Source organism: Trifolium pratense, linkage group LG3 (assembly GCF_020283565.1).
Source record: "Trifolium pratense cultivar HEN17-A07 linkage group LG3, ARS_RC_1.1, whole genome shotgun sequence".
In the NCBI taxonomy this organism is placed as follows: Eukaryota; Viridiplantae; Streptophyta; class Magnoliopsida; order Fabales; family Fabaceae; genus Trifolium; species Trifolium pratense.
This window is the reverse complement of record NC_060061.1, coordinates 28,505,245-28,560,236: the sequence shown is the minus strand read 5'-3', so window position 1 is coordinate 28,560,236 and position 54,992 is coordinate 28,505,245. Positions and strand designations below refer to the sequence as shown.

General features: G+C 36.9%; 4 protein-coding genes across 4 annotated transcripts; 2 read left to right on the top strand and 2 right to left on the bottom strand.

Annotated features, from left to right (window-relative positions):
- The first annotated feature begins 21,699 nt into the window (after nucleotides 1-21,699).
- On the top strand, nucleotides 21,700-25,717 carry LOC123914910 (ankycorbin-like). Its single transcript, XM_045966070.1, has 3 exons — nucleotides 21,700-22,251; nucleotides 24,602-24,686; nucleotides 24,819-25,717. The coding sequence occupies exons 1-3, from the start codon at nucleotides 21,700-21,702 to the stop codon at nucleotides 25,715-25,717; spliced, it is 1,536 nt and encodes a 511-aa protein (XP_045822026.1).
- Nucleotides 25,718-34,553: 8,836 nt separating this feature from the next.
- LOC123914909 (secreted RxLR effector protein 161-like) lies at nucleotides 34,554-35,401 on the top strand. Its single transcript, XM_045966069.1, has 2 exons — nucleotides 34,554-34,873; nucleotides 35,065-35,401. Exons 1-2 carry the CDS (start codon nucleotides 34,554-34,556, stop codon nucleotides 35,399-35,401), a joined length of 657 nt encoding a protein of 218 aa, XP_045822025.1.
- Nucleotides 35,402-37,056: 1,655 nt separating this feature from the next.
- Nucleotides 37,057-38,448, bottom strand: LOC123915799. The gene has a single exon (XM_045967041.1). It carries the CDS (start codon nucleotides 38,264-38,266, stop codon nucleotides 37,409-37,411), a length of 858 nt encoding a protein of 285 aa, XP_045822997.1. The 5' UTR covers nucleotides 38,267-38,448; the 3' UTR covers nucleotides 37,057-37,408.
- A 6,828-nt stretch (nucleotides 38,449-45,276) lies between these two features.
- On the bottom strand, nucleotides 45,277-45,939 carry LOC123914908 (secreted RxLR effector protein 161-like). Its single transcript, XM_045966067.1, has one exon. The coding sequence runs from the start codon at nucleotides 45,937-45,939 to the stop codon at nucleotides 45,277-45,279; it is 663 nt and encodes a 220-aa protein (XP_045822023.1).
- Between the last annotated feature and the right edge of the window lie 9,053 nt (nucleotides 45,940-54,992).

The following is a 54,992-nucleotide window of genomic DNA, read 5'->3' as shown; positions in this document are numbered from 1 at the left end:
AATCACTCCTATATATATATATATATAGGCATCTGAAATTTATATTTGAAGCTTGGAAGAGTTATTAGTTTTGTCGTAGAAGAATAGTAATTTTCTAAAATTTTGTAATCTCATTGTGTCTTTTTTTTTCTTCTACTTCATATTCAACGAGTGAGACATTGTTGCAATGCATGTTGTATATACAACTCCTATGTTTCCTTAACATACTGTACTTATGTGTCATCTTTACAAAACTACATCTTTTAATTTATGAGTAAATGTTTCTTTGGTTTTCTTTTTAATTGTGCCGGATATACCTAATTAATTTCCCTTTAATTAGTTTATGGTTTTTTTTAAGAAAAAAAATTGCCTAACAATATTCCTTACTTTGGGTAACAATATTCCTTTTTGTTTATCATTTTTTTTGTAGTATTAGCTATTTTCGTTGTTTATCCAAATATTGTTAAATCACTTTTTAAGTTTGTTATTTTTAAGATAATTATTATCTTTCAAAAATCACATGTCTAAATAGTATAATATTTTTTTATTCAAAAATATGAATTTTATAAGTTTGTTATTTGTCAACATTATAAGTCAGTCTATTATTAAAATTTTAAAAATTGTATATCACATTATTTTATTCAATAAACAAATTATACAAATAAAAATTTTAATTTTTAATGTAAATACAACTACATTTTTATATAATAGCTAACCTTTAAACAAAACTATCATATTTCCACATCATGCAAATGTTTTTTTTTACGGACATGCAAATGCAATTGTAGAAAGAGGATTTTCATTTCGGTAAACGAAATCTATTATAATATGATGATAGGAAAAAACGAAGTAGAAATGAAAGAGACAATGTTTAAGAATAACAAATGATTGTTACCAATTAATTGAGGGAAGAGAAGAGTTAGTGGTGATTACTTATTAGTATTATTGAAAGGATAACTTTGCCCTTACATATTCTTTATATTAAGTTGACATCATTAGCCATATTTATTCATTGTGTGTTTTTTATTTTTATTTTATCAAATTCATAAGGAAAAAAGAAAAAGATATTCTGAATTGAGGATTATAAATGCTAGAGGTTCAAGATAAAATCCCTTATTTATCTGAAGAATATTAGAACATATATGATTTCTTTTCTCTTTTAAAAAATATATTCTTTTATTAAAAATGTTCTTTTGAAGTCTAGCTCTAATATAAAATTTGACAAAGTTGATTTCAAAACTCTTTAAATGTCTATTTTTTGTATTGTCAAATAAAAACACTATATATTTACCTAAAAATACTAATTGAGTTTAAAGGTCAAAGACAAGTGTCTGTATTTTTTATATAATATTATTATTATTATTATTATTATTATTATTATTAATAAAGAGATTGAAATATAATTAAGATAAAGTTATAGAGAATTGAGAGAGAAAATGCGAGAAACATAGAGAGGATAGTGGATATAAGTCGATGTCGATCCTTAAAAATATATTAGTAGACTATACTATTATGTCTTTATGACAAAGTTTTTTTCTTTATGATAAGTCGATGTGAATTCATGATGTGAACCGTAAGCTGCCAAAATAATATCAAACCGATCAAAATTAAAATGAATAAGATATTCATTTTTAGTGCAGTATCCTTTCGCATGCTTAGCGAACTCATAATCTCATCATTTTGTTTGATCAGCGATATGACAAATTTATTCAAGCAGAATGACAATGAAATGTTTTGGTAATATTGCGACTTTGATATGAAGATTACATCTTTCATTTTAATAGTGTTTTGACTTTAATTTGAAATACATTTAGAGGATTAAAAATATATTTAATAACCCTATAAAATACTATTTACAGTACACATGCATGACAAAGTTGTTTCGAAAGCTCTTTGGATATTTAGTCTAATATAAAAAGCCTCTTTGAAGTATAAAAAAATTAATACTTCAAAATAATTTACAATTAATTAACATGTCATCTTATTCTTATAAATTAAAGGTCAAGACAAGTATCAACCATTTTTTCATATAAAATAATAATGAGATTAAGTATAATTAAGATAAAGATAGAGAGATACAAAGAATGATAGATATAGAGAATGTATTAAAATGATCCACTATATTTTCATAAAAACAAAAAATACATTAAAATAAAAATTACACTAATTTGAAGATATATAAATCAAACCCAGAAAAAAAAAATATTAATAAAACAAATTTTTAATATAATATACTAATCGACTGCACTTCTATTAATTTCTATATACACTTGAATGACACATTGTCTGTGTTTAAAACAATTTTTATCTATCAATCTATATTATAGATTCACTTGAATGGAGAAAAAAATTAAAAATATTATAAAAGTCACTTTTATAATCGAAGAATAATTCAACACATATTCATGGCATGTTGACTTATAGCTTCAAGGTCTATTCCTGGCCTAAAGGTTTGATTAAGCAGATGGATCGTTGTATTAGAAATTTTATTTGGTCTGGTAGTGTAGATAAGAAGAAATTGGTCACTCTATCTTGGGACAGAGTTTGTACTCCTACTTCAGCTGGTGGTCTTGGGTTGAGAAAACTAAAAGACATGAACAAAGCTGGTTGCCTTAAACTTTGTTGGGACTTGATTAAATCTGACAAACAATGGGCTATCACTCTTAAAAGCAGATTTTTTCGTAATTCTAGTCCCATCAATCATGCGATTTCATCATCTATTTGGTCAAGTTTGAAACATGTTTTACATTTGGTTCGTGATCATAGTATTTGGCAAATTGGTAACGGTTTATCTACTTCATTTTGGAATGATAATTGGCTTGGTTACAAATTAAAAGACTTAATTTTGGAGCCACTTCCTACTCCTATTTTGCATCTGGTGAATGCCAAAGTTGCAGAAGTCGTTCATAATCAAGTTTGGGCTTTACCTGAAATTTTTAAACAACAATTTCCTATTATTACTTGCGATATTCATGCTCTTTCCCTCCCATCCATACCGGAACCAGACGTATTAGTTTGGGAAGATTCTATCTCTGGAGAATTGACTTTTAAACTTGCATATTCTTGTGGTATGCAGCCCCGTCAATGTTTAGGTTGGACCAAGTTCATCTGGAAACTTTTTATTCCTCCTTCTAGATCTTTAGTTGCTTGGAGAATTATGCACAATGTTATTGCCACTGATGATAACTTGATCAAAAGAGGCCTCACGATTGTTTCTTGTTGCAGTCTTTGTGGAAGTAGTTACGAAACTGTTACTCATTTGTTCTTGCGCTGCCCCTTTATAATGCAGTATTGGAACTGGTTATCTTCTTTGCTAGGCATGCCTCTTGATCTCTCAAATTTTGATTCCCTTCTTGGCATATGTAACAAAGGTTGGAGTCCTCAATTACATGATCTCATTATTGCAGCCATTGTCAATATTTTGTGGAAGGTCTGGAAATGCAGGAACAATGTCAGATTTAATGATATTTATCCCTATTTTTCTCGTGATCTGATCTATGTGAAAAGTCTTATTCATCAAGCAGCTCATTATTCCGAAGGTCACATGCACTCATCTATAAAAGAATTTTCTATCCTCAAGCATTTTGGTGTTGATTGTCATCCTCCCCCTCCGCCATCTATTAAACAAGTCAATTGGATCATGCCTCCTAGTTTTTGGGTGAAGTGCAATACTGATGGAGCCTCTAGAGGTTCTCCAGGTATTTCTTCTTGTGGTGGCATCTTTAGAGACCATCTTGGTACTTTTTTAGGTGCATTTTCGGCTAACATTGGTGTTGCAACCTCTCTTTATGCTGAAATTTGCGCTGCAATTTATGCTATTGAATTTGCTTCTGCTAAAGGATGGACCCGTCTTTGGCTTGAAAGTGACTCTATCCTCTTAGTTCAAGCTTTCACTAATGTGAATGTGGTCCCTTGGAAGCAGAAGGTTAAATGGAAAAATTGTCTTCATATCGTTAGAAATTTTCGTTTTAGATTTTCTCATATTTATAGAGAAGGAAATACTTGTGCAGACAGATTAGCTAATGCGGGTTTTTTTGTTGATGGGTTAGTCTGGTGGGATCAATTACCAAGTTGCTCTAGAGAGAGTTTCTTTAGAGATAGAGTTGGTTTGTCTAATTATCGCTTTCGCTAATCTTGTTTTGGTGGGTTTGGTTTATGCCCCCCCACCCTTTCTTTTGTTTTTTCATTCTAATAATACTTTTGGTGAGATGGTAGAGGAGTGGTAGTGCATTGAGGTGCCAACATAGTTGGGATGTCGATGAATTACTATGATACCATGCTCTCCATTTTTGAAAAAAAAAAAAAAATACAATTTATTATAAAATGCAACTTTTTTTTTTAAAACATTCTAATCAAACCCGTGCAACGCACGGGTTGAACACCTAGTATTATTATATATGTTACTTGTTGCATTTTTATATCAATTGTGTTATGTAATCCGGTGGTAATGATACGTGTCTAGTGCGTGGAGAGGAGAGTAGAGTTCAATTCTTGTGGCAAACATTTTAGCTTTTTATTTCTATTTAAAATATATATTTATATTACAAACATTGCTTTATTATATAATAGGAGTATTATATTTTTATACAAACATTGTCCCTCAGAGAAACAATTCTAACTCCGTCACTCTATGAGTTTAGGACAAAACTTACATGCATTTCCATACATGCATTTCTTACTTTTCCACTCACAAAGAAGTGATTATTTGTGTTTTTTCATTTTGAAAAAATAAAATAAAATTATTTTTAATAAAAAAAACTACCTCTTTGTGAGAGGAAAAGTAAGAAATGCATGTATGGAAATGCATGTAAGTTTTGTCCATGAGTTTATTATTATTTTTGCTTATTTTATGAATAGATTTTGAACTTATGAGTATTCTTTAAATGCATCCCAATTAATAATGTCGTAAAAATTGGACCTAATCACAATATTCAGTCATATATTAATTTAAGTAATTCAACAAATATTATAGGGAATAAATTATAATAGAGTTCATAGAACTTATCTTATGATCGTTGTAATTGATTTCGGCACTACCGCGTAGTAAGCAACCACCAAGTCACAAATGGGATGATTTGAGAATAGTTAACCATGAAATAAACAATACCTGAGGCGTGCTGATCGCACTGTCCTTAAGGATTTATCCGCCTCATAAGCGCAAATCCCTCAGGATTCAACAGGTCCTTCCCGAATATGAATTATATCCGAGGTGACAGAACTAGCAAGAAATAAATAAACACCGGTGATGTAATCCAGGAAGATAACTCAATTGTATGTGAAGAGGAAAATAATTTTCTATTTTAATAGTGTGATTTTTGATCTCATATAAAACAAAAGAAGAGGAATCAATTTCTTCCATGAGTATTTTCTCATTCTCCTCCTTTTTATTTTCTTCTTGGTATCTTTCTTATAAACACAATACATTGGATCCTCTCAAAAAATATTAACCTTCCAACCATAAAATCCTAGTAATTAGTATTGAAAACCAATTAATAAGAATTAAAAGATAAACATTTACTTAATAATATGTTATGACTTGGTCACAAATAAATTTATTAATTTAATTATTATACAATAATTAACTTTAAAATAAATTATTCTATAAAATATCCAACAATCCCCCACAATTTATTTTAAAGTTTAAAAGAATACTAAAAAAAAAAAAAACATTTCCTGGATTAACATCGTTGATGTAATGCATCAGACTGGTGTAGCAAGCTATATGAACCAGTCCTAGACTGATAGTACTTAACACACAGTAACATTGGTGTAGCAAGCTGTATGTGTAACGACCCATTTTTCGTATTCGTATATTTTATTAAATGTTATTTTATTTATTAATTGGTTTTTATTATTTTAGTGAGCGACGAATAATTATTTAGCCGATCGTAAGTTATTAGGCGCGAGAACCTTGTTTTGGGCTTAAAGGGGCGTGAGAGGCATGGGCCTAAGCCATTTGGGCTTGGTTCATGACATGAGAAGTAGTATAAGTAGCAAGTCAAACATATGAATAGTATCATAAATTCATTTCTTTGAGTTTGAGTGAGTAGAAGCAAGATAGAGCAAGAGCTAGGGTTTGGCTAAGAGATTCACGAGCAAGAGAGGAGAGGAAAGGCTTGGATCATCATCTTTGCTTAAGGTAAGAGATTAGAATTCATGATTCTTGAGTGACAAGGAGGGGGGAGATTGTCTATGTCTCCGTTCCCGAACTCTCCCACTCAATTTCTTTTAGACTTTTGATTAAACTTTTGTATGTGAGTGTGATGTTCTTCATCATTACTTTGTATGTGTTAATCACTAGCTTGATTCCATGACAAATATGTATGTGTTTGGATCATTTTTGTTAAGTTTATGAAAGTTACTTAAAACCCAAGAAATTGGCTTGATTTTGATTGTTAGAGGTATTTGGATGTTTGGAAGGGATGATTAATGTTCCTTGATACCATATATGTTTGAAATGGCTGTTTATATGAATTTATAACATGTTTGGATGAATTTTTGAGTGGAATCAATGTTAAACCGCCTTAGATAACTCAAGAACAGATATTTCTGGTGTAGTTCGCTACGGATTCGCTACGGATTCGCTTAGCGAATATGTTCGCTACGGATTCGCTACGGATTCGCTTAGCGAATAAGTTCGCTACGTGTTCGCTACGTGTTCGCCATGTACCTGTAACCCTCTGATGTAGTTCGCTACCTGTTCGCTACAGCGAACGTGTTCGCTACGTGTTCGCTACGTGTTCGCTACGTGTTCGCTACGGGTTCGCTACGGATTCGCTCAGCGAACAGCACTGTGACAGCAACTTTTTGATAATTGTTTTAAGTGCAATTAGGTACTTGTAACATGGTTTAAGGGTATCCTTACATGTTTGTTGATACATGTTGATGTTGTTAATGCTTATTGTTAATCGTTATATGATTCGCACGCGTATGCAATGACTTGTAGTTCAAGTGACTATGTTTATGTTTTAACATTAATTTGCAATGTTAAGAGAATGATGTATGTTTTATGACATAAGTGTAAATGAAACCTTGTGTGTATAAAAATGAGTATGCAGATAATTATCATGTGAATAATTATGAATTGAGTGATAGGATATTGTGTTATTCTAATGTGTTAGATGTCGGAATTGTGTTTCCGCATCAGTGAATGAATAGCTTCGAGCTAGATAGCGTCATGTATTTGATGTGTTTAAAAGTAATCATGCATTCATGATTGTATGTGAACATTGGAAACTTGGGTTCCAATAACGAAAATGGATTATGTGTCCATAATGAAGCCGAGGATCGGATTAGATGAATCCATGAGTCCAGAGCTGCTATCCAACAGGATATAAAACTGTTTTGGCTTATCCAAGGGAGATAAGATGGTTCGGTAAGTTCCGACATATCCAGCATGATATAAAACTGTTCTTGGTCCACCGTTGGTGTGACATCTTGGTACCACATGCATTTAGTTATGTCTAGGGATGGCATGACAGTGAATTAATTGGCATTAGATACCTTAGGGTAAATGCGCATATATTTGATAAATGGTACGTGACATTATTTGGTTGAATTGTGTTGGACTTTATTAATTGATAATCGTTTAGTGCGATGTTTTGGCGTGAGTTAGAATATGTATGATGTAGTTCGAAAGTGTAAGGTCTTTCTTATGCTCGTATGATATGCGATTATGTTTTCTAACTCTCTGCTTTGTGTTATTTGCTGGACCTTTGGGGGTTCAGATATTCAGGCTAAGGATTGTGCCGACGTTTAGACTGCTGTTCTAGCGTGGTGTTGAAGTACCTTTTGGTGAGGATACTTAGCATAGATTACTCCTCTTAGTACTAGCTTTTGACTAGAGTTTGTAAATAGTAAATGCTCTGGTAATGTAACATCGAGTCGGGGTTTTCGCTTGGCTTTCATCGTATACCGGTGTTACCTTTTGTTATGCTAGTTCTTGTATAAGTGACATCCTTAGGGATGAATTTGGCTTATGTATATATATATGTATATATATGCATGCTTGGTTTGATTGGAATCCGCTGTTGCTTTTCATGTTGAATTTCATGATGCTCTGTGTGTATGCTTGTGTTTTAATTACCGCGTGGCACTCTGCCTTTACACTTGTTGAAAAGTTTTTAAAATTACGTTTTTAAGGGTAGTATGGGTTAGGGTGTTACAATAGTGGTATCAGAGCAGGTCGGTTCGTGTGAACCAATTAGGACTTTTCTTTTCCCCGTATGAGCATGTGTAGGGAACACTGTTAGTACTTTCTAACGTCTAGTTGTGATTCGTTCAGGAATCATGGCTGCTGCGAGAACGAATGCTCAGATTGCGGAGGCTTTGGCCGCACTCACCAACATTGTGGTTAGAGATCATCAACCTGGAAGAGAGGTAGAGATGAGGTTGGAAAGGTTCATGAAGCAGAAACCGCCAACATTTACCGGAGGTTACAACCCGGATGGAGCTCACAAGTGGCTGGAGGAACTTGAGATAATTTTTGAAGCAATGGATTGTTCCGAGGAAGGGAAGACAACCCTTGGAACATATGTGTTGCGCGAGGAAGCGAATGTGTGGTGGAAGAATGCTAAGTTGAGGCTAGGACCCGGTGGTATGGCTATACCATGGGCGAGGTTTAAAAGGGAATTTTTGGTTAAGTATTTTCCTGTGGATGTGAAGAATAAGAAGGTGGTGGAATTCATGGAGTTGAAACAGGGAAATATGACGGTAGCTGACTATGCCGTCAAGTTTGAGACTTTGTGTGCGTTTAGCCCGCATTACAACACTTTGGAAGCGGAGAACGACAAGTGCGTGAAGTTTGAAAGTGGTCTACGTCCAGACATCAAGCATATGATTGGATTTTCGCAGATAAGGGATTTTGCGACCCTTGTGAACAAGAGTAGGATTTGTGATGAAGATGGTAGGGCAAAGGTGAACTACTACAAGGCTGCGAATGACCGAAAAGGGAAAGGACAAGAGCGCGGAAAACCTTATGACAACCGCGGTAAAGGGAATACCAGTGGTGGTAAGAAGCCGGTGAATGGAAGTTGTTACAACTGTGGAGAAAGGGGTCATATGTCTTATGATTGCCCTAAGAAAGGAGATAGGTGTAAGAATTGTGGAAAACTGGGCCACAAGACCGAAGTGTGTAGGACAAAAGTGGTGTGTTTCAACTGTGGTGAAGAAGGCCACAAGAGTCCGACTTGTAAGAAGCCCAAGAAGGTGATGGGCAAGGTGTTTGCTTTAAGTGGAGAGGATGCTAGCCTTGAGGACAATCTCATTAGAGGTACGTGTTTCATCTATGACACTCCTTTAATTGCGATTATAGATACGGGAGCGACGCATTCTTTTATTTCTTTGGATTGTGCAAAGCGTCTTAGTATTCCTTTAACGGATATGACGGGTAGGATGGAAATAGAAACTCCTGCTAATGGTTCAGTGATTACCCGACAAGTATGTCGTAATTGCCCCGTAACCATTTTTGATAGGCACTTTGGTATGGATTTAGTGTGTATTCCACTTAGTGGTATGGATGTGATTTTTGGTATGAATTGGTTAATCTTTAATCGAATTCATATCAACTGTCGTGAGAAGGCCGTTGTTTTTCCGAAGCCGGAGGAGAACTTGCATTTGATGAGCGGGAAGGAAGTATCGGAAGCATTGAAAGAACATGCCGAGATGTTCATGATGTTTGCATCATTGAAACTCGAAGGAGGAGTTAAGATAGAAGAGTTACCGATCGTTTGTGAATTCCCAGATGTGTTTCCGGATGATATATCTGACGTGCCTCCAAAGCGAGAGGTAGAGTTTTCTATCGACCTAGTACCTGGAACTAGTCCGATATCGATGGCGCCGTATCGAATGTCAGCATCAGAGTTGAATGAGTTGAAGAAGCAACTTGAAGAGCTGCTTGAGAAGAGGTTTGTTCGACCGAGTGTTTCGCCATGGGGAGCGCCGGTATTGCTTGTAAAGAAGAAAGATGGGAGCATGAGATTATGTATAGACTATCGTCAGTTGAACAAAGTGACGATTAAGAATAAATATCCACTTCCGAGGATAGATGATTTGATGGATCAACTAGTTGGAGCTTGTGTGTTTAGTAAGATCGATTTGAGATCTGGATACCATCAGATTAGAGTGAAGACGGAAGACATACCTAAGACTGCATTTAGGACGAGGTATGGGCACTACGAGTATTCAGTTATGCCGTTTGGTGTGACCAATGCACCTGGAGTTTTCATGGAGTATATGAACCGAATTTTCCATTCATTTTTGGATAGATTCGTGGTGGTGTTCATCGACGACATTTTGATTTACTCAAAATCCGAGGAAGAGCACGAAGAGCACTTGATGATTGTTTTACAAGTCTTGAAGGAGAAGAAGTTGTATGCCAAGTTGTCAAAGTGTGAATTTTGGATGAAAGAGGTGAGTTTCCTAGGGCATATAATTTCAAGTGGAGGAATCGCGGTAGATCCTGCGAAGGTTGACGCTGTGTCACAGTGGGGAACGCCGGAATCTGTTTCAGAGATTAGAAGTTTCCTTGGTTTGGCCGGTTATTATAGAAGATTCATCGAAGGTTTTTCGAAGTTGGCTTTGCCGTTAACCAAGTTGACGAGGAAAGATCAAGCGTTTGTTTGGGATGGATTTTGTGAGAAGAGTTTCCAAGAGCTCAAGAGAAGATTGACTACTGCACCCGTGTTGATTTTACCTGATGCCAAAGAGTCGTTCGTCGTGTATTGCGATGCTTCGAAGTTAGGACTTGGCGGAGTGCTTATGCAAGGGGGTAATGTGGTAGCATATGCTTCAAGGCAACTGAAGGTTCACGAGAGGAACTATCCAACGCATGATTTGGAGTTAGCCGCAGTGGTGTTTGCTTTGAAAGTGTGGAGACACTACTTGTATGGATCGAGGTTTGAAGTGTTTAGTGATCACAAGAGTCTGAAGTACTTATTCGACCAGAAGGAGTTGAATATGAGGCAACGAAGATGGCTCGAATTCTTAAAGGACTACGATTTTGAATTGAGTTATCACCCCGGAAAAGCCAATGTGGTGGCTGATGCATTAAGTAGGAAGACTTTGCATATGTCATCATTGATGGTGAAAGAGTTAGAGTTGATTGAAGAATTCCGAGACTTGAGTCTTGTGTGTGAGGTTACTTCTTCAAGTGTGAAGCTTGGAATGTTAAAGTTGACGAATCCTTTTCTTGAAGATATTAAAGAACGTCAGAAATCGGATAAGAAATTGATGGAGAAGATGGTACTCATCAATGAAGGTAAGGAGACCAATATCAAGATGGACGAAAGTGGAGTCATGAGATTTCAAGGAAGAGTTTGTGTACCGGATGTACCCGAATTAAAGAGAATGATCATGGAAGAAGGTCACAGAAGTGGGTTGAGTATTCATCCTGGAGTAACCAAGATGTATCAGGATTTGAGGAAGTTATTTTGGTGGCCGGGAATGAAGAGGCAAATTTCTGAATTTGTTTATTCATGTTTAACTTGTCAGAAATCGAAGATCGAACATCAGAAGCCGTTTGGTTTGTTGCAACCAATGTTTATACCCGAATGGAAATGGGATAGCATTGCAATGGATTTTGTGGGAGGTTTACCGAAGACCAAGAAAAGTAACGAGGTGATTTGGGTAGTGGTAGATCGTCTGACGAAGTGTGCTCACTTCATTGCTATCAGGAAAGGTACTTTGGTGCCTAAGTTGGCCGAGATTTATGTGGAGCAGATTGTGAAGCTACATGGTATTCCAACAAGTATTATTTCGGATAGAGATCCGAGATTTACTTCTAGATTTTGGGAAAGCTTGCAAGAAGCTTTAGGAACGAAGTTGAGGTTGAGTTCAGCGTATCACCCTCAGACAGATGGTCAGTCGGAGAGGACGATACAATCCTTAGAGGATTTGTTGAGGGCTTGTGTTTTGGAGCAAAACGTGAATTGGGATTCTTGTTTGCCATTGGTAGAGTTTACATACAACAACAGTTACCATTCTAGTATCGGAATGGCACCGTTTGAGGCTTTGTATGGGAGAAGGTGTAGGACACCTCTGTGTTGGTATGAAACTGGAGAAGGTGCAATTCTTGGACCAGAGATTGTACAAGAAACAACAGAGAAGATTCGGATGATTCGTGAGAAGATGAAAGTGTCTCAGAGTCGACAGAAGAGTTATCATGATAAGAGGAGGAAGGACATTGAATTCCAAGAGGGGGATCATGTATTCCTACGAGTTACATCGACTACTGGAGTAGGACGTGCGTTGAAGTCAAGGAAGTTGACATCGAGGTTTATTGGGCCGTTTGAGATTTTGAAGCGAGTTGGGAAAGTTGCGTATAGGATTGCATTGCCGCCATCATTGGCGAATTTGCACGATGTTTTTCATGTATCACAGTTGCGCAAGTATGTGTCTGATCCGACACACGTGATTGAATCGGACGATGTTCAAGTGAGGGATGACTTGACCATCGAGACTGTGCCTTTGAGAATCGAAGGGAGAGAAGTGAAGAGGTTGAGAAACAAAGAGATTGCATCCGTGAAAGTCGTGTGGGGAGGACCGGCTGGTGAGAATGCAACGTGGGAGTTGGAAAGCAAGATGAGAGATTCTTATCCCGATCTGTTTCTAGGTAATTTCGAGGGCGAAATTCTTTTAAGGGGGGTAGGATTGTAACGACCCATTTTTCGTATTCGTATATTTTATTAAATGTTATTTTATTTATTAATTGGTTTTTATTATTTTAGTGAGCGACGAATAATTATTTAGCCGATCGTAAGTTATTAGGCGCGAGAACCTTGTTTTGGGCTTAAAGGGGCGTGAGAGGCATGGGCCTAAGCCATTTGGGCTTGGTTCATGACATGAGAAGTAGTATAAGTAGCAAGTCAAACATATGAATAGTATCATAAATTCATTTCTTTGAGTTTGAGTGAGTAGAAGCAAGATAGAGCAAGAGCTAGGGTTTGGCTAAGAGATTCACGAGCAAGAGAGGAGAGGAAAGGCTTGGATCATCATCTTTGCTTAAGGTAAGAGATTAGAATTCATGATTCTTGAGTGACAAGGAGGGGGGAGATTGTCTATGTCTCCGTTCCCGAACTCTCCCACTCAATTTCTTTTAGACTTTTGATTAAGCTTTTGTATGTGAGTGTGATGTTCTTCATCATTACTTTGTATGTGTTAATCACTAGCTTGATTCCATGACAAATATGTATGTGTTTGGATCATTTTTGTTAAGTTTATGAAAGTTACTTAAAACCCAAGAAATTGGCTTGATTTTGATTGTTAGAGGTATTTGGATGTTTGGAAGGGATGATTAATGTTCCTTGATACCATATATGTTTGAAATGGCTGTTTATATGAATTTATAACATGTTTGGATGAATTTTTGAGTGGAATCAATGTTAAACCGCCTTAGATAACTCAAGAACAGATATTTCTGGTGTAGTTCGCTACGGATTCGCTACGGATTCGCTTAGCGAATATGTTCGCTACGGATTCGCTACGGATTCGCTTAGCGAATAAGTTCGCTACGTGTTCGCTACGTGTTCGCCATGTACCTGTAACCCTCTGATGTAGTTCGCTACCTGTTCGCTACAGCGAACGTGTTCGCTACGTGTTCGCTACGTGTTCGCTACGTGTTCGCTACGGGTTCGCTACGGATTCGCTCAGCGAACAGCACTGTGACAGCAACTTTTTGATAATTGTTTTAAGTGCAATTAGGTACTTGTAACATGGTTTAAGGGTATCCTTACATGTTTGTTGATACATGTTGATGTTGTTAATGCTTATTGTTAATCGTTATATGATTCGCACGCGTATGCAATGACTTGTAGTTCAAGTGACTATGTTTATGTTTTAACATTAATTTGCAATGTTAAGAGAATGATGTATGTTTTATGACATAAGTGTAAATGAAACCTTGTGTGTATAAAAATGAGTATGCAGATAATTATCATGTGAATAATTATGAATTGAGTGATAGGATATTGTGTTATTCTAATGTGTTAGATGTCGGAATTGTGTTTCCGCATCAGTGAATGAATAGCTTCGAGCTAGATAGCGTCATGTATTTGATGTGTTTAAAAGTAATCATGCATTCATGATTGTATGTGAACATTGGAAACTTGGGTTCCAATAACGAAAATGGATTATGTGTCCATAATGAAGCCGAGGATCGGATTAGATGAATCCATGAGTCCAGAGCTGCTATCCAACAGGATATAAAACTGTTTTGGCTTATCCAAGGGAGATAAGATGGTTCGGTAAGTTCCGACATATCCAGCATGATATAAAACTGTTCTTGGTCCACCGTTGGTGTGACATCTTGGTACCACATGCATTTAGTTATGTCTAGGGATGGCATGACAGTGAATTAATTGGCATTAGATACCTTAGGGTAAATGCGCATATATTTGATAAATGGTACGTGACATTATTTGGTTGAATTGTGTTGGACTTTATTAATTGATAATCGTTTAGTGCGATGTTTTGGCGTGAGTTAGAATATGTATGATGTAGTTCGAAAGTGTAAGGTCTTTCTTATGCTCGTATGATATGCGATTATGTTTTCTAACTCTCTGCTTTGTGTTATTTGCTGGACCTTTGGGGGTTCAGATATTCAGGCTAAGGATTGTGCCGACGTTTAGACTGCTGTTCTAGCGTGGTGTTGAAGTACCTTTTGGTGAGGATACTTAGCATAGATTACTCCTCTTAGTACTAGCTTTTGACTAGAGTTTGTAAATAGTAAATGCTCTGGTAATGTAACATCGAGTCGGGGTTTTCGCTTGGCTTTCATCGTATACCGGTGTTACCTTTTGTTATGCTAGTTCTTGTATAAGTGACATCCTTAGGGATGAATTTGGCTTATGTATATATATATGTATATATATGCATGCTTGGTTTGATTGGAATCCGCTGTTGCTTTTCATGTTGAATTTCATGATGCTCTGTGTGTATGCTTGTGTTTTAATTACCGCGTGGCACTCTGCCTTTACACTTGTTGAAAAGTTTTTAAAATTACGTTTTTAAGGGTAGTATGGGTTAGGGTGTTACAGTATGAACCAATGATACTTATCGTATGTTAGCGGTATATCAATCACATTACACCCCACAGTTCTTGCTGTTGTCGCTGTGTTGCGCGAATAGGCCATGCGCGTGCCTGGATTCTTTCATAAGTGCTCTAGAGATTTCGCCAAGATCTCATACAAGCGACCTCACTTGACACTCACATAGGTGATTTCATCAAGTGTATGCTGCAAATCATACACCACTCATAAGAGATATGAAATTCATTAGAAGCTTTATAATAAGCTTAACCTCTCAATAATGCAGTGTCTAGCATTTTCTCACTTACACCATAGGAAAAGGACTAAGACAAAAATTAATTAACTAATTTTTGTGTGCTAGCAGATCTAACAAGTAACTTGTTCTTACCCATATGAACCTTATTCATGGGATCTCCAATCACAAAGGTTGGGTTCCTATCACTTCTTGATTTCAAATGGCTTAAGTCTAATTCCTCTCGATGTGTCACAAAATTATTTCTTTCCAGTGGCTTGTTTTAGTAACTACTTTATACACAAATGATGAAGACATAATTTTCTTCCATCAAGTAATATTGACTAAGACGTCTCTAAGTCAATTAATCTCATAAGTTTATCCAAGTCTATAATAATAAAGTTGTTCTCACAATAAAATTTTACAAGTGTGCTTAGTTGACTAAGCGACATCATTGTCATTTAGGATAAATAAATAAATTCACTTATAAATTTTTAATTCTCATCGGCTCTTCTCCGATTAACATCATTGTATTATTTTAATACAATGGATCATTCACTATAAATAATATATCCCATATTGTCAAATCGACATTCATAATATAATTCATCAGGTCTACTTGAAAGACTATCAAGCGACAACACCCCCACATTTGGTAACATGAGTGGATTTTTATTCATGTCTACTTGAATGATTTCTCTAATGACAGTATCCCACAATTGGGACAATTTATAATTTCACATATTGAGATATATTTTCTCATAAACAAATTTCACTAAACATCATTGTATTATTTCAATACAATGGATAATCCACAATATGTTAAACATCATTGTATTGTTTCAATACAATGGATAATTCACAATATACCATATTATAATTAATGGTATCTCAAAATATTTAATAAATCACAATCATGTTCAGGTCTGCTTAGAATATTTCTAAGCGACAACATCTCTATCACAATGTATGTGTCACCAAAATTTTCTCAATTTTATTGTCGATAATATAATAATTAAATAATAAGAATTTTTCACAATAAAATAAAATATCTCAATCCATGACACACCAAAATAAATTCTCACAATATTATGCATACACATACAATATGCCCCCACAATTTATAAAATATATTTATTCAGATTTTCTCATATGGAAATTACTATTCAAACCATAGTATAGTATTTATACGGTACTATAGAAACATAATCATAATCTCAGTAATATAATGACTCATATGAACAACCAAAGACAATTAATCACATAACTATATACATACACTACTATCAAAAATTTCATTCTATTCATGTGAATATTGTCAAAACCTCATGATCTCTCTTTAACATTCCAAAAAAAAAATTGATCATAAGCACAATTCAGTGATTCACAAACACATTATGGAACCCACATGTTATACCATCGGTTACATTATATGTCACAATTTTTGTTATATCCAAAATTTACGACATTGTCTGTGTTTAAAACAATTTTTATCTATCTATCTATATTATAGATTCACTTGAATGGAGAAAAAAATTAAAAATATTTTAAAAGTCACTTTTATAATCGAAGAATAATTCAACACATATAAAAAAAATTATCATTTTTAATACAATTTATTATAAAACGCAACTTTTGTTTTAAAACATTCTAATCAAACCCGTGCAACGCACGGGTTGAACACCTAGTATATTTTACTAGTAAGCATTTTGATGATGTATCACTCTAAGAAAATGTTTCTAATCTCTATTAAAATCTTTTACTTATTTCTTTTAATTTATTAAATTAAATCTAAAAAAAACTAAATTAACATCATCATAATTGTATGAGTAACCAAAAAAATCATCATAATTGTATGCTTCCTTTTACATTCCTCCAAATATAACTTATAAAATGAAAAAGTTTAGTGACTAATAGGTTCACTCTCACTCTTTATAACCACCACCCCACATTCTTTTTCTACTCATTTCTAAATCTTAATATTTGACATTTTCACTCAATCTTTGAGCGTATTTCTACCATGGTGCTATGTATTGATATCCAACAATATTCATTTGTACTAATGTTTAGTTTTAGTTCTTCATTTATAGGTTGAAAGAAATAATTTTTCACTACAAATAGAATGTTAATGGGTGAAAAAGCCGGTATTCTCAATTACTCTTATAAAATTATATTGTTCATTTAAAAGTTATCTTTAAAATACTTTTTTATCATAACAATGATTGTAAGTAAACAATCTTATTTTTCTCATTTATTTATTGATATTGGATGTTCATTTGTTATCGAGAACATAGAACCATTATATTATTTTAGTCTACTTACTCCAGATCCATGTGATAGAACCAGAGGAAGAAAAAGGTATTTACTAATTTATAGATTTTTTGTTTGAGTCGTCATTTACTTTCTCCAAAATAACTCTTGGGTACGTATTGTTCAACTTTTAATAATGTCTTATGTTCTTTTCTTACTTTTCATGTATGCCTTCACTAATTTATCGATTTCTATCGCAGAATATTGACTAAAGTATCTATTGATTTTCATGCATCCTTACGAGAAATTTGTAAAATAAATGGTCACTCATATAAGAATATCTTATCATCTATTGTATATTCAGTTTCACTCTTTTATTATTTATCCATTTTGTATTTCATATTCTTCATATATGTTAATCCATAATTTTTATGGTTGGATACCTATTATATTGATCGGCCAAATTATATCTTGAAAATTGATATAACATCTTTTACTATCTTTTACTATTAAAAGGAAGCTTGAATTGCTCTTAGGTCTTCTTTGTGATGATGTGGCACCTCTAAGAGAATTTCTTACAAAAGAATATATCAATAATGAAAAATGAAAAATTTAATTAAAATTGACCAACTAATATTATAAGACCTATTATCACCAAAAAAAAATATTATAAGACCTAAAAATTTATATCTTGGTTATGATTTAGAGAGAGACATAAATGATATTATGACCATCAAATTCTCATGATTGTTGGAATTCTAAAATGAAATTCTCACAAGAAGATATATCAACAAACAATTATGTATTCTTATATTATTTGTCTCAACTTTCTATTAAATTTGGAGTTATAATGATAAATGATAGTATATAATGTAATTGAGAAAAAACTGAATTGCGCCACATTGACATTTTTGCGTCCAACTTTACTAAAAAGTTCTCTGATAAACAAAAAAAATCTTCCTTAGAAAAAAAAAATTAATAATATGTAATTTTACTAAAGTTATCGTATAACTATGAATATAATTTTATATTTGATACCAGACTTTTTAGAAAAGAGAATTGATAAATACGAGAACAATAACATGTCTATTATTATTCCATAGAAGAAAAAGTAATTGAAATCGATTATGAGATTTATTTTTATGCTTAATTGCAAATAATTGGAAACACCAATTAATAGTGTAACTTTTGATTATCTACAAAAGAAACGGCACATTAAAATGAAAAGAATAAAACTCCATGTGTTATTGTGGTTTGCATAAAGAGTTCTAATTTCTTATGCTATAAATTAACCTTTGCATAGTTAATTTGTAAAAATATAATGCAATGATAACTAAACACTCATTACAATTAAATCTTATGACTATTGGAATGTTTCTCAATGTAACCATGGTCTTTATATAACTAATATATATTCACCTGTATCACATACTTTTTGTTTAGTCATGTTCTCTCATTTTTTGTATTTAAATTATTTTGTATGTTTTCTATGTATAGATATTTTAGCAAATTATGTCTATATATATTCTCAACAAGTAAGTCAGCCACTATATATCTTTATCTTTTTATGTATATATATATATATATATATATATATATATATATATATATATATATATATATATATATAATGCTAGCAACACACTCTTTAACAAACACACTCCAACACTCCTCATATATATATATATATATATATATATATATATATATATATATATATATATGGGGAGGGATCAAATTACACCGGTGTAACATTTGAGTAATGTTACACCGCTCAATAACGCTTTAACGAATTCAAATTTTACAAAATCCACCGTTGGATTGAAAGCTTATATCATATAGATCATCCATATTGAATTTTACAAAAATCTAAAATCGTTTGATATGTTATTGAAACCGATGAAGATTAATGGTTTATGCGTTTTTATTGAATACCGTTAATCTTGATCTATCTTAAAAACATATCAAACGATTTTAGATTTTCGTAAAATTCAACATATATGATCTATACGATATAAGCTTTCAATCCAACTGTGGATTTTGTAAAATATGTATTCGTTAAAGCGTTATTGAGCGGTGTAACATTACTCAAATGTTACACCGGTGTAATTTGATCCCTCCCCATATATATATATATATATATATGAATATGAATGTTATTCTATTTTCAATATCCATTTTTCATCTTTTTAAGGACTGAACTTTAAAGATTGCTTTATGGAATAAATGTGGTCATTGCAGTGTGATGATTGTGGAGCACGTCAATTTGATCGGAAGTTTTCTTTCTATTTAAACCATGGATTTGGTATGTTTTGTAAAAAAAAAAATGTACGTCTCAACTACATTAGAAATAATTTGAATGTATATGATCTATGCAAAAACTTAGAAGTTAAAGGTTATAATTTATTTTACGACATCTCTATAAGCGAACTTTAAATTGCTCTTATGTCTCATATTTTCTTATTCTTTTTTGACCAATAATACATTGAAGATGAGTTAAATAAGCTATTTTAATATTTATCATTTAACTATATTATTATATTTATAACAATTATTATTTTTCATTTATAAAAATATTTTAATTATATATTTAATCGAACTCGTGTAACGCACGGGTTTACCCCTAGTTATTATATATGTTACTTGTTGCATTTTCATATCAATTGTGTTATGTAATCCGGTGGTAATGATACGTGTCTAGTGCGTGGAGAGGAGAGTAGAGTTTCAATTCTTGTGGCAACCATTTTAGCTTTTTATTTCTATTTAAAATATATATTTATATTACAAACATTGCTTTATTATATAATAGGAGTATTATATTTTTATACAAACATTGTCCCTCAGAGAAACAATTCTAACTCCGTCACTCTATGAGTTTATTATTATTTTTGCTTATTTTATGAATAGATTTTGAACTTATGAGTATTCTTTAAATGCATCCCAATTAATAATGTTGTAAAAATTGGACCTAATCACAATATTCAGTCATATATTAATTTAAGTAATTCAATAAATATTATAGAGAATAAATTATAATAGAGTTCATAGAACTTATCTTATGATCGTTGTAATTGATGTCGGCACTACCGCGTAGTAAGCAACCACCGAGTCACAAATGGGATGATTTGAGAATAGTTAACCATGAAATAAACAATACCTGAGGCGTGCTGATCGCACTGTCCTTAAGGATTTATCCGCCTCATAAGCGCAAATCCCTCAGGATTCAACAGGTCCTTCCCGAATATGAATTATATCCGAGGTGACAGAACTAGCAAGAAATAATTAAACACCGGTGATGTAATCCAGAAAGATAACTCAATTGTATGTGAAGAGGAAAATAATTTTCTATTTTAATAGTGTGATTTTTGATCTCATATAAAACAAAAGAAGAGGAAGCAATTTCTTCCATGAGTATTTTCTCATTCTCCTCCTTTTTATTTTCTTCTTGGTATCTTTCTTATAAGCACAATACATTGTATCCTCTTGTTCTGGTAAAAACTCAAAGGGGGTTGTATTATTGATTAAATGGTGTGATTACACTTGGTTCAATCCCAACAACCCTGGGAGTTTTATAAGTCAGAAAAATGATCCCTTTACAAATGAAAGCATGGAGCTATTTATAGAGACTCTAGTCTTCTTCTCCAAGTAAGGATTCCTAGAAATCCGGTCTACCGCGCCTTATAGCGTGAAAATAGGGATGAAGACCTTGGTCTCCAAGCTATGGCAGTTGCGGGAGGTTGGTTTCTTCCTCCCCAAGTCAGTTGCTGTCGCAGAAGAAGATATTTTATAACAATACGGAATTCACTTCTGGGCGTTGCCATGTTGTTGTTGGTCACGCCTTGGTCTCGAGTCGCCTAATGGGGCGTTTAGGGCTTTCTGGATTTGGGCCTAATACTCTTTCCTATATTACTTGGGCTTGTTGAATTTGCTTCTAAGCCCAGTGCCCAGTCCACAGCCCCCCAAGCACGAAATCCATAGGAGCGAAGTGCTTGAATATGATTCAAATTTCCCTCTAAAATTTTTGGCGCGAGGTGAATCTTGTCACGTCCTTACCCATTTTCTAATGCACGTTGTTCTATTTACACCATGTTTATTAACCGTTTCTCCACTTCCTGCAGCCACGATGAGATTTTTCTTCTATAAAATGAAGCATTCGATGCTGGGATCAACTCATCACATTCTCACCTGCTTGCTTAAGAGTTTTCTTTTTGCAGTATGTCTCCCAAAAATCCTCCCTTTGAATGTGGTCAATCCCCTGCTTCCCCCGTCATCAAGCGGCTCCGGCGTATGTTGACCCTGAGTACGGAGGACTTAATGGACGATTTTGGTGAGTTCTCGGAGTTTGTCAAAGAGCTTAATGATTATTGCTGGAGGTTGACCAAGGAAGAGAAGCGTTTTCTTGACAGTGTGCTGCGTCTGGAGAAGGAGTTGAAGGATAGTGCATCCTTTGTGATTGCTGTGGAGAATGTCAAAGAATGCCATGCCGAAGTTACCGAAGCTGTCGACAGCCAGATAGAGATCACGAAAGAGACCATGGATGTGCAGGAGGAGATCCTGGGTATATGCTTTAACGAGGAGCGAAGGGTGGATGATCGTTTGGCGATGTTGAACAAAGAGATGAAGCCACTCTTGAAGAGGAAGAGGGCTCTTCAGGGTGAGATTAGGGATGATGTTACTAAGCTGATTTCCAGACGTCACTCTTTGGTGGACCTTTTGGACAAGCAGGGCGAGCTGAAAGAAGATTTGAAGCCTATTGAAGAAAACATGGTGAAGGCGAAGAGGGTGAAACGGGCACTGGAGGAAATGCACCGTATCGCCGTCGCCGATGCTGGTGAATTGGGGAGTTCTACCATGCCATGAAGTCTTTACTTGCTTGCTTTTTTATGTCTTTTTTTTTCTATGTTTGTAATTTGTTTCCGTATTTTTGAACCTTCGTTATTTTCATTCTGTTTCTTTGCTTCCGTTGTATTTCCTTTGCAAAAAATTTGAATATTAAGCAATTTCCTTTCCTTATGTGTTGTTCTTTTGTTCCTTTTAGTACCGCCTCCCTTTGCAGTCTTCAATAACTAAAATGGGTCAAATTTTTGACTCCTTGGAAACGTAAACGTGACATTTCTCGAGACAGTCAAAACTTGGTGGTTACAACCGTCCAAGCATTTATTACTACCGTTAATAACAATGTTAAGGTTAAAAATTGACTATAAATATCACCTGCTAAAACTCGAATTTCCATCAACTTGTTTTGAATCCTTCCGATGGAAAAGAGCAATGCCAAAATACCTGCTGCTGAGAAGTCTCAACCTCAGCGAAGGAAGAAAAGGGTAGAGGAATCTACCTCTAACTCCACTCGCTCCCGAAGGTCTAAAGAGGTCAAAAAGGTGGAGGTTATCGTTCTTTCCTCAGATACCTCCGATTCTGGTAGTGGTGATGAGGATTACGTTTCGTTTCTGGAGACCTATATTCCTCCTGAGCTTCGTGCTTCTTCGTCCAGTGAAGAAGAGGGGTCCCGGGTCAGCGTGGAATCCAAGATGACTTTTCCTGAGCCTGCGCAGAAGGATTCGGAGTCTGATTGACAAGATTTAGGACTAGGTCTTTCTTTGTAATTTTGCTTTCTATCATTGTACCTTTATTTTTCAAAATAAATAAAGATTTTTGGTCTCCGACTGAATTTATTGTTCCTATGTTTCGCTTTCTCCTTAATCTTGAATCTTTTCCTTTTGGGCGTTTTCCCTTTTTACTTCTGTTACGCCTTAAACAGGGCGAGGTTTGTATCCTTGGCGTGGTTATTCTTGAGGCGCGTTGTGCTTCGAGGTAGTAATTTGGCGACTTCGATTTCGCCTTTTAGGATAATAACTATTTGACGATAAATCTTCCAAGGTTTACTCTCGGGATACACGCTTTTGACACGTATTTAATCCGACGACGCGTGCGTTACCTCTTGCTTCAACTTCTGGACTTCAACCAGCCGAAAAGGTTTCCCTCTTTAAATAGTATCTCCGTTTCTCTTTCCCTTTACTTACTTCTTCTCGCAAATCCGTATTCTCTTTCGCATATCCTTCTTCGATCCTCCAGCAAGCCTTTGTTCAACGCTTCGTGTTAGGACGCTTCCAGTTTATTGCTCCAAGCTTTGTCAATTTCTTAAGGTATTCTACTTTTATACCTTACTCCTTTTCGCCGATTTGGTCTGTCTTGAGTAGGAACCCTAATTTTCTGATTTAGGTCTAAAAAGATGGTTATTTTGAGGGAGTTAGATGATAATGAGGGGAGGGTTCCTATTTCTTCTCCTAGTTATCGCGAATGGGCGCAACAAGTTCGCGCCCACTATACTAGGGCTAACGGCGTTCTTAATAGCCGAGGGTTTTACTCGGAATTATGGGGTTTTGATGTTGGGAGTAGTAGTAGTGATAGTGATAGTGATAGTAGTAGTGCTGATAGTGGTAATGACAGTGATTGCGTCATAATCTCCCCTTCCTCTTTCATAGGAAAGCGGAAGAATCCTTGTCGAGATCTGGTTGTTGCTGGTTATACTCCCGTCACCATGGAAGTTTCTTCAAAGTATACCAGTATGGAAATGGTGAGGAGCTTTAGGAAAGCCGTCAAGCTTTCTGACCCCTCTCATGAAGACTCTATTATAACCGAACCAATCAGAGAGGACGAGTTTGTATTTTCTAAGAATGACAACCCGCCGCATTATTTCTACCTTTATACTGGCGTGATCCAACCCCTCAACATTTGGTTGCCTTTTACTCCCTTTGAGGCGGAGATGTTGAAGGTTCTTAACGTCGCCCCTACCCAACTCCATCCTAATAGCTGGGCCTTTATCAAAGCCTACGAGGTAATGTGCTTAGGTTTCGAACTGGAGCCCTCAATTGGCGTCTTTTTCTCCTTCTACCACATTAAAAACTTGAAACCCCAAGCTTTAGTCTCCCTTAGCAGTCAACCTAATCGCCGCCTCCTGAGTTTGTACGCTTCCAACTTCAAGAACTTTAAGAACTCTTTCTTCCGGGTTCGCTGTGGCGATCAACTCCCGAATTTGATGTATGATGAAGTAGAAGATCCTCTATTTCCCTTCTACTGGATCGATAACCCTAGGCTTATCAAGGGAGCCGTTTTTTAGGCCTTGAGTGATTTTGAACAAGATACCGTCAACTTCCTTGACTTCTATGCTCTTATGGATACCGCCGACATTCTTAGGTGTGAGGGTAATAGTGAAGCCCTGACAGAGTATTTACGTAAGTAATGCATTTGGTATTTTTCTACTTCTGTTTAATGTTGATCTCGCCTTGTTACTAACTTGTGTTTTTTTTTTTTTTTTTGTCTCTTTATTTTTGCAGAGAGAATGAGAACTATCTCGAATGAGGAAAGATTGGCGTTTTTGGCAAAGGCTCGCCAACAGAAGGCCAATCTTGTCGTTACTGTGGTTGATCCGTTGAAGCAGCTGCATGTGGAGGAAGCTGCTGTAAAAGAAGGGCGAAGCAAGAAGGAACATGAGGGGCGGATCCGTGTCGAGATCCCGGGGAAAACAGCTTCTGGAGCAGAGGGAAACGAGGGTGTTGCTTCTCCTCCTCCCAAAAAGCAAAAGGTTGAGAGTATCGCTCAAGCTGCCAAGGACGCCTCCAAAGGCAAAGGCGTGGCTTCCAGTTCCTCTCAAGACCCCGATGCTGGTGCCTCTCTTACTTGGAGCTCCTTTGATCCTTTTGAGTTCATTGAAAGAGGGGTGACTATGGTTGGCGATATGACTCGCTTTACCAACACTTCTACTGAGGATTTGAGGAGGAAGGCTTTGGAGTACGAGGTTAAAGGCACTCTTCTCAACTATTTGCTGACAAATCGCCAAGAACAAGAGGTCCAAGAGGCGAAGCAGAAGGTGAAGACCGTTGATGATAACCTTGCTGATATTGAGAAGAGGTATACTGAGACCAAGACCAAGCTGGAAGCAGACATTAAGAAGCTGAAGGAAGAACAGGAAGGCGAGGCGGAGAGGTTGAGGAAAGAGTATGAGGAGAAGCTGGCTAAGATTAAAGAAAGCTATGCCGCTTCTGAGACCAAGCTTAAGGAGAATGCTGCGGCCCAGAATGAGAAACTTTCTAAGCTTTCCAAGGAGAAGGATGAAGCGGTACTGTCTGTTGGGACCTTAGCTGATGAGAAAGCTAGATTGGAGAGTGATGTCACAGAGCTTCAGCTCTATGCCGCCAACCAATATGACGAGGGCTTTTCTTTTGCCATAGAATAGGTCAAGCTTCTTTTTCCAGATCTCGATGCTAAGCGCCTTGGCGAAGCTGATGCAATGAATCAAATTGTTGACGGCAAGCTCGTTCCCTACGTTCCTCCTCAGTGAATGATCTCTTTTGTAATGATCTTGTTTTTGCCCTTCTGTGGCTTTTTTGTAACTATCTTGTATGCCCTTTTGTGGCTTTAAACAATTTGCCCTTTGTTGGGTCCTTTATTAATTTCTTCATTCGCCCTTAAGTCTTTTCTTCATAATTTCGCGGATTGTTTTGATATAACGCCTCTTATCATTCTTGTTTTTGAAACTTTTACCCCTACACCTGTGATGTCTTTGACAATTTAACATAATTGTGAGTTGTTTGAGAATAAATTTATACCTGTTGCCTTTTTGGCGATTGTAGCTGGTATGGCGATATGTCGCCTTGTTTTGAGTGCGTGCAAGCTTTCCTCTTGGTGATGTTGATAATCTTGCTTTTCTTCGCTGTTCATTTTCTGTTTTTGGCGCCCCCTACGGGTGACGCCAGGGCCTTTCAACCTTGATTTAATTTCTGTTCTTGACGTCCCCTACGGGTGACGCCAGGGCCTTTCAACCTTGATTTAATTTCTGTTTTTGACGTCCCCTACGGGTGACGCCAGGGCCTTTCAACCTTGATTTAATTTCTGTTTTTGACGTCCCCTACGGGTGACGCCAGGGCCTTTCAACCTTGATTTAATTTCTGTTTTTGACGTCCCCTACGGGTGACGCCAGGGCCTTTCAACCTTGATTTAATTTCTGTTTTTGACGCCCCCTACGGGTGACGCCAGGGCCTTTCAACCTTGATTTAATTTCTGTTTTTGACGTCCCCTACGGGTGACGCCAGGGCCTTTCAACCTTGATTTAATTTCTGTTTTTGACGTCCCCTACGGGTGACGCCAGGGCCTTTCAACCTTGATTTAATTTCTGTTTTTGACGTCCCCTACGGGTGACGCCAGGGCCTTTCAACCTTGATTTAATTTCTGTTTTTGACGTCCCCTACGGGTGACGCCAAGGCCTCTCAACCCTGATTTAATTTCTGTTTTTGACGCCCCCTACGGGTGACGCCAGGGCCTTTCAACCTTGATTTAATTTCTGTTTTTGACGTCCCCTACGGGTGACGCCAGGGCCTTTCAACCTTGATTTAATTTCTGTTTTTGACGTCCCCTACGGGTGACGCCAGGGCCTTTCAACCTTGATTTAATTTCTGTTTTTGACGTCCCCTACGGGTGACGCCAGGGCCTTTCAACCTTGATTTAATTTCTGTTTTTGACGTCCCCTACGGGTGACGCCAAGGCCTCTCAACCCTGATTTAATTTCTGTTTTTGACGCCCCCTACGGGTGACGCCAGGGCCTTTCAACCTTGATTTAATTTCTGTTTTTGACGTCCCCTACGGGTGACGCCAGGGCCTTTCAACCTTGATTTAATTTCTGTTTTTGACGTCCCCTACGGGTGACGCCAGGGCCTTTCAACCTTGATTTAATTTCTGTTTTTGACGTCCCCTACGGGTGACGCCAGGGCCTTTCAACCTTGATTTAATTTCTGTTTTTGACGTCCCCTACGGGTGACGCCAAGGCCTCTCAACCCTGATTTAATTTCTGTTTTTGTCGTCCCCTACGGGTGACGCCAGGGCCTTTCAACCTTGATTTAATTTCTGTTTTTGACGTCCCCTATGGGTGACGCCAGGGCCTTTCAACCTTGATTTAATTTCTGTTTTTGACGTCCCCTACGGGTGACGCCAGGGCCCCTACGGGTGACGCCAGGGCCTTTCAACCTTGATTTAATTTCTGTTTTTGACGTCCCCTACGGGTGACGCCAAGGCCTCTCAACCCTGATTTAATTTCTTAGTTTATTCAGAGTTCATAACTTAATCAGGTTGACCTTGATTGGCGTAAATGTTTTGACTGTGTAAGAAAACATGTGTAATAAAGTAAAAGAATTATTAAAATTTTGAAATTCAATGAGCCTCAATAAAAACCCTAGTTTGCACAAGGGAAAAGAGTGTCTCACTGTTTTTTATTTATTAATGAAGATGGTTCTTGTACGTCATTAAAATAGTGCTGAAAAGGTATGAATTTACTTGTTCTTCCACCAACGGCGTGATGCTCCGTAACTAGCTGTAGTAGAACTTTAAGTTTGCTATGTTCCACGTTCTGGGGAGGGTTCTTCCTTCCATAGTCTCTAAGCGATATGCTCCTCCCTCAAAGGCTTCTTGTATGCGAAAGGGGCCTTCCCAGTTTGCCGCGAACTTCCCTCCTTTATCCTTTCCCATGGGTCTTTTCAACACTAGATCGCCTTCTTGAAAAATCCTCTGTTTGACTCTCGTATTATAACGCCTAGCGGCCCTTTGCTTTATGGCGAATTCTCTGAAGTGTGCTCTCTCTCTTCTTTCTTCGATCATGTCTAGGTTCTCTTCCAAAGCTCTATCATTCTCCTCCTGCGTTATGGTTTCTCTGCGCCAACTGGGAGGATTTATTTCCACCGGGATCATTGCATCTGAGCCATAGACCATTGTAAATGGTGCTTCTCCCGTTGAGGATTGGGGGGTGGTGTGATAGGACCACAGGATGGGCGAGATGTGGGCTACCCAAGCCTCGCCTTTGCTATCTAGCCTCCTTTTCAATGCCCTTAATATAACCTTATTTGCCGATTCAGCCTGTCCGTTAGCTTGTGGGTGCTCCACTGATATAAAGGTGTTTTTGATTCCTTTGCTTCGACAGAATTCCACGACCTTTTCGCTGGCGAACTGAGTGCCGTTATCGGACACGATGTACTTAGGCAAGCCGAATCTGCAGATGATTTTTTTCCAATAAAAAATCTTGACCTGTTCCGCCGAAATACTAGATATTGGCTCTGCTTCAATCCATTTTGTAAAATAATCAACGGCGACGATGATCCATATTGCTTGTCTGTAGCCAACTGGGAATGGACCAACAATATCCACCCCCCACATGAAAAAAGGCCATGGGGATAATACTGATTTCAATGGCTCTCCAGGCATGTGATGTAAATTAGCGTGTCTTTGGCATTTATCACAGTTTCTTACGTACATGGCGGTGTCATCGTGTATATCCAGCCAGTAAAAACCTGCCCTTAATATTTTTCCTGCCAAAGCCCTTGAACCGATATGGCTGCCACATGAGCCCTCATGCACTTCAGACATAATATGTTTTGCTTCTTCCTTGCTGACGCATAGGAGGAGGGGGGATGCGAATCCCCTTTTGTATAGTCTATCCCCTACCATAGAATACCATGCCGCCGTCTTCTTCAATTTGAAAGCTTTTTCCCTTTCTTTTGGGAGTTCATCCTTTTGGAGGTATCGTATAATGGGCGATCTCCAATCTTCTTCCTCTATCACCATCATCAAATCTTCTCCGCCGATGCTGGGAGTTTTGATCGTTTCTTGGATAACGGTTCTATGGCTCCCTGGTTTCTTTGTGCTCGCCAGTTTTGACAATAGATCTGCTCTCATGTTTTGCTCGCGAGGGACATAAACTAATTCGAACGAGTCGAAGTGTTTAGCTAGACATTGCACTCCCTCTACGTATTTGATTAACTGTGGTTCCTTCGTCTGAAACTTTCCTGACACTTGGTTGGTTACCAGTTGGGAATCACTCATGGCTTTTAACTCCTTCACTTCCATGTCTTTTGCTAACTTCATTCCTGCTATCAAGGCTTCGTACTCAGCCTGGTTATTGCTGGCTTTGAAGGCGAAACGTAATGATTGCTCTATCATAACGCCATCTGGTCCTTCCAACACTACTCCGGCTCCACTTCCCCGTACGTTGGAGGCTCCGTCTACTGAGAGGGTCCACGTCGCAGCTTTCTCAGTTGTTGGCGGGGTAGACATTTCTAATACAAAGTCAGCCAACCTTTGCGATTTGATGGCCCCTCTAGGCGAGAAAGTGATATCAAATTCTGATAATTCGACGGACCATGCTACCATCCTTCCCGCTAGGTCTGCTTTCTGAGGACGTTCTTGATAGGGTAATCTGTTCTAACAACTATCTTGTGGCTTTGAAAGTATTGTCTTAATTTTCTAGCTGTGACAACCACCGCAAGAGATAACCTCTCTATCCTCTGGTATCTTGTTTCTGCTCCTCTAAGGGTTCTACTTACAAAATATATAGGCTTTTCTTCACCCTCCACTTCCTGAACCAGAGCTGAGCTTAAGGCTCTGTCAGAAACTGCAAGATAAAGGTAGAGGATATTACCTGGTAGTGGGCGCGTCAAGATGGGCGGCGATGCCAAAAATTCCTTTAGTTGTCTGAAGGCTTCTTCGCATTCGGGCGTCCAGGAGAATCTTTCATTCTTCCTAAGGGATGCGAAGAAGTGGAAGCCCTTTTCGCCCGCGCATGATAAGAATCTGGATAATGCCGCTATTCTGCCCGTCAAAGTTTGGACCTCTTTCACAGATGTAGGACTTCTCATGTCTATGATAGCTTGACATTTTTCTGGATTGGCTTCTATTCCTCTGTTGGTGAGCATGAAACCTAGGAATTTTCCTGCTTGCACCCCGAAGGAACATTTCGCTGGGTTTAATCTCATGTTGTACTTTCTTACTGATCCCAGGATGTCTAAAAGGTCTTTGTCATGGCGATTTCCTTCGGGAGTTTTCACTACCATATCGTCAATGTATACCTCTAAGTTCTTTCCTATTTGCTCGGAAAAAACCCTGTCCATCAACCTTTGGTATGTTGCTCCTGCGTTCTTCAACCCGAAAGGCATAACGTTGTAAAAATAATTACAGGTATTCGACATGAAGGCTGTATGACAGGCATCTATAGGGTTCATCTTTATTTGATTATACCCTGAGTAGGTGTCCATAAAACTCAACATTTTGCATCCTGAAGCACCATCAATCAACCTGTCTATGTTGGGCAAAGGATATGGGTCTTTGGGGCATGCCTTATTTAGATCCGTAAAATCCACGCACATCCTCCACTTTCCGTTGGCCTTTTTCACCATGACGACGTTAGCCAACCAAGAGGGATATTTTATCTCTTCAATGAATCCAGCCTCTTTTAGTTTCTCCACTTCCTCTGCTATTGCAGCTCGCCTTTCCTCCCCAACTTTTCTTTTTCTCTGGGAGACAGGTTTTGTGTTGGGTGATATTGACAGTTTATGTGTTATCACCCCTTCATCTATTCCTGGCATATCTGAGGGTTTCCATGCAAATAGGTCAGCGTTGTCCTTCAATATTTTGATGATTCTTCTTCTCTCCTCATTGGGCAACGCCGTTCCTAAACTGGTTGTTTGGTGCGGGTGATCGCCGATTTGAACTTGCTCCAGGTCTTCTATAGGGCTCACCCTTCTGTCTTGAAATTCTTCCCTTGGATCCATGTCTGAATTTTCTATGATGTTTATGCCACCCGGAACTGTGGCTTGTCTTCTTTCGGATGCTCCATTTGTATTGGATGCTCGATGCCGTATCTTTAAGCTGGACTCGTAACATTTTTTGGCGAGGATCTGATCGCCTCTAACTGTTCCCACTCCTCCGTTATCTAGAGGGTATTTAATTGCTAGGTACAGAGTGGACATGGCCGCCCCTAAGGTGTTGAAAGCAGGTCTTCCTATGATAATGTTGTAGGAGGTGAACGGAGTTTTGACTACCAAATATCGCACTTTGATAGTCTTGGCGTTACTTCCCTCCCCGAAGGTAGTGAGTAGGGAGGCGTAACCCATCACGTCTACCTGTTCTCCGGAAAACCCAACTAGAGCTCCTGCGTAAGGCTGCAACTGTTCTTCCGCTAATTGCATGGCCTTGAAAGCTTCCCAGTACATGATGTCTGCTGAGCTCCCTGAATCAATTAGTACTCTCTTTACATCGCAGTTCAGGATTTGGACTTGTATTACTAAAGGGTCATCGTCATGGGGCGCTACCTCCAGGCCATCCCTTGCAGTAAATGCCAAATCCGGGACGTCGAGTGGTTGGGGTTGTCTCACGAGATATATCTCTGAGATGGCTCGACGCACATATCTTTTCCTTGCTGAGCTTGACTCCCCTCCTCCTGAGAACCCCCCCGCTATTGTATTAACAGCGATCCTCTCCTTTGGAGGCTCTTTACTTGGTCCCGGAGTATCTCGTGGCTCATGCCTGGGGATTTTTGGCACGACGACTCGGCCTTGCGCTGCATCGTCAATGAACCTTCGGAGGTGTCCGCTTTTAATCAGTTCTTCGATCAAATCTCTTAGGCGGAAGCACTTTTCCGTAGAATGGCCTCTGCACCTATGGTAGGCGCACCAGGCATTGTCGTTGAGTCCCATGGGGATATTGTTGGCTCTTTTGGGGGGGAGATTTGCCAAGCCACTGGCCAGAATTTCGTTTAACACGTACACTTTTGAAGTGTTTAATGGCGTAAACTCTTCCTCGGCGGGGTGATTCCTGAACTCTCTCCTTGGTGGTTGATGGTATGGCTTACCATGGTGCCTTTGCCATGTGTTTCCTTGATGACTTCCCGTTTTTGGTCGCGGGTGTTCTGGGGCTCTAGTAGCACGGCCTACATATTCCTTCTCCTTGGCGTCTCTTTGCCTTTTCTCGGCGTTGCTTTCTTCGCCCTTTATGTAACACTCCGCTCTTTTGTTTACCTCCTGCATTGATGAGGCTGGTTTTGGGCTAGGGATTCGTTGAAATGTCCTGCTCTTAGCCCATTGTGGAAGGCCGCCACGAACATCTCCTGGTTTGGATTTGAGACCTTGATGGTGGCCTCGCTGAATCTGGCTAGAAAACTATGCAACGATTCGCCGTGGTTTTGGCGAATGGAGAATAGGCTAGTTGACGTGACTTTCACGTGTTTCGATCCGGCGAACTGGTGAACGAATTTTTTGTGAAAATTCGCGTAGCTTTCTATTGAATTTCTTGGAAGGTTCATATACCAACGCAAGGCTACATCCTTGAAGGTGCCGGCTAGTAGTTTACATTTTAGGTGTTCTGGAGCATTGATTATGGCGGTTTGTGTTCCAATTGCCATCAGATGCTCTCGAGGGTCAGTTTTTCCATCAAAGGTAGGAAGGTGAGGAACTTTGATCGCTTCCGTGACTTGTGTATCCCATAAATGATGTGCCAAAGGCTGTACATCCATGATGTTCTCTCCTTCCTCCTCTTCTGAAATCATTTTTTCTTTTTCTTTCTCATGTGTTCTTTCGGCTTCGATAGCCGCGATCTGGGTCTGCAAACGCCAAATTTCTACGACGGCGGCTTGCAAGGTGTTAACGCTAGAATTATCGTTGTTTCCATGTTCTCCAGCCATGTGGAGATGTTTGATTTTTTCGTCTAATTGCTGTGATAGGCTGGGATCAAATGATTTTACCGCAGCCCCACGGTGGGCGCCAAAATGTTCTGGTAAAAACTCAAAGGGGGTTGTATTATTGATTAAATGGTGTGATTACACTTGGTTCAATCCCAACAACCCTGGGAGTTTTATAAGTCAGAAAAAGGATCCCTTTACAAATGAAAGCATGGAGCTATTTATAGAGACTCTAGTCTTCTTCTCCAAGTAAGGATTCCTAGAAATCCGGTCTACCGCGCCTTATAGCGTGAAAATAGGGATGAAGACCTTGGTCTCCAAGCTATGGCAGTTGCGGGAGGTTGGTTTCTTCCTCCCCAAGTCAGTTGCTGTCGCAGAAGAAGATATTTTATAACAATACGGAATTCACTTCTGGGCGTTGCCATGTTGTTGTTGGTCACGCCTTGGTCTCGAGTCGCCTAATGGGGCGTTTAGGGCTTTCTGGATTTGGGCCTAATACTCTTTCCTATATTACTTGGGCTTGTTGAATTTGCTTCTAAGCCCAGTGCCTAGTCCACCTCTCAAAAACTATTAACCTTCCAACCATAAAATCCTAGTAATTAGTATTGAAAACCAATTAATAAGAATTAAAAGATAAACATTTACTTAATAATATGTTATGACTTGGTCACAAATAAATTTATTAATTTAATTATTATACAATAATTAACTTTAAAATAAATTATTCTATAAAATATCCAACGAATAATAATTGTTAAGGAAGAAAAAAAAGAATTTGAGATTGGAAGAAACAAGTTAAATAAAAATGAGAATTTTTCTCTAGGAACCATAGGATGAAAAAAAAAAAAAAAAAAAAAGAGAATTTAATCTCAAGAACCTCGTTCACACGCTCGGTACCAACCATTTATGCTTTAAGTAAAAGGCTTAATTAGATTTAACAAATAAAACAAGTAGGGATTCCTACCGGACTTTTAAATCAAGTTTAGTTATATGAAATAAATTTAGCACAAAAATTTCCACATTTCATGACATTGAATATTTCTTCACAAGGTACAAGCTTATAAAATATAATTTTTTATTAAATCGTAGTGATTTTATCAAGTTTACTGTTATAAACAAATACTTATTCTCTCTTTTTATTCTGTTAAATAGGATTACCAAGAGTATATATAGTTAAACATGATGTGGAATGCTCACGTATTTTTTATTTTGTAGCTAAAATTAGTAATGAAATTTCAGCTTTCTAGAGTCTGGACAAGTGGGAATGGAAATTTTTCCTGACTTTCGAACCACTTAGAATTCAAAGGATTATGATTAAGAATATAGGTATATAAGAGGAGGAGGATGACAAGTCCAAAGTTTTAAACGTTAAACATGATTTCTAGAAGGTAAAGGCTCCCCCTAATCTTCCTTTAATTTTTCTTTGGTTGGATAAGGTGGAAGTGGAATTTTAATGATAAAAAAATTGCTATAAGACAAATATCACTTTTTTTTTAGAGTCTAAAAAATAACTTATGCTTTTCAAAGTGGATTTTGAGAAGGCCTATGATTCGGTGGATTGGGGTACCTGGATAAGGCCATGGAGAGAATGTCGTTTCCAACCTTCAAACAAGCACCTAGAGCTTGGTTTTCTAAATTTTACAAGACTATCACCCAATTGAATTTCTCCTCTAGTGCTCATGATTCTGCTCTTTTTACTCGGAAAACTGACAATGGCACTGTTGTATTGCTTCTTTATGTCGATGACATGATTATCACCGGTGATGACTCCATTGGAATTGAAGAGCTCAAGAAATTCTTGTGTCAACACTTTGAGATGAAGGATCTTGGACCATTAACTTATTTTATGGGGCTTGAAGTATTATCTTCAAGTGGTGTCTTGTTTTTGTCACATGCTAAGTATGTTTCCGATCTCGTCTCTCGAGCATGTCTCACTGATTGTAAAATACTCCTCTTGAACCCAACATTTGATTTACTCCTCAAAATGGTACTTTACTTGCCGATGCCACTCTTTATCGGCAGCTCGTAGGTAGTCTGATATATCTCACAGTTACTCGGCTAGATATTTCATATGTTGTTCATCTTGTTAGCCAATTCATGGCTTCACCACGTTCCACACATTATGCTGCCGTCCTCCGGATTATTCGATATATCAAGGGTGCCTTATATTATGGTCTTCACTACTCAGCTACATCCTCATTGATTCTTAACGCCTACTCTGATGTTGACTGGGCCGGTGATCCAAGTGATTGCCGTTCTACCACTGGTTTTTGTATTTTTCTTGGAGATTCTCTTATATCCTGGCGTAGCAAGAAACAAACTTTAACAGCCCGCTCTAGCACTGAATCTGAATATCGTGCTCTTGCTGGCACTACTTCTGAGATATTGTGGCTTCGTTGGCTTCTTGCTGATTTAGAGACATCATAATCTTCACCAACTAATCTATATTGTGACAATCGCAGTGCCATTCAAATTGCTCACAATGATGTTTTCCATGAACGTACCAAACATATTGAAATTGATTGTCACTTCATTCGTTAACATCTTCTTCGTGGTGAACTTCATCTTATCTCCATTGGCACTCTTGACCAGCCGGTTGATTTGTTCACAAAACCTCATTCACCTTGTCGCTTCCGCACTTTAGTATCCAAACTCAAGTTGGTTAATGCTCCACCCACTTGAGTTTGAGGGGGAATGTTATGATATAGGAGTATTGTGATTCTCTTATTATTCGACTTTATATTGTAATTATGTTAGGATCAATTATATTTTATGTGTAATTACTTTCTTTGTCTCTTTGTCTCAAATCCTATAATATAAATAGGAGCACTTGCTTGTCCTTAAACATAACACAAAAATATATACAAATGTCTTTTTATATCTTCCTGAGTTTCTACATACAATTTTTTTTTTTTTTTTTGTATATTTGTGCTACTGCTATCACTCTCCGTGCATTTTTATCCATAAGTTCGCGGGTCCAAGGCGATTATCTACCAATGACTTTTATTTTTTTGGGTACATTACCAAAGACTAATTTAACTTTAAGTAGTCTTTCTTATAATATTCTACAGTACTTATCATTTAAACTTTAGCTTACAAATCTTGTAATTAGGGGTGCTCGCGGTTCGGTTTGGATCGGTTATGAGGCAAAAAGTCATCCGATCCAAAGAAAAAATAGCATGCGGTTTGGTTCGGTTTTTGGATGTGCAAGAAAAATATCCAATCCAATCCAATCCAATTTTATGCGGTTTACTTCGGTTCGGTTAGTTCGGTTTTATTCGGTTTTTAAATAAACAATGCATAAATACTTGTAATATAAAAAAATATATTTTATATGAAACTATTTGAAAAGAAAATTAAGCAAACAACTAATTATATATATAGGATACTTGGTGGACGGTTTAGAAAGTCATATTTTCAAGATTGCAAGAGAAAATCAAAGAGTATTATTATGCAAAAGGGAAAGAACCAATAAAAAATTTAGGATTGTTGCCGTTATGACAATTGAGTTTTAACCATGGGATTTTATATGGATTTGGAGTAACTACAAGATATATAAAATAATTTAAAACCAATATATATATTGGTTAATATAATATATCATACTAATAAAAAGAAAAATAAGTATTAAAATATATGTATGCGGTTTGGTTCGGTTTGGATCGGTTTTGAGAAATCAATCCAAAATCCGATCCGATCCAGCGATTTTTACAAAAGGGCATCCAAATGCATCCAAAATTATTCGATTTTTTGCGGTTTTCAGTTTTTTTGGATCGATTTTCGGTTTTTAATTGAATTGGTTTGGATTTGAGCACCCCTACTTTGTAATCCAAGTATTCAACCAAGAGTTTAACCGCGTAATACAGACCCACACGAAATAGCAAAAAAACAAAAAGTTAATCTGTCAAACTTAGGCAGTGCATAATTAGAACACCATGAATCTAAACATTTGCAATGCAAAGGGTTAGACAGAGCAAAGATGCATCAATCATTATCCTAATTTAGCTGCCAAATCAGCTGACCTTCGAACTTGATCAATTAATTAAATACTAGTATTATATTATATATGCCCGTTGTTGCTTAAAGATAAACCAATCAAATATACGTATACTTTTGTCAAAAATATATAAATATATATTCTTTGTCATCTTAATTTATACAAAAAATCCACCAAAACACTAATAATTCAAGTACAACCACCAAACCCCCACCAAAAACTTTCATAAAAATCATACCTAATAAAAGTTTGATTCCTGACAAAAAGAACTTAAAATTCCAAATAATTTACAGAACAAAGAATAAATACTACTGCGTCTCAACCTCTGTAATTACGATATACTAATACAGTACGTACTTACTTAGATTAATAATACTGTAATAAAATTGTAATAATAATAATAATACTGTAATAAAATTGTCCAGTTGGGTCGGAAATTAAAACGGGTTCAAATTTCGACCAAGCCCATTAACATTAGAGAAAAGTCCAACCAATTCGGGTCTGTAAGGCAAAAAAGACTTTCTCTTACTCTGATTTTTGCCACCGTGATTCTCCACCGTCGGAGACACTTTACTCGCCGTCGTTTTCGGAATCTGAAACATCACCGGTTGCTTATCCTTACCGTCGCTATGACTCCTCAAAAGCAAGTTCCTAAGCTTCCACCGCTTAGAACCAGAACCAGTTGAATTACTCTTCTTTCGTTCAATTCCTACCGAATTTGGATTCCAAACGCAGTAACTCCCTTCCGCTATGCCTTCAAGGTCGACGCTCTCGTCGGTTGAAGACGAACACGTCGTTTCGCTTTCTTCAAACATCAGTGTCCTTAAAGGTAAACGACGTCGTGTTGTAGTTTCGTTAGGAACAGCCGAAATGGATGAAACGACGTCGTCGTTGTCGTTTAGTAGAAGATTTTGATCGAAAATTGGATAGTACAAAGGTTTGATCTGACCGTTGTAGAAAATGTCATCGGCGGAGGAAACCGCCGAGAAAGTTGTAGTATCCGTAGAAACCACCGCGAATTCGAATTCACTTTTTTCATCTTCGTCGTTGCCGTTTTGATTAGTTGAATTGTTGTTGTTGGTTTCCCATGGTTGATAAAGCGCGTCCTCTTCGGAATGAGGTTCCCATCGAAGCTCATCGATGACTCTGGCTGCGATTTCAGCGAGTGTTTCCGATGAGTAGCTGCTGAAACTAGGAGAAGGAGAAACGTGATTATGAGAATAAGAAAAAGAAGCTTCTCCTTCATCATCTCTATGATGGTGCTGAGGCTGCTGCATCGTTTCCACCTCAATCATGATAATAGCTTCTGATTTCTTTTTCGGCTTTTGAAACGCGATTCCGTTGCTTTATTTATTTTTCACAGCTATTGAGAAAAAGAAAGGCAAATAAAGGTAAAGAGAAAGAGTTTGGTTCAAAAATAAAGGAAAAGTGTGTGGAGAGGTTGTGGCTTGGGATATATATGATGTGTTCAATTAGTGGTGCAAGATTATTTTTCTAATTAGTGCGTTATATATTTGAAATAAAATAAAATATCATGATAATGTGTGCCATAAGTTTTTATTTGACACATGTGCCATAGATTTTACAAAATTCATCGTTGGATGGAAAGTTTATATCGTTTACAAAATTCATCGTTGGATGGAAAGTTTATATCGTTTAGATATATATATTTTTTAATTTTTTTTTAAAATCATTTTATATGTTATTGAGACTCATCAAGTTTAACTGTATTGAATAAAAATTCATAAACCGTTAATTTTGACGGGTCTCAATAACATATCAAATGATTTTCAATTTTTTTAAAAAAATTTATGGATGATCTATACGATAAATTTTCTATCCAACGGTGGATTTTGTAAAATTCGTATTCGATATAGTATTTTTGGTGACTTGTGCATGGTGCACAACTTAAGACGCTTGTGCACCATAGACTCTCTCTCTCTCTTTCTCTCTCTCTCTCTCTCTATATATATATATATATATATATATATATATATAGTGCTACTAGAGCCCTTGTTAAGGATATTTCAAAAAAAAAAACTTGTTAAGGATTCAATTTATAAAGTTTTCTTATAAATAGTATAGTCAATATAATATATACGCTTGTTCCTAAGGTTGACAGCCCTCGAAAGCTAAATAACTTTCGACCAATTTCTCTAGTTGGAAGTCTTTATAAGATTTTGACAAAGGTTCTCGCGAATAGACTCCGGTTGATTATTGGCAGTGTTATCTCGGAGACTCAGACATCGTTTGTCAAGGATAGACAAATTCTTGATGGGATCCTAATTGTGAATGAAGTGATGGATGAGGCGCGAAAATCTATGAAGGAACTTTTATTATTTAAAGCTGATTTTGAAAAAGCTTATGACTCGGTGGACTAGGGGTATTTAGATACAGTTATGAGAAAAATGTCGTTTCTGACCTTGTGGCGAAAGTGGATAATGGAGTGTGTCAGTATAGCTACAGCATCTATCTTAGTTAATGGCAGTCCCACCGAAGAGTTTTCGCTTGAGAAGGGTCTTGGACAAGGTGATCCTCTCTCTCCTTTCCTCTTTTTACTGACTGCAGAGGGATTGAGTGTCATGATGCGAGCTATGGTCCAGTCCAGCCTCTTTACAAGATACAGTGTCGGCTCCGCAAATTCTACGGTTGTTTTCCACCTCCAGTTTGCTGATGACACTTTGTTGCTAGGTAAATCTCTTCTATTGAGTCTTTGTTGAATACATTTTTTTGGGGCGGGAGTGAGGGTAATAGGAATTTTTTTTGGATTAGTTGGAAAAATGTTTGTATAGAAAAGGAGCATGAAGGGTTGGAGGTTAGACAAATGAGGGAGTTTAATACGGCATTGTTAAGCAAGTGGTGTTGGCGGTTGTTGGTCGATAGAGGTGGGATGTGGTACAGGGTTTTGGCTTCCTGGTATGGTGAGGTGGCAGGGCGGGTAGAGGCTAGGGGCCGTTTTGGATTTGTGTGGTGGAGAGAGGTGGCGAAAATTCGTGATGGTGAGGGTGGGTGGTTTGCAGAGAGTGTTGAGAGGAGGGTGGGTAACGGTGTCGACACATTTTTTTGGACAGGCGCATGGTTAGGTGGCGTTCCTTTGAGTGTGAGGTATAGGCGTCTCTTTGACCTGTCTATTAATAAGTTAAGGTCGGTGGCGGCTATGTGTGAGCTAGGGTGGGAGGAGGGTGGGGCGGCTTGGCAGTGGCGTCGTCAGTTGTGGGAGGAGGAAATGTTAGGGGAGTGTCAGGGATCACTTAACGACTTTGTTTTGCAGCCTAACATTTCAGATCATTGGTTATGGCGGCATGACATCGGTGCAGGTTATATGGTGCGGGGCGCATATGCTCTGCTTACTACTATGGACGTTATTGATACATATGCTACTTCCGACCTTATTTGGCATAAACAGGTCCCCCGGAAGGTCTCTGTATTGGCTTGGCGGCTGCTTCGTAACAGGTTACCAACTAAAAACAACTTGGTGACGCGTAACATCATTCATCACGATGCTCGGTTTTGCGTAACTGGTTGTGGTGCTTCGGAAACAGCGAATCACTTGTTCCTTGCTTGCCCCGTCTTCTCTCTTTTGTGGAACCAGGTTCGAGCATGGATTGGTATCTCCTCAGCTGACCCCGAGTTACTCCTCCACTTTGTTCAATTTATCTATTGCTCTGGCAGATTGCGAGCTCGTCGCTCGTTTCTACAACTTATTTGGTTGTGTTGCATTTCGGTTATATGGCATGAGCGGAACAACAGAGTTTTCAAGGCAACCGAGACTACTATACACAAAATGCTAGATAAAGTTAAATTATATTCTCTTATGTGGTTGAAAGTTCACAATGTTAGCCTTGGCCTAAACACTCACATGTGATGGTCACGCCCTTTTGTTTGCTTGGGTGTTGATTAAGTTTTTTGCTTCATGTATTATTGATAGTTGTAAACTTTGAGGTTATATCTGCCACGTCTTGTGCTGGTTAGGACTCCGTATTGGTATTAATATATTTCATTTTTGCTTGTTCAAAAAAAAAGTATAGTCATATTATAAAAGTCTAAATTTTGGTGTTTTTCAATCAATAACTTTTATTTTATTTTTGTTTTTAGTTTCTTAATTAGTGTCATGAGGACACTAGTTAGCAAAACCCTTAAAAAAGTGCTTCTATGTATTAAGAAAACTCTTTAACTCTTTTGGGGAAAAAAAAGTAATATTATAACATTGATTAAGAAAACAAACTAGAAATGTGAATATAACATTTTATAAGTTCAATTTTTTTTAACAAGTCAAAATGAGATATATCACTAAAAACAATCCCATCAGCGTAAGATGTATCGGAATAGACTATAAAAATTTACGATGAATCAATGAAAGAGAATCATAAAAAATATGTTATTTTTATTTTCCTTTGACCACTGTAGAGTATATTTTAGACTCTCCTCATCAGTCCACTTCAACAGTCAGAACAATTTTTATTATGTAACATCTACCCAGTCAATCAAAGTTGTAATGACCTTGATTCTCTTTTATTACTGATGATGATCTCATAATCGCCCCACCTCATCAATGACTGAGGCTCAGTGTCAGATCTATAAGAGTGTTGTACATACATCCACCCCCAACTTCAATCTTGATGTGCTCAACATTGCCCACTATTTTTTGATTTGGTTACTTGTTAGCATGACCATATATACCGTTGGTAAATTCTAATATGGACCACTTGATTATTTTTTGATTTGGTTACTTGTTAGCATGACCATATATACCGTTGGTAAATTCTAATATGGAAGTGGTCCATGATGGACCAATCATGAATAATATTATAACGAATACGAATTTTACAAAATTCACCTTTGGATTGAAAATTTATATCATATAGATTATTCATAGAAAAATTTAGAAAAATTAAAAATCATTTGATATGTTATTGAGACACATCAAGATTAACGGTTTATTAAATAACGTAAATCTTGATGGGTCTCAATAACATATCAAATGATTTTCAAAAAATTTTAAAAAATTTATGGATGATCTATACGATATAAACTTTCAACCCAACGGTGAATTTCATAAAATTCATATTCGGTATATCATTTGTCCACGGTGGACACTTGTGAAGGTGGTCCACCTTAGCATTAGCAATGTTGTTGCGTATAAAAATAAAGTGGTTGGGATTTATGCTCACATAGTCATGCAATCGCAATATTTAACACTATTTGATCGAGATTTGTCAAAAAAAAAAAAACTATTTGATCGAGATCAAACATTATACTTTAAGATTTACGTTAAAATATAGATCATCTGAATCAGATTCAATAACCATTCTAGAATATAGAATATGTAAATGCAAAATCAAACATTATCTTTTAAGATTTGTGTTGAAATATAAATTATATGAATCACAATTCAATGGTCTAGAATATGTAAATGCAACATGGTGATGTTTTATCTTTAGGCCCCTCATGTATCTTTTATACCCCAAATATTTCAATTTTGTCCTTGATAAAAACTTCGGTTCGTAGAAACCGAAGTTTTTTTTAGTTCAAATTTAGAAAAAATTCATTTAACAGAAACCGAATTTTTTTTTCAAGGCAAAAAAAATTCGATTCGTAGAAACCGAAGTTTTATTAAAGGGCAAAAAAGTAAAATCCAAAGAAGAAAAAGAACTATGGGCCTAAAGAGAAAACATCAACATGATAGTGACATCATGTGATCCAATTTCTTAAAATGGAGAAATTAAAAATTGACCAATTGGATTTTTTTTTAATAAGCAATTGACCAAATGGATAAGTAAATTGTAAATATACTAGTTATTTTTTATTTGGTGAAGTTTGGTATGTGTGAGTTCAATTAAATCGGCTACTTTGTAACCAAATAAATAAGAATTTAATTTATATGCACCGTCGGTGTAAAGTTATTTTGCACATGCGTCCAATAATATTCCGACACATGATGTATGGTAATTAAAAACACATGATGTGTCACATTCATTAAATGATGTGGCAACGCATCATTAGATGTATGTGCAAAAAGTTTTTACACCGACGGTGCATAACAATTAAACTCAATAAATAAATAAATAAAAAATCGGCTACTTCGGCGCTAAAACTCAAATCCTAAGGGTATGTTTATTTCGGGGTTTAAAATTATAATCCTAGGATTATTATTCCTTGGAACATTATTGCTGGGAATATTATTCCTATCAATGTGTTTGGTAAATAAATAAAGTTTCTTGGAACATTTTTAAAATAAATTCAATTAACATTTTAAAATATTAAAATAAAAAATAAATGAGTTAAAAATAATGGGAGAGTGAGGAGTTATGGGTGGTTACCTCTTATTTCCATAGGAATATAAAATTCCCACCATTTAACATGAAAATGAAAGGACAAAAAAACGTATATGTATTTCTTTAGATGCTGCTTTTTCTGTTCCTCTCACAAAAAGGTAGTTATTTATATTTTTTAATTAAAAAAAGAAAAAGAAAAATGTTTTTAAATAAAAATAACTTCCCTTCATGTATCTAGTACAGTAAAAACTGTGTATACGGAACTGTACATAAGTTAGGTCCGAAATGAAAAGTGGGAAAGTCATGTGTAATTTATATTTCAAGGAATAAAAAAAATTTAGACATAATTTTTTAAAACTTGAATCCCAAAGTCACATTCCTAAAAATAAATTTATAATCCATGAAACAAACACCCCCTAAGAAAATGAGAGTAAAAATTGGATCAAATGAAAGGTTCATTTTACTATTTTTTTTTGGGAGAATGTTAACATGGGCATATATGGCACATGTTAAGGTAGTAAAAATAGAAATTATGCCTTAGAATTTATGCATTTTAACTTTTCAAGCATTAAATGTCTTGTATCATTAAATGTTAAATTTCTATATTAAGATAACTTATCATGTGCCCTATATGCACATGTTAACAAGATTTTCTTTTATGGTGGTGTGAAAATATTTTCGCTTGCTTCAATGACACGTACCAAGTGTTCTAATTTTGACACGTGGAATGAACCAAGGTTCTTCCTCCATATGACATGTGTACGCTGTTAGGTTGTTATCCAGTCATTACCTTCTGTGTTTATGTTTCTAGAAACTAGAATTAGATCTAGAACGGTTAACTAAATTTTAGTGAAATTGAAATTCAAAATTGAATGACCATGGATGAGGAATGAGGGAACACTGAAGCGCTAGTAGATACACACTCCATTTCAAAATATAAGAATTAATTGACCATCGTGCTTCTGTTAATATATAATTTTGATTACGAATATTTTTAATTATCTATTTGTAAAAATTATAAAAATTTGATATTTTGGAAATATTCATCGAAATAAATCAAACAAGATTTTATATGATAATATTTACATTTATATACTTTAAGAAAAATACGGTCAAACAGAATATATAAATAGTACATTTAATCAAAATATGTCTTATAAAATGAGACGGACGAAGTAGCTAGTAGCTAGGGTGTTCACCGGTATTCCCTCTCTTTACTTGCTTAGGGAGCATAACTTATAGTTAAGTTAAGCTCATTTATAACTTATAGTTAAGTTAAAAGATTTGTTTGATAGTAGTTTTTTTATCAAGAGTTTATAGTTTGTTTTCTAGACGATATTTAAATTAGTTTATGAACATCAACAATGAATTAATTTAAGTGATAAGGGTTTTGGTTACTCTTAAACATGTAAAATTAGTAGCTCGATTTTTGGCTCATGCGATTGGAGAAAATTCGGTTGAATGACTAAAAACCCACCTTGTATGCTCCACATGTTCCTCGATGGAGATTAATTATCAATAATAACGATAGAAACTTCATACCAATATAATGGTAATATAAAAAAAAAATGTTTATGAGCTTATAACTAAGTATCTTTTTTCTTTCACTTTCAGATATTTAATATGTGCTCTTAACATGACAATTGAACTAAAACTCGCATTTACCCATTATAATTATTTTTAATATAAAATTAAAATATTATGTTTTAAATGCTTATAATACAAAACATCACATTCTATTTTAAAAAAATAATGTATATCTGTTAAGGCAAATGGAACCTCTAGTCTTTCATTGATCATAGCAATGCCTTATATAGCCAATGTACAAGTTACAAGTTAGTTACAACAAACTTAACAACACTAAACAGTTAACTTGGGCCTTAAGCCACAGCTGGTGCGCGCGCGTGTCTTAGCAGCAGGCCTGCTCATAGGCTTGGCAAGCTTGCTTATGAGCATTGCAACTAACTAGGCTTAACATTGATCAACATATATCTAACATATCCTCTCGTAAACTGAACCATGTCAAGGCTTCAGTTTATGTCTTCAAGCTTACACAATCCAAGCAAGTCTCTGAATTTGCAAAAACTCTCAAAAGACAAAGCCTTAGTCATGATGTCTGCAGTTTGCTCAAAGGATGAGCAGTGCAGCAGCTGGATCTTTCTATCTTTGGTTAAATCTCTGAGAAAATGAAACCTAACATCAATGTACTTACTCCTTCCATGCATCACTGGATTCTTTGACAGTTTGATTGTTGAACTGTTGTCACAATACAAGGTAATGCACTCTTTCTTTCTGCTGCTGATGTGATCAAGCACCCTACTTAACCAGATGGCTTGACAGGCACAGTTGGCTGCTGCTATGAATTCAGCTTCAGTAGTGGATATGGTTACAATTGGTTGCTTCTTTGATGACCATGACACAACTTTTGAACCAATTATGAACACATACCCTGATGTACTCTTTCTATCATCAAGATCTCCTGCATAATCTGAGTCTGACCAACCAATAAGCTCATCATTCTTTCCTTTTTCAAACCACAGTCCATAGCTCACAGTCCCTTTTACATATCTAAGGATTCTTTTCACTGCTGCAACATGGAACTCTGTAGGCCTCTCCATAAACCTAGCTACCAAGCACACTGAAAATGCTAAATCAGGTCTAGTGGCAAGAAGATACATCAAACAACCTACCATCTGTTTATAGCTAGTTGAATCATGTAACGACCCAAAATTTAGTATTCGTTATTTAATTATTTTATTACGCGAGGGCGTGATTTATAATTAAATTATTAAGCGGCGAATAATCATTTAGCGAGAACGTAAGTTAATGAGCGAGAAGTTATGTTGTTTGGGCCTTGGGGCGTGTAAGTGGTTATTGGGCCTAAGCCAAGTGGGCTTGGATCCATGAGAAAATGGGAGCTCTATAAGTAGCAAGTCAAACCAATGAATAGTCTCATAAGTTGCAATTCTTGAGAAAGAGCAAGAGGAGGAGCTCATGAGGGAAAGAGAGGAGCTCGTGGGGGAGAAAGAGAAGAGCAAGCTTGTGGATTCGTCGAGCTAAGGTACGAGAGTTAGATTACATATTCGTGAGTGATTCGGAAGAGGGGAGGATGTCGATTCCTCCATTCCCAAACTCTTTCCACTCTATTTTCTTGTGGGTTTTGTGGGTGATTTTCTTAATGGAAAATGGATTCTTTTGATCCTAACATGTGTAGTGAACTCATGGTAGATGAGGTAAACAACTTTGGGGAGTTGAAAATGGGAATATGTAGATGTTTGATCAATGATTTGCATGTTTATGCAACTTTGCTTATTTTGCAAGAAATTGGCATGATTTTGATTATTTGAGGTATTTGGATGTTTGGAAGGGATGATTAATGTTCCTTGATACCATATATGTTTGGAATGGCTGTTTATATGAATTTATAACATGTTTGGATGAATTTTTGAGTTGATTCAATGTTAAACCGCCTTAGAAAACTCAAGAACAGATATTTCTGGTGTAGTTCGCTACGGATTCGCTACGGATTCGCTTAGCGAATAAGTTCGCTACGGATTCGCTACGGATTCGCTTAGCGAATAAGTTCGCTACGGGTTCGCTATCTGTTCGCCATGTACCTGCAACCCTCTGATGTAGTTCGCTACCTGTTCGCTACAGCGAACGTGTTCGCTACGTGTTCGCTACGTGTTCGCTACGTGTTCGCTACGGGTTCGCTACGGATTCGCTCAGCGAACAGCACTGTGACAGCAACTTTTTGATAATTGTTTTAAGTGCAATTAGGCGCTTGTAACATGGTTTAAGGGTATCCTTACATGTTTGTTGATACATGTTGATGTTGTTAATGCTTATTGTTAATCGTTATATGATTCGCACGCGTATGCAATGACTTGTAGTTCAAGTGACTATGTTTATGTTTTAGCATTAATTTACAATGTTAAGGAAATGATGTGTGTTTTATGACATAAGTGTAAATGAAACCTTATGTGTATAAAAATGGTTATGCAGATAATTATCATGTGAATAATTATGATTGGGGTGATAGGATATTGTGTTATCCTAATGTGTTAGATGTTGGAATTGTGTTTCCGCATCAGTGAATGAATAGCTTCGAGCTAGATAGCGTCATGTATTTGATGTGTTTAAAAGTAATCATGCATTCATGAATAATTGTGTTATGGGAATCATGTGAATTCCAATAATTGATGAAAATGGACTATGTTTATGAAAAGTGGCCGAAGATGGGATTATGTTATCCGAGATCTGGAGCCCATATCCAAACATGATATAAAACTGTGTGACTCCTCTTTATGGGAGAGATGGTTGATGATAACCATATCCTACATGATATAAAACTGTTATTGAGCTTATCCAAGGGAGATAAGGTGGTTCGGTAAGTTCCGACGCATCCAACAAGATGTAAAACTGGGTTCATCTTAAATGGGGTGAATAGCAGCATCCGACATGATGTAAAACTGTGTTGGCTTATCCAAGGGAGATAAGATGGTTCGGTAAGTTCCGACATATCCAGCATGATATAAAACTGTTCTTGGTCCACCGTTGGTGAGACGCTTATCCAGCATGATGTAAAACTGTTCTTGGTCCACCGTTGGTGTGACACCTTGGTACCACATGCATTAGTCGTGTCTAGGGATGACATGACATTGGATAATTGGCATTAGATGCATTAGGGTAAATGCACATGTATTTGATAATTGTTATGTGACATTATCTGATTGGATTGTAATGTGTTTTCCGTATGTGTTAAGCTTTGGTATTTACTAATTGTTTAATACTGTGATTGTTGCCATGTCTTGGTATATGAGCAGAGTCCGTCATGACTATAAAATGAACAAGTGTAGAGTCCGTCATGACTATACAATGTACACTTTAGTAGTGTCCGAGAAGACGTGAAACTATATGATTGGTGTGTTTGTAAATGAATGATTAATTGGTAGTCGTATTTGACGATGTATGTGCGTGAGTTAGAAATGTATGATAGCGTGTGAAGTGTGTAGTATACTACTCACACTTATATTTATGTTTATGTTTTCTAACTCTCTGCTTTGTGTTAATTGCTGGACCTTTGGGGGTCCAGGTTGACAGGTTATGTGTTAGCCTCGCCCGAGTGCAATGGTGAAGCTCTGCTCTGATTGAGACACGGGAAAAAGGGGTTTTTATATGTATATGCATGTAGTCCTCTTAGTATACTCTGTTGGTCTTAAGCTTTCATTTGAAAAGTATCCGTTTTGTATAACTAATAACGCATCGTTCGATGCGAGGTTTTGTTTTTAGTTCATTCGAATATTTTACTAGATAAATGTATTAGTCTTATCTTTGAATGAAGTTTGTGATATTCAAACCAGCGCTTTATAAATCAGATTTTCAATTTTTCCGCTGCGTATTTTCGAAAAAGACTTTATAAAGGCAGAGTTAATTAAATAACGGGTTTGGGTGTTACAAAGTGGTATCAGAGCAGGTCGTCTTCGGACTGTGAGGTTGTGTGTCAATCAGAGCCGGTCTGTGCAGTCAGATCGAGTGAGCGTGTGTGCCAGTTGTGTCTGTCTTTTCTTGTTGTGTGTACTTGATGCGATTGATACTTATCATTGTTATAAGTTATCAAGTCAAGTAGTGGTTGAGTATTTTTATGCTTAAGTTTTAAAAATTTGTGTGGTTTGAACCTTGGTTTGTAGATGCTTATTGCTAATAGTTGATGATCCAGCATGATGTAAAACTGCATGTGATGAAGATTTTGTTGAAAACATAAGATTATTTTCTTTTGAGTAAGTGAAAATGAATTTTCTCACTAGAGTGAGAAAGGAGTAGGATGTAAGTAGATCCTAATGTGTGTTGTTATATGTTTGTTTATAACATGTGGTAGATTGATTACTAGTACTTAGTGTGGTTCTTTAATTGAACTATGTGAATGTATTCTCATGATGAGAACTTGTTTGAGAACATGCTATGTTTTATACATGTTTGAGTAGATGTTGTAAGTATGCGAACAAACGAAATGTAATGCATGTACTTGACTCGATGTCTTGTGTACATGGATGTTTCATTGTCTTACATATAGTTTAGTTATAAATATATGTATAGACATGTGGTAGTAATTATGTATGCTAGTTGTTACGTAGGTCGTTACATTAGCATAGATGGGAATAGTGTGTTTATGTATTTTGTAGAGGTGTGTATGTCAAGAGGACTGCACAGGGGTTTTGAGTAGATGCTTAGATATCTTACCTTATGTTTACCCTTTTCATACGACATGCATGTGAATGCTGTCGGTATTAGATTTCTCTTGGGAGGAATAAATTTGGAATCGATAGGACGGTTAGGTGCTTACACCGGATGTTCTAGTGGAAGTATAAAGGTGGGTTTGAGATAAGTGGGGGAGAATATTTTGTCTCTCCAAGATGTTTCTAACGCGAGAAGTAAGGACGAATAGAGATGTTCTTGAAGTGGATTGTTTAAGATTGAGTAGCATTGTTCGAAGTGGAGTTCTTATTTGGAGAATACTTTGGAGGAAGTATCAGATGATCATTTCGGAGTGAGTCGGAATGAAGTTGTTTAGCCGTAGGGAGAATGTGGCCATTGGGGAACGATGGAGCAGATTGAATGTTAAGTGAACACCGTTGCTGGGAAACGAAGAAGACGTGTGCGTCGAGGGTAAGAAAACCTAGTGATGATCATACGACGAGTATGCGAATGGTGGATACCTTGAGGGTTAAGTTAAATGGGAGATTGATGTCAAGGATGGAAGGTGTGGTTAGGGAACCGAAAACCCGATTACAATAAGTGGGACTGGTGGTGTTTCTAGCGAAACTCGTAGCAAGAATGTTCCATTGTTTGGTTGTCTTTCACTTGATGGTTCATCCTCAAAGAGGAGGAAGAGTGATAAAGATGGAAGCTTTGTTGATGAAAAGTTTTCAGAGGAATCTGATGAGAGTTGTGTTGGAATCAACAAGACGGAGATCATGGTTGTTTGGAAATCAACTCTTGATAGTAGCTGAGATTTAAATATAGAATTACTAGGTGATCAAGAAGAGCCTAGGAAGGATTTATAAAGGTTGAGTATGTTTGAACCGAGTGGTCATTTCTTGGAAAGATTTGAGAAACTAAGTGCGAAGTGTTACCTTTGGATGTTTGGGGATAAGAAAGTTAGCCTTTGGAAACGTGTCAAGCACGAGTATTAGAGAGACGTAAGAAAGTGACTTATGTCAAGTAAGAATTTGCGGAAAGGACTATCTCACACATAAGTGATTGTTGTGTTTGGAAAATGTGTATTAAGAATTTGGAAGCAATGCTCAAAGTAAGTGTCAAATGATGTTTTGTAGCAATTGGAAAAAGTTAACTATGAAATGGAAAAGTCGGTGGAGATTAGAGATGTCGGACACATCGTATCTATGGGAATAGTATAGTAATACCATGTGGGAAGGAAATAAATGATTATGGATATTTTCGTCGTGAACGGTGGGATGATAGTGAGTCGACGAGTGACTTAAGGTAATATTTTGGATAAGAATATTTCGACAGGAAATGATATCGGGAAGGTCATGTTAAGGAAGTCAGAAATTGGATAAGAGATTATTTGGAAAATAAAACAGTTATGATGGGGTTCGACGCAATGATTTGGGAGTTACGAAGGAAAAGAATTTGACGGTTGGAGATAATATATTTTTGGAATGTGTTAAGAACTTTGAGAGGTCGGACAACAAATGAGCGTAGAAGTTGTGCTACCGAATGAATGGTTGGAGTGAGATTCGACGCAGTCAAGAACTTATGGAGTTTGAAAAGTTGTGAAGTATGCAACGGAAGGGTCTTTCGGAGTATTTTGGGTTAAGTGGTCTTGTTTTGGAGTGGTGCTGTGAGTACCGTAAGATGTTAAGAGAAAATTGTAAGTAGTTTGACGAGAATGGTTTATGCCATCATCACGATTGTTGACTATCTATCGACAAATCGAGGGATTAGCTGTCCTTGATCTATTGTTGATGAGTAGACGAGATTGTGTCGATTGGGATTGACTGATTTTGTCAAACTTGGTTTGGTTTGGAGTTTGTATGGTTTGTTGGTACGAATCCGGAAGAAGTGTGATTTTGATTCGGAGTTTGTGTAAGAGACCGTATCGGTTAAGGTATTATGACTAGAAAACCCGTTAGTTAGAATGCAAGTTGGGAATTAGAAAGTCGGATGAGGGAGTTTATCCGGAGTTGTGTTTTAGTCGGGTAATTTTCGAGGGCGAAAATCTTTTAAGGGGGGTAGAGTTGTAACGACCCAAAATTTAGTATTCGTTATTTAATTATTTTATTACGCGAGGGCGTGATTTATAATTAAATTATTAAGCGGCGAATAATCATTTAGCGAGAACGTAAGTTAATGAGCGAGAAGTTATGTTGTTTGGGCCTTGGGGCGTGTAAGTGGTTATTGGGCCTAAGCCAAGTGGGCTTGGATCCATGAGAAAATGGGAGCTCTATAAGTAGCAAGTCAAACCAATGAATAGTCTCATAAGTTGCAATTCTTGAGAAAGAGCAAGAGGAGGAGCTCATGAGGGAAAGAGAGGAGCTCGTGGGGGAGAAAGAGAAGAGCAAGCTTGTGGATTCGTCGAGCTAAGGTACGAGAGTTAGATTACATATTCGTGAGTGATTCGGAAGAGGGGAGGATGTCGATTCCTCCATTCCCAAACTCTTTCCACTCTATTTTCTTGTGGGTTTTGTGGGTGATTTTCTTAATGGAAAATGGATTCTTTTGATCCTAACATGTGTAGTGAACTCATGGTAGATGAGGTAAACAACTTTGGGGAGTTGAAAATGGGAATATGTAGATGTTTGATCAATGATTTGCATGTTTATGCAACTTTGCTTATTTTGCAAGAAATTGGCATGATTTTGATTATTTGAGGTATTTGGATGTTTGGAAGGGATGATTAATGTTCCTTGATACCATATATGTTTGGAATGGCTGTTTATATGAATTTATAACATGTTTGGATGAATTTTTGAGTTGATTCAATGTTAAACCGCCTTAGAAAACTCAAGAACAGATATTTCTGGTGTAGTTCGCTACGGATTCGCTACGGATTCGCTTAGCGAATAAGTTCGCTACGGATTCGCTACGGATTCGCTTAGCGAATAAGTTCGCTACGGGTTCGCTATCTGTTCGCCATGTACCTGCAACCCTCTGATGTAGTTCGCTACCTGTTCGCTACAGCGAACGTGTTCGCTACGTGTTCGCTACGTGTTCGCTACGTGTTCGCTACGGGTTCGCTACGGATTCGCTCAGCGAACAGCACTGTGACAGCAACTTTTTGATAATTGTTTTAAGTGCAATTAGGCGCTTGTAACATGGTTTAAGGGTATCCTTACATGTTTGTTGATACATGTTGATGTTGTTAATGCTTATTGTTAATCGTTATATGATTCGCACGCGTATGCAATGACTTGTAGTTCAAGTGACTATGTTTATGTTTTAGCATTAATTTACAATGTTAAGGAAATGATGTGTGTTTTATGACATAAGTGTAAATGAAACCTTATGTGTATAAAAATGGTTATGCAGATAATTATCATGTGAATAATTATGATTGGGGTGATAGGATATTGTGTTATCCTAATGTGTTAGATGTTGGAATTGTGTTTCCGCATCAGTGAATGAATAGCTTCGAGCTAGATAGCGTCATGTATTTGATGTGTTTAAAAGTAATCATGCATTCATGAATAATTGTGTTATGGGAATCATGTGAATTCCAATAATTGATGAAAATGGACTATGTTTATGAAAAGTGGCCGAAGATGGGATTATGTTATCCGAGATCTGGAGCCCATATCCAAACATGATATAAAACTGTGTGACTCCTCTTTATGGGAGAGATGGTTGATGATAACCATATCCTACATGATATAAAACTGTTATTGAGCTTATCCAAGGGAGATAAGGTGGTTCGGTAAGTTCCGACGCATCCAACAAGATGTAAAACTGGGTTCATCTTAAATGGGGTGAATAGCAGCATCCGACATGATGTAAAACTGTGTTGGCTTATCCAAGGGAGATAAGATGGTTCGGTAAGTTCCGACATATCCAGCATGATATAAAACTGTTCTTGGTCCACCGTTGGTGAGACGCTTATCCAGCATGATGTAAAACTGTTCTTGGTCCACCGTTGGTGTGACACCTTGGTACCACATGCATTAGTCGTGTCTAGGGATGACATGACATTGGATAATTGGCATTAGATGCATTAGGGTAAATGCACATGTATTTGATAATTGTTATGTGACATTATCTGATTGGATTGTAATGTGTTTTCCGTATGTGTTAAGCTTTGGTATTTACTAATTGTTTAATACTGTGATTGTTGCCATGTCTTGGTATATGAGCAGAGTCCGTCATGACTATAAAATGAACAAGTGTAGAGTCCGTCATGACTATACAATGTACACTTTAGTAGTGTCCGAGAAGACGTGAAACTATATGATTGGTGTGTTTGTAAATGAATGATTAATTGGTAGTCGTATTTGACGATGTATGTGCGTGAGTTAGAAATGTATGATAGCGTGTGAAGTGTGTAGTATACTACTCACACTTATATTTATGTTTATGTTTTCTAACTCTCTGCTTTGTGTTAATTGCTGGACCTTTGGGGGTCCAGGTTGACAGGTTATGTGTTAGCCTCGCCCGAGTGCAATGGTGAAGCTCTGCTCTGATTGAGACACGGGAAAAAGGGGTTTTTATATGTATATGCATGTAGTCCTCTTAGTATACTCTGTTGGTCTTAAGCTTTCATTTGAAAAGTATCCGTTTTGTATAACTAATAACGCATCGTTCGATGCGAGGTTTTGTTTTTAGTTCATTCGAATATTTTACTAGATAAATGTATTAGTCTTATCTTTGAATGAAGTTTGTGATATTCAAACCAGCGCTTTATAAATCAGATTTTCAATTTTTCCGCTGCGTATTTTCGAAAAAGACTTTATAAAGGCAGAGTTAATTAAATAACGGGTTTGGGTGTTACAAATCACAAGCTATTCCATCTTCATCTTTCTTCAATTTGCTTCCAGGCACAATAGGGTTGCAGACACTATTGCAGTTTTCCATATTGAACCTTTTTAGAATTTCACAAGCATATTTCTGTTGAAACATAAAGATACCTTCTTTTGTCTGTTTTACTTCAATCCCAAGGAAGTATCTCATCTTTCCCAAATCAGTCATAGCAAAATTTCTTTCCATTGAAGTTTTGAATTTTTCAAACAGGTTTTGATCATTGCCTGTAAATATGAGATCATCTACATACAAGCTCACAATGATGATCTTCCCATCTGATTCTTTCTTTACAAACAAAGTGTGCTCATGTGCACACTTGACAAAACCTTCTTTGCTGAAGTAGGCCTCAATTTTGCTATACCAAGCTCTTGGAGTCTGTTTTAATCCATAGAGAGATTTCTTCAATCTATACACCATCTCCTTTTTCTCCTTATGATAGCCTAATGGTTGCTCCACATATACTGTTTCATCTAACTCACCATGTAAAAAAGCACTTTTTACATCAAGTTGAAACACATATCAGTTGTTTGTTGCATCTATAGCTAGTATTGTCCTTATGGTATCCCATCTGGCCACAGGTGCAAACACCTCATTGTAATCAATGCCATGTTGCTGAGAATACCCTTTAGCTACTAATCTAGCTTTGTGTTTCTCAATCTTTCCTTCCTCATTGTACTTAGTTTTATACACCCATTTAACTCCAATTTTCTTT

What these genes read in the sequence shown, in the direction of transcription:
- LOC123914910 (XM_045966070.1), top strand. Translation starts at nt 21,700, where the DNA reads ATGTCTCCCAAAAATCCTCCCTTTGAATGTGGTCAATCCCCTGCTTCC. An exon ending in AGCCTATTGAAGAAAACATG is followed by an intron (nt 22,252 to 24,601) that starts GTGAAGGCGAAG and finishes GCCGTTTTTTAG; the next exon opens with GCCTTGAGTGATTTTGAACA. An exon ending in CGACATTCTTAGGTGTGAGG is followed by an intron (nt 24,687 to 24,818) that starts GTAATAGTGAAG and finishes TTATTTTTGCAG; the next exon opens with AGAGAATGAGAACTATCTCG.
- LOC123914909 (XM_045966069.1), top strand. Translation starts at nt 34,554, where the DNA reads ATGGAGAGAATGTCGTTTCCAACCTTCAAACAAGCACCTAGAGCTTGG. An exon ending in TTGTTTTTGTCACATGCTAA is followed by an intron (nt 34,874 to 35,064) that starts GTATGTTTCCGA and finishes TCATCTTGTTAG; the next exon opens with CCAATTCATGGCTTCACCAC.
- LOC123915799 (XM_045967041.1), bottom strand. Translation starts at nt 38,266, where the DNA reads ATGATTGAGGTGGAAACGATGCAGCAGCCTCAGCACCATCATAGAGAT.
- LOC123914908 (XM_045966067.1), bottom strand. Translation starts at nt 45,939, where the DNA reads ATGGTAGGTTGTTTGATGTATCTTCTTGCCACTAGACCTGATTTAGCA.